Source organism: Chenopodium album, chromosome 18 (genome assembly GCF_948465745.1).
Source record: "Chenopodium album chromosome 18, dcCheAlbu1.1, whole genome shotgun sequence".
NCBI classification, from domain to species: domain Eukaryota; kingdom Viridiplantae; phylum Streptophyta; class Magnoliopsida; order Caryophyllales; family Amaranthaceae; genus Chenopodium; species Chenopodium album.
This window is the reverse complement of record NC_137851.1, coordinates 16,249,563-16,321,651: the sequence shown is the minus strand read 5'-3', so window position 1 is coordinate 16,321,651 and position 72,089 is coordinate 16,249,563. Positions and strand designations below refer to the sequence as shown.

The window sequence follows — 72,089 nt, the reverse complement described above, 5'->3', positions numbered from 1 at the left end:
TCACTCGGTCTTCTTGCCAACTGGAGGTATAGGAAGCTTGTTATTATCGATCAAATGTTGGATAGCCTCTTTTAGCTTCCAACAACTCTTAGTAGTATGACCCCTACCTTGATGGTACTTGCAATGTGAATCTGGATTCCAACTAGGCAATCTCTTCTCGGGTACGGGATCTTGAATAGGTCCAATGGGAGTAATGAGTCCCTTAGCATGGAGTCGGTCGAAAGCAGCATCATAGCTCATCCCAATGGGGGTGAAGTCTTTCCTTAGTTGTTTCTTAGATCCTTGGTTATCCATGGCTAAGACTTCACTGAGATCAAAGGTACTAACATTGTTACTAGAGTGGGCGTTTTCGAAAGAAGAAAGATTGTCGTTCTTCTTTCCTTTCCAGCCACTGTGGTTACTATTGTTAGCAGCTTTTTGCTTTGCGAGGTCATTTTCGATCTCGATGCCTATGTCATAGACGGCCTTGAAAGTATTCAAGTTGTGTTGATATTTTAAGTGTTTTGAATACTTTTCTTGTAAATTTTTGATGAACATCCTCACGAATTCTTTTTCAGTAGGGACTTCGATCATGTTAGCGGAAGTTTCCCTCCACTTATTAAAGAAAGAAGTAAAGCCTTCATTCTCTTTTTGTCTTAGCATCTCAAGTTGTCTATAATCAGTTTCGACTTGAATATTACATTTATGTCTATCAATGAAAGCGTTTACAATAGCATCCCAAGTAGAGGTTTTCTCCTTATCAAGAGAAAAGTACCATTGATGACAAACGGTTTCTAAAGATAGAGAAAACACAGAATGAAAAGCTTTCTTATCTATTCCCTTAATATTCATTACAGTTTCAAAGGCTCTTAAATGAAAATAAGGGTTATCCATTGCCTTGAATTTCGGGATGTCGTTGGCATTGAACTTCTGCGGAAGAAGATCCTTGTCCAGCGAGACCCCTTGTGAGCTAATGCCCTGTAATCTATAGTCATTGGATAATTTGCTCAAACTTTCCTGGATGAGCTCCATTTGCTGTTGTCTCACAGGGTCATTGATTTGAAGAGTCGGATTCTTCAACATTTCAGCCATGTTAGTCACTTGTCCCTTGAGTTCGTTGACTTCTTCCTGACTTGCCATTATCTTCTTAGCTTTCCTTTTTCGACTAATTGGCTTATCAAAAAGTTGAACTTGAATAAAGGTGTTGTCTTTGATTAATCGTCCTTCTCTCCTTGACCCAGTACTATGGAAAGGGAAATTAAGGGATATTCATTGTTAATTATTTGACTCAACTCTATTCAACATGCAATAGATGGAAGAAGGTAGGAAGAATGAATATTGTGATATGGGAAAAGCATGTAGAGAATGGAAAGATGATGTAGATGGAGAAATATAAAAAAAAATTAGAAATAGGATGTACCCCCAACTCAAATGACGGAAAAAACCGACTCATGCATGAACCTAAGACATGGTCATGGTGACTATATAAAGTGTGTGCTAACACTAGTGAATGTATGTGACATGTTAAGGCTTGTGTAAGACCATATGGCTAGACTATGTGACTAGACTCAAGCAAAGACTAAGTTAAGACCTCACATATATACATTAAACTGGACAGGCTGTGGTATTTTAGTCATAACTTTTTATCTGTGATTCTGATTGGGACGAAACAGATGCCAAATTAAAGATAAAACTCGGGGCTACAGATCCATAGGTTGTACGACTCATAGTTCTTCCTAGAACTCCGGCTATGACCAAAACAAGTTGACGCTTGTGCAGTATACGGAAATAAAAATCCGGGTTGACTCAAAGGAACTATGACTCGATTTTATACATATTTATTAGCCAAATTAATTAAATAATTAATTAAGCTAAGTCTTTTAGTCCTTGGTTAGTTTATTTAATCATATTTATAATTACAAGTCAAACCAAACGGTTAGTTAAATCACATTTAAATATGCACAAGCAAATAATGCACAAGTAGTCAAATATTCACAACATGATGCAATGAGTTTGCAACCTAACCATGGCTCTAGTTCTCCAAAGTTCAAGGATATGGGTTAGTCAAAGAGGGTCCATGGTTATGAGTCCGGATGCATCGCGCGGAAGCCTTACCTTTGGAAGGGTTGACGCGTATGGATGGGACCCCGCAAGTTAAAAACTTGCTTCCACGGTTTGGTGGATTCACAAACTCGGATGTACCCGTCGTTGCCAGGAGCGTTCGATTAGGTAGATGGAGTGTGAACCCCCTGAGGGTTATGTCCATATGTAGAACACATATGGGTTTCAGAAAAGTGAGAAAAACTCAATCAAGAAGTAGAATCGAGCCAACAGTGCTAAAAATGGTCAAAACAAGAAGGCAGAGTTCTGGCTCGGTATTGGAAGAACTTGGCGCCAGACTACAGGGACTGTCGCCAGGCTACAGAAGCACTTTACAGGCGACAAGCCTTGTTTTCTAGACGCTAGCTCCTACATGTCTCAGCAGGTATCTACGTTCTTAGAATTTTCCAGATTTCGCAGTATTATTTCAATTCTAGTTGTGAAAGATATTTCTCAAATTTCCTACGTGTAAAAATCCTATGTTTTTGACTCATTTCGGATGGTCTATCCAATGAGGACCTTTTTTATGGATATGACAATAATGCTAATCAAGATTACGCACATGAAATACTTAGAACTTTTGGAGTCTGATCCACTCATTCTAAATCATTGCCGAAATAAATTTCAGGAATTAAAATAGAAATCCTCCCCAGTGGAGTCGCCAAAAACTGTAGGGAATATTTCAAGCATTAACCCCAAGCTTGAACCCCACTGTGATCATACACTTAAGTATGGTGGCGTCCAAAGGGAAGGAAGCTAGAGCAAAAGAGTCGCCAACAAGTTTTAGGAACTTGTAAACCGTTCACAAGGTGAAGGTTACACCCCTAAACGATCCAAGAGATCGTCAACTCCAAAAGGTCTTGAACCAAATAGGGTTCGGGAATGAGGGTACAAATCCAACCTAAAAGAGACTGAACCTGCCCTAATAATAGGCCTCTACTTTATTCTTCTCGTATTCATGTGCGCTTTCTGACTAACATGCAAACAATAGGTTAACCCTAAACCTGTTTATCTATGTTGGTTGAATATTAATGCACAAACAAAACTATTATTGGCGATCACTTGAATTATAATCATATTAGCCTAAACAAGATTAATAATTATCTTATAAAGCGTGATTACAAGTACAAATTCCATTTAAACATGTATAAAAGGCGTGATCAAGCAATAACAATAAATAAGTATCAAGCAACATAACGATAATCATCATAATTAAAATAATCATATTAAAAGTAAAGCATAATAATAGCAACATCCTAGGCATGATATTAACAAGATTAATAACAAACCCTAACATGTCACTAAGCATTAAAAATCAAAGTTTTAGCCCTAACATGATATTAGAAAAGAGTAAAAGGCACCCTAAACATGATACTAGAAAGAAACAGAAACATCCTAACATGATAATAGGAATTAAACAAATTGAAACATGCTTTCTACAAGAATAGAGCAATAAGATTACATACTTTGATGCCTCGTGCCTCTTTCTAATAACAAAATACACGCGTTAGTAACTTCAAGGAAAATATAAAATCAAACAATCAAATTAAATAATTGAAATAGAGAATAGGGACCAAACCCTCAGAAATTATAAACCGTTCACGTCTAGGGCGAAGGCAACTTCGAACTTGGCTAGGTGTGTCTAGTGCTAATGAATGTGGAATTGTGTTTATGAAAAACTAAGGAGATGAGAGCTTAGAGAGAATTTAGAGAATAGATGATTGATGATGAGAATTGGTGATTGTTGATTGTCGATGATTATTGTTGATGATTAAAAACGGAGGTTCAGGACCCTATTTATGAGAAAACAGTCCGGAAATAGGTAGAATTTGATAAGGAATAAAATTCCACTCTGTCGCCGCAAAACCGACTTTGTTGCGTGGCGACAAGGCTTGTCGCATGGCAACAGGTCTGTCGTTTGGCGACAGCTTGGATTCCTACGCGCTTTCAAACACGGAGTCCACTTATCAATCAAAATTGACTTGTAAAGTCCGTATGGAAACAGAAATCGTATTTTTCATAAAATAATATTTATTCCAAGTAAAACTTATCAAAATATAATTATTAATTCTAATTCTATTAGGATTAAAGAAAACCTTCTAGAAATTCTAGAAGACTATAATTAATTCTAATAACTTTAGGAATAATAATTAACATTGGGCCCTCCCCTAGATCATCGGGCCGCATGTAAAGATCAAATCGGGCCCAGTTTAGTTTTTTGGCCATAACTTCTTCATTATTCATCGGAATTGGGCTTATAATATATCGTTGGAAAGCTCTTTGCAAGCCCTATCCAAATACACTATTATTAGGTCCTTGTCGTGGACCAAACTAAACTGGATTGGCTGTTTTCATAAAATAGAGTTGTTTTTCGAAAACAGAAAGAAAGAATTTAATAAAAACCAACCGCAACACTTGACCTTTCACACTTTCACCTCGTTCGACTATCATATGACATGAAAGGTATTCATCACTGGATTTGGTTTTGGGGAGAAACATTTAGGTGTCTACAATACTGTATTTAATTTTTTTGTTGTATTAAATAAGGAAAATATTAATAAGGAAATACAATAATACTGATTTCGAACTTTAAAATTTAAAAATGAGTATGTAAAAAATTAAACCAATATTTACAATAAATTTAGAACGAAACTCACGAAAAAAATTAAGAGAGGAATTGTACAAAAAAAACATAACAAGCGGAATAAATTCAACAAAAAAATTAATTCTTCGTTCAATTGTCTAATTTCTTCTCTTCGCGCTTGCTTTGATAGTTGTAAATCTACAAAACAAACAAGAACATTGTTACTCGTATTTGACTAAAAATAATTCAAACATTAAAAAAAAAAAAAAACCTACCAAAAATTCTATGTTCTGAAATTTAAAAGAAAAAATACAAGTATAAATGAACAAATTGTCTGGCATAAAAAAAAAAAAAATTTACCTTACTCATGTGATACGAAGTAAATATAGATCCATATCATCTGAGGGTATTCAAATCAAAGTCCATGTGATCCCTATTCATAAGTTGAACAAGATCTCGCTTGAAGCATCTAAGAATCAATTGTAACACAGATTCAAAACGGTTTCAATCGGAACACGAAAGTTAAGATCTAAACAAAATTCCCAATAAACATACAAATCCACAAAATCAATTCCAAATAGGACCCCATTAATCGAAAATCCAAACGAAAAAACACAAACAAAGAGCAAAATGCATACCTTGACCAGATCAAAAGAGCGAAAATGGGGAAAACAAGAACAAAAAAATTAAGGGAAAGAAATGGATGATCAGAGGTGCTAATAATCGGCGATATTACAACCAAGAATTAAAATTCAATATAAGCTAGATAGTATTATTGAATTTATACCGAAAAAAACGCCAGAGAAGTGAGATCTTAAACCTATAAATGAATAAGTAAACAATTTTAACACTTAAAGTTGATAGATAATAAATTCACATGGAACATATTTTCCCTACCTTAATTAACCATCAATCGCGAAGATTCTCTTGAACCACATGTATATATTTTCATGATTGTGAATCTTGAACAAACAACCAGAGATAAATAAAACAGTAGAAGCGGCGGTAATATCAATGGGAAGCAAGAGAAAGAGTTAGGTTTTTTTAAGACTATAATTAGGGATTAAATAAGAGGAATGAAATCACTTTCAACAAACTACTCCGTGGTATTAAAAAGGCTTTCTAATAAGTGGGTAACATACTATACAAAACGGTCGTAATTAACACTGTTTTCTATCTTAATAATGTTATTAATTTAATTGTCTTTTATTTGGGTAAAAAAAGATAAAGAACGGTTAGGCTAGTGAATCGTTCTATATTCTTTCACATATAAAACGGTTGTAATAGACAACCGTTCTATTTTGTTCTAGAGAACGCTTTCCTTAGTTAACTGTTTTGTATATTCCGTTTCTTATTCCACTTTTTGTAGTAGTGATTTGTGCATTAATATTCAACCAACATAGAACAAACAGGTTTAGGATTAATATATTGATTGTATGTTGATCGAAAAGCGCACATGAACATGAGAAGAACAAAGTAGAGGCCTATTTAGGGCAGGTTCAATCTCTTTAGGTTGGATTTGTACCTTCATCCCCGAATATCCAGTCATAGTTCAGGACCACTATGGAGTTAGCGATCTCATGGATCGTGAAGGGGTGTAACTTTCACCCTGTGAACAGTTTACAAGTTCCTAAAACTTGTTGGCGACTCTTTTGCTCTAATTTCCTTCCCTTTGGACACCACCATGCTTAAGTGTATGGTCACAGTGGGGCTCAAGTATGGGATGCTTGAAATATTCCCTACAATTTTTGGCGACTCTACTGGGGAAGATTTCTATTTTAATTCCTAAAATTTATTTTGGCATTAATTTAGAATGAGTGGATGAGACTCGAAACGTTCTAAGTATTCATATGCATAATTTTGATTGACATTATTGGCATAAGCGTAAAAAAGGTCTGCATTGGAAAGACCAACCGTACTGCGTCAAAAACATAGGCTTTTTACACGTAGGAAATTTGGGAAATATCTTTCACAACTAGAATCGAAAAAACGCTGCGAAAATCGAAAAATTCTAAGAACACAGAAAACTGCTGAGGCATGTAGGAACCGTCGTTTAGAGAACAAAGCCCATCGCAGTGCGATGGCTCTGTCGCGACGCGATGGCAACATCGTGGCGCGACAGGGCCATCTCCTCGCGGTGGTCCCTGTTTTCTCGCGCCATGTTTTTTCAATACCGAGCCAGACGTTTTCCTTCTTACTTTGACCGGTTCTAGTACTGTTTGGCCGATTTTACTTCCTGATTGAGTTTTTCCCTCCTTTTTGAAACCCAAATGTGTTCTACATATGGCTATAACCCTCTGGGAATTCACGCTCCATCTACCCAATCTAATGCTCACTGCAACGAAGGGTACATCCGAGTTTGTGAATTCACCAAACCATGGAAACAAGTTTAACTTGTGGGGTCCCATCCATACGCGCCAACCCTTCCAAAGGTAAGGCTTCTGCGCGATGCATTTGGACTCATAACCATGGACCCTCTTTTGACTACCCTTATCCTTGAACTTTAGAGAACTAGAGCCATGGTTAGGTTGCAAACTCATTGCATCATATTGTGCTTATTTGACTACTTTCATCTCTTGCTTGTGCATAGCTTGTATGTGTTAACACTAACCGTTTTTTTTTTACTTTTGTTTAAGTCTAAATAAACTGATTAATGACTATATAGGACTTTGCTTAATTAATTAATTAATTAATTAATGAATAATTAAAGTTTAATAAAAGTGAATAAACATGACTTAGCACGACCATATGCTAGTCCCTTTTAAAACGCAACACTGGAAACAGGTTCAGACTAATGTTTCAGTAATGACGCGGAGGTCTAGCCTATGGCGCGACACGCAAGTGTCCATCGTGACACGACAGTGCCATTGTTTGCGCGATGGTCTAGTTTTCTGTTTGTGTCTTCACGCCAAGTCTGGTTAATCAATTTATTAATAATCGAAGTCGTATTCGGTCCTTAATTCAATCTAGTCACATAGTCCCATGGTCTTACACAAGTGTCAAGCATGCCACTTTCACTCACTATTTAAAAGCACACACTTTATGTATGTTTCACTATGACCATGTAAAGAGAGTCTTGTGTGTGCGTGTTTTCCGTCATTTTTGTAGGGGGTTAAGTCGGATATTAATCCTCCCAACATAACCATGTTATTTAAACCAATAAGCTTGATTCCCAAAAATGCACCCCCATTTTTTGCTTTTTTGCCTTTTAAAACTAATAAAAGTCAAAGTCAATTTGAGTCGAGTCATTAAAAAATCAATGGTTTAATATTACAGTGCTTGGTCAAGAAGAGAAGGATGGTTAATCAAGGACAACACTTTCGTTCAAGTTCTACTCTTCGACAAACCCATTAGACACAGAAAAAAGTTCATACTAATGGCTACCCAACAGGAAGTCGATGAGCTAAGGCAAAACATGAACAACTTGACTGAGATGTTGAAGACTATTGCTCTTCAAGTCAACGATCCTGTCAAGCAAAAACAACTTGAGCGTATAGAGGAAATCCTCAGTAAAATCTCCAACGACTACAAGTTTCAGGGAATTAGCTCCCAAGGGGTCTTAGTGGACAAGGAACTTCTTCCGCAGAAGTTCAATGCCAATGATATCCCTAAGTTCAAGCCTACCAACAACCCTTACTTTCATTTAAGAGCTTTCGGGACTATAAGGAGCATTAAGGCTATTGACAGGAAGGTCTTCCCTTTAGTATTCTCACTATCTCTTGAAACCGTTTGTCAACAATGGTTTTTTTCCCTAGAAAAAGAGAAGACCTCCTCCTGGGAATCTATCACAAACGCTTTCATTGATACATACAAGTGCAACATCCAAGTTGAGACTGACCATAAGGAGCTTGAGATGTTAAAGTAAAAGGAAAATGAAGGATTTGCGTCCTTCTTTAACAAGTGGAGGGAAACTTCTGCTAAGATGGTAGAAGTTCTTACTGAAAAAAAAAATCTGTGAGGATGTTCATTAAGAACCTCCAAGAAAAGTATTCAAAAAATTTAAAGTACCAAACCAATTTGAATACTTTCAAGGCCGTCTATGATATAGGTATTGACATTAAAGATGACCTTGCAAAACAAAAAGCTGCTAACAACAGTAACAGTGGCTGGATAGGCAAGAAGAACGACAATCCTTCTTCTTCCAAAACCACCCACTCAAATAATGTTAGCACCTTTAACTTGAATGAGGTCCTTGGTATGAACAATCAAGGACAAAAGAAGCCATTTAGGAGAAATTTCACACCTATTGGCATGAGTTATGATACAACGTTCGATAAACTTCACGCTAAAGGACTCATAACTCCTATTAGACCGTTTGGAGATCCACCAGTCGAAAGAAGGACGGCTAGTTGGAACCCCAACTCACATTGCAAGTACCACCAAGGCAGGGGCCATCTCACTGAGAATTGTTGGAAGTTGAAAGAAGCTATTCAAGACCTAATCGATAGCAATAAAATTATGTTGCCTTCTGCTAGTAAAAAGCCAAGTATCAATAGTGCTCCAGTTTCAAACGCCTTGGCTATTTTTGATGAGAAAAATCACATTGATCCATCACGCCTCATCAAACCAATTGAAGAAACTCATGCCACCGAAAAAGAGGAGGAAACCTTTTTCAATGCCATGAGTGATTTTCCTCCAACTGAAGAACCTGCCTCCAAATAAGACGTATGGGTTCTCATAAACATAATAAGGGAGGCGATGACCCAACTTCACTATTCCATCCAGAAAGCAAAGAACATAGAGGAAAGACGCATCGCTGAAAAAATGACATCCACTAAGACTAATGAAATAAAACCTTTTTCTCTCAAAGTAATCGAACCACCCAAAAAGAATAATAAGGCATACACACCTATTGGGACTTCTTATGCAATATGTTCAAAATGTTCTTCGAGAATGGGAAGATCAAACCTCTCAAGCCAAGACCATTTGAATCGCTAAAATGGACAGATAGGTTCTATTGTCCATACCATCAATCAGGAGGACATACCATCGAACACTGTTTCAAATTCAAGGACCTAGTCCAAGGATTGATTGACAGTAAAAAGTTGGTTCAAATTTGGCCAGAAAAGGATGTTAACATCAATGGAGTTTGGGAAAGCGATGATGAGAATGTCTATCTCAAAGACGTAGAAGAAACTCCACTCTCCACGATTTATCCGGTCGATGATATTTGGGATGAAGAATATTCCTCTATCGACATCCTTACAAGATCAGGGAGAATGCAACATCCCATCGCGAATCAACCTATTCCTACCACTCAACAAGTCCCTATTCCAATTATAGAAGACAACGATGTTGACAAACAATTGAAAAAGATTAAGGTAGAAATGAACGTATGGAAACTCCTAACCACATCCCACGAGCATAGGCTCGCAATAATGAATGCCTTGGCTAAAGTAGGGATAGATTCAGAAACCTCACCTGAAGGTTTAGCTAACTTCCTTACCAGTGATCACCCCATTCCCATCAACTTGATCACCTTTTCTGATAAGGAGTTACCTCCTGAAGGTGATAAGCATAATAAAGCCTTTAACCTCATAATGGTTTGCAAAAGGATGAATGTTCCAATGACCCTCGTAGATAACGGGTCAGCAATTAATGTTTGCCCTCTCCGAACCACGAGAATGTTAGGAATAAAAGATGAGGATTTGTCCCCATCAATACAAGGCATAAGAGCTTATGATAACACTCGTCGTCAATCTCTTGGGACCATTACTATGAATGTCACCACAAGAGTCATTGAGCATACTACTACTTTTCAAGTATTAGATATTAAGGCTCAACCTATCGTTGGGACACTCTTGGCTTCACGACTTTAAGATCGTCCCTTCACCCCTTCACCAACAAGTCAAAGCTATAGTTGGAGGAGTTCCTATCACCATCGACGCTTCCCCTATAAGGATCAAAGCAATTGATAAGCCAATCATACATGTGGAGCATGATGAAAACGATGAAGAATTATGGGGCTTTAATGCCGAAGAGGTCTCTTTCATTGAAGAAGATAAAAAGACCCCTCTTCGCTACGACCTCCATTCAAACATGATAGTCAATGGTATTCTCAGAAAACAAGGACACTTTCCCGGAATGACTGTAGGAAAGAAGAAAGGAATATAGAAGCGAATGGGATTGCCTGGCCTCCCTAAATTAGATACTTTTAGACTTGGTTTCGAACCGAATCTGGAAGACTAAAAGCGAGCCCGAAAAAATTTCTATGCACGGAGAAATGCTCGTACCCAGAAAAAAGCTATCCCAATGGATTACTATCCCCTCACTCTAAATGGCAATTCATAAAAGAGGGTAGAGATTATCCATGCCACGAATTCCTCGAACCGTTTGTCAAAGATGGGATAAGACAGCCAGGGTTCGAGATATTCTTAAACTGTAATTTCTTAGATGAGATCCCAACTCCCATCTACAAGGAGCAAACACCTCCATGCTTCGACTTCAATGTTATAGGTCTCCTCTTTGGGTACGAGAAAATGAGCCTAAGTGTGTCGACTATGATTCTGCGCTTATCCAAACGGTATTACAAAGTGAAAACTTTGATCCTACAAAGCTCATTACTCCAACGGAAGGATTAGTTCAGGGATGGCAAAAGACTGTGAAGGTGACTACGCCGAGTGGACGAAGAATCTCCATCACCACAGGATAAGGACTAATGTTCGATGAGTCTAATTCGTCTGAGTCTGAATTCAAGTCTTCTATAGTCGAGTGTTCTAAGTCTTCTATAGTTGTGTCTCCTTCTATCTCTTCTAGTTTAGAACCTACTCCTAGGATAGTCAGTAGTCAAGTCCCAACAGACGTATCTCTTTTCGATGTAATGGTTTCAGAATTTAATAACATGTCTTCTTCTGCTTACTTCTCGTGTCATTCTCTCACCCAAGATGATGAGCATTGCTTTGCTAAAAATGAAAACGATAAAGAAATAATTAAAGTAGTGGAAACACTTCAAAATAAAACACCAATAATTGAAGACACCGAAACAATTAATATTTCAAAGGATCCAACTATTAAAAGAGAAGTTAAAATTGGTTTAACCCTTAATCAAGAGGAAAGAACTGATTTAATAAATCTACTAAAAGAATTCATCGATGTTTTCGCTAAGTCATATGGAGATATGCCAGGAATAAATAGAGAGATTGCTCAACACACTATACTACTAATTCCAGGAATGAAACCTGTAAAACAAAAGATACGTCGAATGAAGCCCGGTGTGGCTCTTAAAATAAAAGAAGAAGTGCAAAAACAAATAACTGTAGGTTTTATCAAGGTAACCAAATACCCTGAATGGGTCGCAAATGTGGTACTAGTTCCTAAGAAGGATGGTAGGGTAAGAATGTGTGTCGACTATAGTGATCTAAATAAGGCAAGTTCAAAGGACGACTTCCCTTTACCACACATCGACATTCTAGTAGATAATACAGCGAATCACGCGCTTCTCTAGTTTATGGATGGATACGCAGGATATAACCAGATTCTCATGGCTGAAAAAGACATGGAAAAGACTACCTTCAAAACACCTTGGGGTACTTACTGTTACACGGTGATGCCATTCGGGTTGACTAACGCGGGTGCCACTTACCAAAGAGCAGCAACTGCTTTACTCCATGACATGATGCATAAAGAGGTTGAGGTATATGTGGACGATATGATTGTAAAATCAAAGGACCGTCCAGGACACCAAATAGCCTTAAGGAAATTCTTTGAGAGATTAAGGAAATATAACAATCCATTTCAAAAGCTATTTGTTTGAATGTTTCCTTTATGATTTTACTCTCTTTTCAATGATTTGCCTCATTTTTACCCTCAAGAGTTATGGGTCAAACTCTTTGGATACCCTTACGAGACCTCACTCGTCCTCATTGGCGACTTTGGGGTTTAAAGGGCTTGTTGTAGCTAAAAACAACCGTGATTCCTACGAAAGTGAGTCTTAGTGTACATCCTTATCTTTTTCTTCCCTTTTCTTGGTTTGAATAAATTATTCATTCTATTTCTTCTTGCTTTTTTTTTTGCTGGAGGATGAGCAAAAGTCTACCTTGGGGGAGTTTGATGAGTGTCATTTATGGCACTCATTTGGCCTCTTTTAGGATGAATTTTCATAGTTTTTATGTCTTTTTTATCTCCTTTTCTTTAGTTTTACTTGATATTTCTCTACTTTGTGTTTTCTTTAGTTGTTTTTCCCATTTTCTTGAATTTCTTGGTTTATTTTTCTTTTTCTCTTTTATTTGTTTGCCTTTCTTGAATTTCAAGAAATTGGTGACGTCTAAGGATCCAAATGACCCTTTCTCGGGATTTGCAAAGCTAAAGGTGGAAGTCGGTTCCTCCTCTTGAAGCTCAAAAAAGAAGGAGTGCAACAGCCAAGTCTTCAAGGTCGTGCTCTCATGCTGCATAGACATTAAAATCGATGTTAAACCCACCGTGAAGACCTCTAGAGACTGCCTCCCCCAACATGTATCAAGTGGAGCGCACGAGAGCATTAACGACCGCACGAGAGAGAGGTGCCCTATTCCCAAGCGCGGGCGCGCACGATGGAGGAGCGGCCGCGCAGGGCTGTAGCGTGGTGTAGGGAATATTTCAGGCATCCCACACTTGAGCCCCATTGTAATCATACACTTAATCATGGTGGCGTCCAAAGAGAAGGAAGCTAGAGCAAAAGAGTCTCCAACAAGTTTTAGGAACTTGTAAACCATTCACAGGGTGAAGGTTACACGCCTTCACGATCCATGAGATCGCTAACTCCATAGTGGTCTGGAACCATGACTGGATATTCGGGGATGAAGGTACAAATCCAACCTAAAAGAGATTGAACCTGCCCTAAAAATAGGCCTCTACTTTATTCTTCTCATATTCATGTGCACTTTCTGACTAACATACAATCAATATATTAATGCTAAACCTGTTTAATCTATGTTAGTTGAATATTAATGCACAAACAAATCTATTACTGGAGATCACTTGAATTAAAATCACATTAGCCTAAATAAAATTATTAATTATCTTATTAAGCGTGATTACAAGTACAAATTCCCTTTAAACCTGCAAGAGAGGGCGTGATCAAGCAATAACAATAATAACAAGCAACATAATAACAACAATCATAATAATAATATTCTCATCAAAGCATAATAATAATATTAGCAAGATCCAAGGCATGATACTAACAAGATTAATAACAAGTCCTAGCATGTCACTAAACAATAAAGATCAAAGCTTTAACCCTAACATGACACTAACATGATAGAAGAAAATAAGAAGCAACCTAAGCATGATACTAGAAAGCAATAAATAACATCTAAACATGATACTAGGAATTAAAATAATCTAAGCATGCTTTCTAAAGAACTAAAGCAATAAAATAACTTACTTTGTTGCCTCGTACCTCTTTCTATCAAATAATACACACGTTAGTAACTTCAAGGAAAATATTAAATCAAACAATTAATTTAAATAATTGAAATAGGGATTTGAGACCAAACCCTTAGAAATTATCAACCTTTCATGTCTAGGGCGAAGGCAACTTCGAGCTTGGCTCGGTGTGTCTAGAACTCGTGAATGCGGTATTGTGTTTGTAAAGGCTAGGCTAGAAAGAAGGAGAAAGAACAAGCTTTAGCTTAAGAGAGAGAAGAGAATTAGAAAGATGATTTTTGAATGATTGTGAATGAATAAAAACAAGGAAATACGACTTTATTTGTAAGGAAAAAGGTCCCGAAACGATCAGAAAAAGATCGAATTCGATTCGGAGTAAAACTGCTCCCATCGCGGCGTGATGGAGCTGTCGTTTCGCGATGGTCCATGCATTAACTCAAGGCCGTAACTTCCTCATTATTCATCGGAATTGGGCTTATAATATATCGTTGGAAAGCTCTTTTCGACCCAACCCAACTACACTATTATTGGACCCTTATCATGGACCAAACTAAAGTGGACTGGACATTTTCCATAAAAATAGAGTAAGAAAAGAAATATTTTCGAAAATAGAAAGAAGTATTTTTATTAAAACATTTTAGAAAGTTGATGCATCATGACACTCTTCAACATTTCACCTTACTCGATATCAATGACGTGAAAAGTACTCATCACTGGGTTTGGTTTTGGGGAGACACAATCAGGTGTCTACAGAAGCCCCACTTCGACTGAGTTTGGAGAAACATAAGTTTCGAAAACGAAAGTCAAAGTAGCGATAGGGACGGAGAATGATTCAGAACGTTCTACGATCCTAAATCATTCTTGTAAGGCCAATACCTGCAAACTAGCGTTAGTTAAAACAGATAAAAATGCTTAAGAAATGCTTATCTTGCACCGTCGAGCACACGCCTCTGAAGTAACCGATTTTGTTTATTACATGCTGGTGATGACCTTCCTCAAGCCAGTGGAATATCGTCGAAGACTGCTTCGCTTGTAGCTATCTTTAATTTTTTTGTTGTGATAGTCCTCCGCAAGTTAGGGAACACCATCAAAGATTGCTCCGCTTGTAGCGATCTTCTATTATTTTGTTGTTGTGGCGATACCTCGCCGCTGTTGATGCTCACTCGTCTTTGAAAAATGGAGCTTCGAATGATATGTTCACGCATCTTAGAACAAAAGAGCTTCGAATGATATGTCACGCGTCTCTGAACAAAAGAGCTTTGATAGGATGCCCACGCGTCTTTGAGCAAAAGAGCTTGAAAGGAATGTCCACGCGTCTCTAAACAAAGATCTTTGAATGATATGTCCACGCGTCTCTGAACAAAGAGCTTTGATGTTTTGTTGAGATCGTTCGGTTAGCTGCGAACAAGAGCTTTGCTGAATGGTTGTATCCTGTAAAATCAAAGATTGCCAAATTATTTTGACTTGAAGTTGAATCAAGGTTTAGTGTGTGATTGACTAACTTGAGGTTGAAACAATGTGTTTTAACTCTATGTGATATGACACGTGTGTGCATTGTTTTGTAATGTGCTTGACTTAAAATGCAGAAAAGCAAAAAAATTTCCGTCCTTTTTTGTGGAGGGTACTGACTTTCTCCCGAAAAAGAAAGACGCGAAAAAGAATCAAAGTGAGTGTTTGAGAGTGCATATTGAATGAGTTTAGTCAAATGTATATGCTGATGTTATGTCTCATGGTGCAAGGATTGTAACATCCTAGGCTATCCCAATTGTTGACTTGATGATGAAAGTATTTAGGTAAATTAGGCACGGAGGCTAAGCACTTCATACTTTGTGATGCAATGATGATTACAAGTGATGAGTGATTCTAGGATTGGCAAGGCATGCCTCAACGTTGTGTTAAGATTTCATGACAAAAGGTTCCTAAAGGAAAGGTTATTTGGTCATGTATCCATGATGTGTGTGAAAGTGACACTACAGTTTGGCCGCAAGGGCTAAGTGTGTGGAAATATATTTTGTGAAGAGCCAAATAATGGTGACTCTTAGGCTGGATAGGCTAATGATGTAGGGATCAAGCCCCCAAGTCTAGCTTTAAATGGATAGGAATGAGCATTGGAGATCCCTTGATATGATCATGTATGAATGTGAATGTGAATGTGGATGAATGCATTTTTATACGGCCGCACCCCAATGTGAGGTTGCCTACGTATCCGTTAGGAATTAGGCCGAACGTAGCTCTAGCCGAACCTTGCATAAGTGTGTGTATATCTCAAAGAGGTCTTTTAAGGGTTGTAACGTGGTAAGGCTAAAGGTTTGAAGAAGAAGGGGATAAAGGCTCAAGACCCTAGATAAGCCCCCAAGGTGTGCAACCTTGCTTTTGATTCTTTGTATTTGTGTGCTTGAGATTTTTCTCTTTTGAAGTCTCTTTTGTTTACTCTTTGCTCTCTCTCTCTCTCTCTTTCTTTTTTTTGCTTTATCATTTTTTTTATTTTGATAAGTGTGGGAAATCCCGATCATGCGGTCTATCACTTACTTAGCACTCATGTTTCTCAGGCACAGTGCTGAGCACTCGATAAGAGACGCAATCTGAGACGTGTTCTTATCTAAGACATTGGAACACTTGCCCTTTTGCACACTTTCTTGCTATTTTGCTATTTTAATCTTTGAAATTATTATAAAATTTCTCAAGCTTTCGTATTTTTGAAGATTGCATAATTTGCACACCATCCCATCCCAAGGTTAGGTAGATGTGGGTTAAAAAACAATGAAGGTCTATCGTTAGACGAGGCTCAAAGTGTTTTATCAAGAAAGGATTGTATTTTTGAAGGGTAAAAGTGATATGATATGGCTACAAAGGGTGCCTCAAATCATTGGTATACCTTGTTCTTAGTCCGACATGGAACTTTTTTTTTTTATGTAATGCAATGCGATGACTATATGCAAGAAAAAGAAATGCTCATTAATTAGAAGGAAAAAAGAAAAAATCTATAAAATAAAATCTAAGGAAATTAAAAGGTGCCTATGCTAGACTTATTGGGGAAAAGAGAAATAAAAAAAAAAAAAGAGGTCATGAAATCTCGTCGTTGAAGCCCGCCTCGTGTCTTGTGCTTCATCACTCGGTCTTCTTGCCAGGTGGAGGGAATAGAAGCTTGTTTGCATCGATGAGGTCTTGAATGAGATTTTGAAACTTATAACATTGATTTGTAGTATGACCGTTGCTTTGATGATATTTGCAATAGGAGTCTGGGTTCCACTCAAGTGTTCTCCTTTCAAGAGGAGGATCTTGCATAGGTCCAATTGGTGTGATGAGTCCCTTAGCAAGGAGTCGATTAAAGGCGATATTGTATCTCATCCCAATAAAGGTGAACTTTCTTTCCAGTTCTTTTGCCTTTAAAGTCTTTTTATTGATGCAACTTCCATTCTGATAGGAAGAAACGGAAGAAGAATTGTCGTTCTTCCTGCTCTTGCCATCATTATTATTTATTTTGACCTTCTTGTCGCTCGGAGAAATATGAAGGCAATTCGAATCAAGAAGGCCTTGAATTCGGTCTTTGAGGGTGAAGCATTCTTCAGTGGTGTGACCATGCCCTCTATGATATTTGCAATAGGATTTTGGATCCCAATTGGGAGACCATTTCTCAGGTGGTGGGTCTTGACTTGGACTGATAGGATAAATAAGGTTTTGACCGTGAAAATAGTCAAAAGCTTCATTATAAGTCATTCCTATTGGTGTGTATTCTTCAATGGTCCGTTTTTCCCATGGCTTAGGAGCATTGAATTTTCCCTTAAGTTCTTGATAGGAAGAAGAAGAAGGAGGAGGCTTGTCTTTTCCATTCTTATGGTCTTGGTGATGATAGCATTGTTCGATGACTGACATCCGGTTTGCTAGGCCTTCCACCATATTCAAGAGCATGTCGATGATATCTTGCAGTTTTCAATCGTCTTCTTTTAGACTTGTCGAGTTTTCCTTAGTATCATCTAAGAAAATTCCTTCATCCTCCTCAATCATGGTCACTTCATCGATAGAGGTTATATAGACTTCCTCGATCATGGGCTCACCTACAGGTGTGATAAGGAGCGAAGGATCAAAGGATATTTGATCTTCTGCGATGGCTAGAATCTCAGAAGTTTTATTGTTATCGATCAGGTCTTGAATAGCTTCTTTGAGTTTCCAACACTCCTTAGTGTTGTGACCCCTTCCCTGGTGGTATTTGCAATGCTTATTAGGATCCCATTTAGGTGGCCTGGCTTCTGGAACTGGGTCTTTGATGGGTCCTATGGGCATCACTAGTCCTTTGTGGTGTAGCTTTTCGAAAGCTGTCTCGTAACTCATGCCAAGTGGAGTGAATACTCTTTTCGACCTTTGGATTTGTTGTTTAGATGTGTCTATAGCGTGTACTTCAGTAATGGGAGAGGAAGAAAAAGGATGGTCGTTCTTCTTTCCCTTCGCATTATCAACTTTCAAAAGGCCGTTTTCGATATCAATGCCTATGTCATAGACAGCCTTGAAATTATTCAAGTTGTGTTGGTATTTTAAGTGCTTAACATATTTTTCTTCAAGGTTCTTGATGAACATCCTTACAGACTCTTTTTTAGTAGGGACTTCAACCATCTTAGCGGAAGTTTCCCTCCACTTATTGAAGAAAGAGGTCAACCCTTCGTTTTCTTTTTGCTTTAGCATCTCAAGTTGTCTATGGTCTGTGTCGACTTGGATGTTGCACTTGTATCTATCAATAAAAGCGTTTGTAATAGAATCCCAAGAAGAGATCTTCTCTTTGTCTAAGGAAAAGAACCATTGTTGACAAACATTTTCTAAAGATAGTGAGAACAATGTAGGGAAAGCTTTTCTATCAATTCCCTAAATGTTCATTATTGTCTCGAAAGGTCTTAAATGGAAGTAAAGTTTATCTGTTGGCTTGAACTTAGGGATGTCAGTGGCATTGAACTTCTGCAGAAGAAGTTCCTTGTCCACCGAGACCTCTTGTGAGCTAATCCCTTGGAACTTATAGTCATTGGAGAGCTTGCTCAATCTTTCTTCCATTCGCTCCATCGTTGTTGTTTCGCAGGGTCATTGACTTGAAGAGCAATGGTCTTCATCATCTCAGTTAAACTAGCAAGGTTTTGCCTAAGTTCATTAACTTCTTCCTGAGTTGTCATTTTCTTCTTAGCTTTTCTCTTTTGTTGAATCGGTTTATCAAATAGTAATACTTGGATGAAAGCGTTGTCCTTGATTAAGCGCCCTTCTTTCCTTGATTAAGTGCTGTGGAAAGGGAAGTCATGGCTACTTATTGTTAATTATTTGAGTCAAACTCAATTCAACATGCAATGGATGGGCGGAGATCATAGAAGAATGTGGAGAATGATATGTATGGAGAAAGCATGTAGGAAGAAGGTGATGTAGATGGAAAGATATGGAAGAATTAGGGATAGAGTAGACCCCCAACTCAAATGACGGAAAGAACGACTCATGCATGAACCTAAGACATGGTCATGGTGTGAAAAAAGTATGTACAAAGTGTGTGGATACTTGTGAGTGTAAGTGATATGTTCAAGACTTGTGTCATGACCATGTGACTAGGCTATGTGACTAGACTCAAACAAGGACTATATACAGCTTCTGCCGTTAATAAATTAGTTAATTAGACTCAGTGTGAAGACTCAAGCAGAAAAATTGACCGTCGCCGAAGCAACGACACTGTCGCAAAACGCCAGGTGCCATCGCGGCCGATAAGGTTATCGCGTCGCGATGGACACCTTCGTGTCGCGCCACAGGTCGAACCTTCGCGACATTACTGACACGTCAGTCTAGGCTTATTTCCAGTATTCTGCTTTAAAAGGACAAGCCTAAAGTCGTACTAAGTCGGTTTAATTAATTTATTAGACTTTAATCAATCATATTAATTAATTAATTAAGCAAAGTCCTACATAGTCATTAATTAGTTTACTTAAAATTTTAAACAAGTCAAACAAATGGTTAGTGTAAATATGCACAAGGAAAGATGCACAAGTAGTCAAGTAAGCACAATATGATGCAATGAGTTTGCAAATTAACCATGGCTCTAGTTCTCTAAAGTTTAAGGATAAGGGTAGTCAAAAGAGGGTCCATGGTTATGAGTCTGGATGCATCGCGCGGAAGCCTTACCTTTGGAAGGGTTCGTTGGCGCGTATGGATGGGACCCCGCAAGTTAAACTTGCTTCCATGGTTTGGTGAATTCACAAACTTGGATGTACCATTCTTTGCAATGAGCGTTCGATTAGGTAGATGGAGCGTGAATTCTCAAAGGGTTATGGCTATATGTAGAACACATATGGGTTCAGAAAAGTGAGAAAAACTCAATCAGGAAGTAAAACCGAGCAAACAGTACTAGATTTGGTCAAAACAAGAATGCAGATTTCTGGCTCGGTATTGGAAGAACTTAGCGCGAGACAACAGGGACCATCGCGAGACGATAGCCCTGTCGCGTCGCGATATGCCAACAAGGACCATCACGAGACGATAACCTTGTCTCGTCGCGATATTGCTATCGCGCCGCGAAAGAGCAATTGTACTGCGATGGGCACTATTTTCTCAACGCCAGTTCCTACATGCCTCAGCAGCTCTCTTTGTTCTTAGAATTTTCCAATTTTCGCAGCATTTTTTTTCGATTCTAATTGTGAAAGATATATCCCAAATTTCCTACGTATAAAAATCCTATGTTTTTGACGCATTACGGATGGTCTATCCAATACGGACCTTTTTTATGCTTATGCCAATAATGTCAATTAAAATTACGCACATGAATACTTAGGATGTTTCGAGTCTCATCCACTAATTCTAAATTATTGCCAAAATAAATTTTAGGAATTAAAATAGAAATCCTCCCCAGTGGAGTCGCCAAAAAACTGTAGGGAATATTTCAAGTAATTGCGCAAGGGTTTGGCCTGTGGCGCGACACGGTAGTGTCCAACGTCATGCGACACCATTGTCGCATCACGCTGGTCCTGGCGTTTGGCAACAGTCCCGTTGCTTAAGTTACGATCCAGTTTTTTGCTCGAGTCCTCACGTTAAGTCTAATTAATCAATTTATTAAATGGCAGAAGCTATATTTAGTCCTTAATTAAGTCTAAGCACATAGTCTCATGGTCTTACACAAGTGTCAAAGCATATCACTATCACTCACTGTCAAAGCACACACTTTATATATATGTTTCACCTTGATCATGTCTTAGGTTCATGCATGAGTCGTTCTTTCCGTCATTTGAGTTGGGACTCCACTCTATTCCTAATTCTCCTATATCTCTCCATCTACATCATTTTTCCACTCTCTACATGCTTTCTCCATGCATATCATCCCTCATTCTTCCATGATCTCTTCCCATCTATTGCATGTTGAATAGAGTTTGAGTCAAATAATTAACAAAAAGTATCCACAATTTCCCTTTCCACAACACTTGGTCAAGGGGAGAAGGGCATTTAATCAAAGACAACACTTTCATCCAAGTACTACTTTTTGATAAACCGACTCGACAAAAGAGAAAAGCTAAGAAGATAATGGCAACTCAAGAAGAAGTCAATGAACTTAGGCAAAACTTGGCCAATGTAACTGAAATGATGAAGGCTATGGCTCTTCAAGTTAATGACCCCGCGAAACAGCAACAGATGCAGCGAATGGAGAAAAGCTTGAACAAGCTCTCCAACGACTACAAGTTCCAGGGCATTAGCTCACAAGGGGTCTCAGTGGACAAGGAACTTCTTCCACAGAAGTTCAATGCCAATGACATCCCTAGGTTCAAACCAACTGACAACCCCTATTACCACTTAAGGGCTTTTGAAACTATAATGAACATTAAGGGGATTGATAGGAAAGTCTTTCACTCTTTATTCTCACTATCTTTTGAAACTGTTTGTCAACAATGGTTCTTTTCTCTTGATAAAGAGAAGATCTCTACTTGGGATAGAATAATAAACGCTTTCATTGATAGATATAAGTGCAACATTCAAGTTGAAGCAGACCATAGACAACTCGAGATGCTAAGGCAAAAGGAAAACGAAGGGTTCACCTCTTTCTTCAACAAGTGGAGAGAAACTTCCGCTAATATGGTTGAAGTTCCTACTGAAAACGAGTCTGTAAGGATGTTCATCAAGAACCTCCAAGAAAAATATTCAAAGCATTTGAAATATCAACACAATTTGAATACTTTCAAGGTCGTCTATGACATAGGTATTGATATTGAAGACGATCTTGCAAAACAGAAAGCTACTAACAATAGCAACAACAGTGGCTGGAAAGGAAAGAAGAACAACAATTCTTCTTCTTATGAAAACACCCACTCTAACAACAACGTTAGTACCTTTGATCTCAATGAATTCTTAGCCATGGATAGTCAGAGACCTAAGAAATAACTAAGGAAAGAGTTTACCCCCATTGGGATGAATTACAATACCGCTTTTGATCGACTCCATGCCAAAGGACTCATCACTCCTATTGGACCTCTTCAAGATCCAGCACCCGAAAACAGGTCACCCAACTGGAATGCTGACGCTCATTGCAAGTACCATCAAGGTAGGGGACATACTAATGAGAGTTGTTGGAAGCTAAAAGAGGCCATCCAATATTTGATCAATAATAACAAGCTTCCCATACCTCCAGCTGGCAAGAAGACCGAATGATGATAAGGCACAAGACAAGAGGCGAGCTTCAACGATAAGATTTTGTGACCTCTTTTTCTATTTTCTTTTATTCACCATTTCCCCAATAAGTCTAGCATAGGCACCTTTTATTTTCCTTAGATTTTATTTTGTAGAATTTTTATTTCTCTTTTTAATAAAATAAGCATTTATTTTCTTGCATATGATCATTGCATTGCATTCTAAAAAAAAATAAAATAAATAAATAAATAATCCATGCCGAATTAAGCACAAGGTATACCAATGATTTGAGGCACCTCTTGTAGTCGCATCATATCACCTTTACCCCTTTCGAATATACAATCTTTTCTTGACAAACCCTTTGAGCCTCGTCTAATGATAAACCTTTATTTCTTCAGCCCACATCTACCTAACCTTGTGAAGGGATGGTGTGCAACTTATGCAAATTCTAAATACAAAAGCTTGAGTGATTTTAACTAGATCTCAAAAATTCAAAAAAAGCAAAAAATAGCAATAAAAGTGTGCAAAAGGGCAAGTGTTCCAATGTCTTTGATATGAATATATCTTTGATAAGAACACGTCTTATATTGCGTCTCTTATCGAGTACTCGGTACCGTGCCTGAGAAACATGAATGCCAAGTGAGTGATAAACCGCATGATCGAGATTGCCCACACTTATAAAAAAAAAGGTTCAAAATAAAAAAAATGCAAAAGCAAAAAAGAGAGCAAAAATATAAACAAAAGAAAGTTCAAAAGTGAGAAATCTCAAGTATACAAATACAAAGATTCAAATTCAAGGTTGCACACCTTGGGGGCCTTATTTAGGGTCTTGAGCCTTTATCTCCTTCTTCTTCAACCTTTAGCCTAACCACGTTACAACCCTTCAAAGACCTCTTTGAGGTATACACACACTTGTGCGAGGTTCGACTAGAGCTACATTCGGCCTGATTCCTAACGGATACGTAGGCAACCTCACATCGAGGTGCGGCCGTAATAAAAATGCATTCATACATTCACATTCATATTTACATTCATACATGATCATATCAAGGGATCTCCAATGCTCATCCCTATCCATTTAAAGCTAGACTTGGGGGCTTGATCCCTACATTATTAGCTTATTTAGCCTAAGAGTCACCACTATTTGACTCTTCTCAAAATGTCTTTCCAAACACTTAGCCTTTGCAGCCTAGCTTTAGTGTCACTTTCACACACATCACAGATACATGACCAAATAATCCTTCTCTTAGGAACCCTTTGTCATGAAATCTTAACACAACGTTGAAGCATGCCTTGTCATATCAAAATCACTCATCATCGCAAACATCATTACATCATAAAGTATGAAGTACTTAATTAGCCTCCGCGCCTAAGTCACCCAAATACTTTCATCACCGAATCAACAATTGAGGTAGCCTAGGATGAACTAATCCGCACTATGAGATACAACATCGACATATACATTTGATTAAGCTCATTCAACATGCACCACAAACACTCAAAAACTCGCTTCGATTCTTTTTCGCGTATTTCTTTTTCGGGAGAAAGTCAGTACCCTCCACAAACTGACGGAAAATTTTTACTTTTCTGCATTTTGAGTCAAGCACATCACAATACAATGCACACACGAGTCATGCACATTGAGTCATGTCATGTCATATCACATCGAGTTGAGTCTAAACACATTAAGTCGCACAAGAGTCAAACACACTAAACCTTGAGTCAACCTTAAGTCAAAGCACAACAAACCTCAGGTCAACCCTAAGAAAAACATAAGCAAAGTCCTATGTTCCAAAACATAGATGCAGGTGCACTAAGTCCTAGACGGACAAATGATCTTTACAAAGATCTAAGGCAGAAGACGCAAGTTTTCAAAGACATGCAAAGCTATCACTTTCAAGGCGAGGAGATAAGAAAATTTGAACAAGACGGCTCAAGGCGTAGTGGTCTTTGACAACATTCCCTAAGATATGAAAGTTGTCACCCAGTTTGAGAAGATTGAATATTATGCTGATGATGATGATTTGTTGTATCAATATAATATTATGTTGCTTGATATTATTATTGTTATTGCTTGATCACGCCCTCTCTTGCAGGTTTAAAGGGAATTTGTACTTGTAATCACGCTTAATAAGATAATTAATAATCTTGATTAGGCTAATATGATTATAATTCAAGTGATCGCCAATAATAGATTTGTTTGTGCATTAATATTCAACCAACATAGATTAAACAGGTTTAATATATTGATTGTATGTTAGTCAGAAAGCACACATGAATATGAGAAGAATAAAGTAGAGGCCTATATTTAGGGCAGGTTCAATCTCTTTAAGGTTGGATTTGTACCTTCATTCCCGAATATCCAGTCATGGTTCCAGACCACTATGGAGTTAGCGATCTCATGGATCGTGAAGGGGTGTAACCTTCATCCTGTGAACGGTTTACAAGTTCCTAAAACTTGTTGGTGACTCTTTTGCTCTAGCTTCCTTCCTTTTGGACGCCACCATACTTAAGTGTATGATCGCAGTGGGGCTCAAGTGTGGGATGCTTGAAATATTCCCTACAAGTATGATATTTTTTTTTTCCTTTTAATTTCATATATGATGTGATAAGTTGAAAACACATTACTAGATATGATATCACGCGTTCTATGTTATAGAGTACAACAAAAGGTTTGTTTTGGTCGTGAGACCATAAATTAGTACTCCTTCTGTCCCTTAATACAAAGCCTCTTTTGGTTTTTTCGCGGGAATTAAGAAAGTTGTAAATTCTTTAAAATTAATGATTAAAAGTACATATATGCATGTGGAGTTAGAGAGATATAGATAGAAAGAAAAAGTAGTTGGGAATAATTGAAGAGGTAGAGAGAGAAAGTGTTGAAAATTGATGTTAAAAATACAAAAAAGTAAAGGAAAAAATATGACAACTCATCAAAAAAGGATAATAATGTCAAAAAATACAACCTTTTAAATAGAAAGAGGCATTGTATTTTGGTTTACCCAAAAAGGAAATAAGGCTTTGTATTAAAGGATGGAGGGAGTAATGACTACTCTATTCGTCCTTAAATAATTTGTGGCGTTTCTCATATTTCATGGTAATTAAGGAGAAACTAGTTTTTGGGCCCGAGCAATGCCCCGAGTCATCAAACTTGCCTAACGATTAATTTACATTTAACTAATGACTCAATTATCAATTCTTGTAATTATAATTGTTATTTATATTATCTTTCACTATATAACAAAAAAATGTGGTGATCATAAAAGAACATAAAATATGACTTAGCTTGATGGTAATAAATTAAGTGTTTCAATTGGAGGTCACATGTTCAAAATAATAAGTTCATAACATGGATGAAATGAGAATCAAAATAAGGAGAGTGACACGTGTCACGTATAACTGAGAATCATGATGAGGAGAGTGACAAGTGTCATGTATATTGATTTAGAAACGCATTATATATATATATATATATATATATATATATATATATATATATATATATATATATATATATATATATATATATATATATATATATATATATATGAGAAACGGGCACATTGAACATGTGGCAATGTCGTTTACTTTACTGCCAAAAAAACAAACGATACCATGATTGTTTGCTAAATGGCTTATTGGTTAGCTTTTGGATTTCGGCTTTTTTTATGTGGTCAAAAAAAAAAGTGCTTGGTAATTGACTTTCATTTAGCGAAAAAAACGGGCTTAAAGTCAAAATGAAAAAAGGTGTTTTGAGTAGCATTTTTTTTTTTTTTTTGGCTTATTGGCTCACAAATTATCTAATGAACAACCATCAACTAAATTTATCAAACACTTTTGTAAACAACTAACTTAAACTACTAATTTTAAAAGCTATTTTAAACGGCCAAACATTTTCACTATTCAAACAGTGACCCAGCCGACCGTGAACGGCGAACACCATTTGCCAAATTGCCAAACGTGGCCCACAAAATTTGTACAACCATGAACCATGTCATTTGACATCCCCAAAAGAAAGGGAAAAAAGAGCTTGAAAATTGCAACAATGGAGAGAAGTTCAAATCTACTGGATGAAGCTCTTGTAATCTTCCATGACAACTCTTCTCCATCATCTTCCTCACTACCCAGTGGCAGTTGTGTGTTGATTGAAGATTGCGTCGAAACTAGCGGCGCTTTCGTCATTCATCACATCCTCAAGCGTTCTCTCTCTTCTTCTGCTTCTGTCATTTTCGTCTCTCTTTCTCATCCTTTCTCTCACTATGATCGCATTCTTCGAAAACTGGTATGCCCCTTTTGTTCTTGGTATTGTCAATTTATTCGTTGCTTCTTGTTAATTGCATTCTGGATTTTTATTGTTCAATTGTTTTGTATAATTTTTAGCACTTTGATGATTGTAGAATTTAAATTTCTGGTTTACATAATTACATTGTGGTATAGCTTGAATTTGAACATTGATAGAGTGTGAAAATTAATTAGGGTTTTACTGGTAAGTTCTTAGTTTGTTATATTCTGGAAATTATTTCAATATTCCTGCTAAAAATTGCGGGTTTTGGTGTTTGTATTAAAATGAATTGAGATGGTTTATATAAGTTTGGAATTAAATGCAAAGTGATTGTCAGATTGATCACTAATTGGAATTTGCTAAGCTACTTGTATCTTAGAATAAAACAATTTCAAGCTACATTAGGCTGATGCTTAATTTTCGTGGCGCCGTCATGTGTTAATAATGATTTTATGTTGCTTCTATGATGAATGAAGGAGAGATTTTTGTATTTCAATCATTCAATGGACAAGTAGTTTATATCAGGTGAAATTATATATGATAACTTGTATTTCCATAGGAGGTGGTCATCGTTTCTCCGTGCTTTGCTTTTTGTTTCATGCTTGATTGGATGAATTGATAACAACATAGCTATTCCTTCTTCTTTCCAAATGGCCTATGCATCCCTCTTCTTGCTTTATTGATACTGTTTGTGAATGTTGGATGTTCATATTTGGAGCTGTAACAGGGTTGTAATTTGGCTGCTCACCGCGATAGTGGAAGGTTTTTCTTCTTTGACATGCTTATGCTAGGATGCACCGGTGAGAATTTCACATATGCATTGATTAATTTTAACTAGGTTTGCAATCTATCCTACGGCTTGTTTATTCCTTATGTACCTTGCATGGTGCCAGAAGATATACATTTTTTCTTTAGGCCCTTGATCCTTTTTTTTTTTTTTTAATAAATAATAATCCGTGAGAGTCAATTAGGAAATTAGATAGGTTGAACTTGTATGATGCACTAATAATCAGGTACTTATGTAGATTGATATGTTAAGGTTCCAAAAGGTGAGAAAATAGGAGAGAATAGATTAGCATTATTATTTGGAATTGAAACATCTATTGTCATTCCCTGGAAATGAGTGAATAGTATAACCTTTTCAGTTAGTAACGATACTTTTCCTCCTTCCAGAAGATAATCCCTTTGTATACATTTTTTAAAGACGGTTTAGGGATATAGGGGAAGGAGAAGGCAGTTTATGGAAGAAAGTTGTAGGTTGGTAGCATCAAAAAGTCAAAAGAATGTTGAAGTAGTATTAACTTTTAAAGGGGGATTGTCCTTTTGATCTGCTTTGCTAACCTGCTGATTTAAAAAATTCTCAAGACTCTTAACTTAAGATGGGTTATTTGATTGTCCATTGACAATATTTTAGTTTTTGTTTAATGGCTTGGTAGTTATAGTAGCTTTTGAAGTATCTAAATCTGCTGCAATTAATGATTATTTCCCTTCGTTGAGATTTTTATGAACCAATATATTGGAAATATTTAATTTGCACTATTCTTGAGTTATGGCATGGGGCTTGGTTTGTGGGCAGGACTTAAATCGGAACAGGAGGCTTTAGGACTTGACTGAACTTATGCTGTTAAAAACTTATTACGTTCTGAGTTTGATATTTTGATGATTTGATCCTAAATGGCCAATTGGCCTGAGTAGATTGATTTTAGACTTTGGCTTGTACTCAACTTCTACACTGAAGTATCTATATCTAGATGTATAGCCTTTATCAGATTGGGACACAGTAGGATCATCTATAAATTTATACTCTTAGAAGTTCTTAAAAATGCTCCTTTCTTCTCATTCTTTTTCTCTCTTTTCTGATTTATTATGTTTGTAACCAGACCAAAGCATGGGAAACATACATACTGGTGGACTGATCGAGTTTTACGGGAAGATCCAAAAAGTTGTAGAAGACATTATTTCCAGTAGTGGAAACAATAAAGGTATCACTATTATGCTTGATGATTTCTCCCTAATTGAGGTGGCTGCCAAGGGCTCTTTCAATCACAGCTTGGACTTTCTGCGATATTGTTACACTTTGACTTCAGAATTTGTAAGTTGACACCTTTTTTCTTGGTCCATACATTGTTGTTTTTGCTCCCCTCCCTCACAACTTAAAGAGAAAGAGAATGCTTATTTTAATGCATGCTAGAAGGTAGCATATTGGCTTTGTGAATTAGTTCCAACTTTCTACTAGATAGTCCAATTCCCATTCTGGTACAGACCGTACAGTGTTAACCTATGTACCTGTTGGTCATAAGTGCTGTAGGCCCTAGACCTGGAAAAGTCTAAGAGATGGTCAAGTACTATATGGTATTATACTTTGGGTTTCATACTATTCTTGGTGTCATTATCTTGGACATTTGAGCCTTTGAGGTTGTATTACCTAGATTGAGGAGAATGCAAATGAGAATAAAGAGAGTCGATTGACTAAAATTATACGAGTACAATAGTGATAAATGGAAGATCATAAATTTGGAAATTTTGTACTTCCTCCATTCCATATATATCTTTTTTAAAAATATCTTTTAATTATGGAGTATTAAAGATCTTAATCAAGAAAGTTATGTTGGGAAGTGTAAAACAATTCATGTTTTAATTATTTTGGAATGGAGGAAGTACTAATTAATTTATAATAAAAGTCGAAAAGCAAAACGAAAAACATAATATAGGTCTTGTGTTATGATGTAGAGAAAGTTGATAAGCTCTTGCCCTCTTTGAATAAAAGATTATCCATTGCACACCTGCATCAGGCATGTATGTCCTGCACCTGTTGACTCTTATTTGAAGTAAAGATAATTTTGAAAATTTAAGATAGTTTCACTATGACAATTCAATTATGAGTTTGATGTCTTGCACAATTCAACGCAATCTAGGTTGTCAATTAAACATGTTTTGATCTTCTCATTCGCCTTTCTCCAGGGATGTTCCCTTGTGATCCTTAACCATGAGGATATCTATCTTGGAGAGGAAAGTTCGACACCCATTGTACAGATGGAGTATCTAGCTAACATATTGATAAAAGTTGAACCATTGGCGACTGGTCTGGCAACCGATGTCCATGGACAGGTATTATTGTAATTTTTTTGGGCAAATTTCAGTACTTCTGTTAATTATGCTAAATTTTAATGTTCTGTAATCTGTGTCATCTTATACTTACTAATCTCTGCCAAACTTGTGAGATTATAAGCTGCGTATTAGATTCTCATGCATGAGTTTTTGGGTGGGGTGGTGCAAGATTTCTTTGTCAAATCTATCTTAGATGAAGCTGTTAATAAGAAGTTGCTAGGCAAATGAAGGGATTGGCATATTGGCAACGCAGAAATTTGAATATCCTCTCTAAATTTTGTTCTGCAACTTGCAGTTGACTGTACTGAACAAAGGAATGCTAGACAAGTCAAGGAGTTCAACAAACAAGGTACAAAATTTCCACTTTAAACTCAAGGAGAATGGTATTGACTGCTTTTATCCAGGGACTAGGGCATGAGGATAGAGGCCTTGGTGCCGCCATACAATTAAGTATTCATCTCAGTGGTGTGAGAACAATAGAATGCTGAGGATTCGGAGCCTTCGAGTATAAATTTGTTTAATGCGGATGTATGAATTATTCATCTTTTTATTTAATCCTTGCTACAGAATGTATGAAATTTCCCTTGTGGGGCTATAACTAATCAACATCTTTTCACTAAACAAGAGATTCTAAGCTATAAAGCAAATTAGAGTAGCAAAATATTTACAAGTGTTTTGTATTCAGACAACCAAAAGAGAATAGGCATTTTTTTGACTGTATGAGTAACATCAAATATTCTGTCTCATCATTCGTTTTTAAAGTAGCAACATTTTTATTTTGTAATTAGTTAATGCATAAATTCTATCACTAATGTTTCTTAATAAGTCTTATGACAAGTTTATACTTTCTATTTGGAAAATATACATTAAGATAGGCATGACAGAGAAAAGACCTCATGAACTCATGAATGGTGATGGGCTAAGATTTAGCCACCCTCTTGAACCTCTTTTCTTCTGTACTACCCGCCCCTTCACCACCACCACCGGACCTCTTTCCACCACATCCTTTACAACATTGATTTGATCCATAAACATTCGTTCAAATTTAATCGATAATTTACCAGTTCAAATTGGACCATAAAGAAATTCTGAACCCAAACCAAATGTAGATTCACATATGACTCAAACATAACTTAATCTTTATGACCCAATTATATATCTCTCCATGTCAAAAAAAAAAAAAAAAAAAAAAAAAAAAAAAAAAAAGCCTGATTCTGCTAATACTCTTGGAAAGTTTGGATCGGATAAGGACACTAGGTCCAAGAGAAAACAAGGCATAAATACACAAAGAATTTTCATTTAGTAAGCATGAAATCACAGTGATATATACATAAATAAATACAATTGTAACAATATCATTTTAAGTTACAAATGTGGGTAATATATCTACAATTCTTCCAAATCAATTGGTAAAACCCTGTTTTTGTATAGAAATTTTTGCCTATCTTCCATTTCACATGTCAATTCTTCATCATCATTATCCTCCATGATTTTATATGAACCATAAATTTTGTTCATAACCAAATAAGAACCCACACCAAAAACCATCATACCTATGAAAAAACAACTAAACAAGATGTTAACCAACGCCTTACCGCGATGCAATGATTCATGTTCATCACACTTAATGACATGCCGACCATAATGACCCATCTTCATTGAGCAACCTTTGGGAGCGAAATCCGGAGTCCATAGCATGAATCCCATGACAATGAGCCAAAGTCCTTGAAATATTATACCAAGTGACCTAATGTAGCACAACATGAAGCTCTTAGGCAACCATATGCTTAGAAGAGTGGAAAATAGGCACACCATAACCACTAGTTGTTGGAGCAAATGGTACTGACCTTCTAGGCCTACATGATCCGTTGTGTGGAAGTGAAAGAGGAGAAGCTCTTGGCCAAAGGCCATGGTCGCGAGGAAATGGCTCATATTGACATGAGCCTTGGTGCTAGGCCTAATTTTGTCAAGGAGGATAGCAAAGAGAGCATGGAAGGAGAATGCCATGGCAATGAAAGAATGCTCAAAATGGTGGAGATGAGTGGCTAGGATTGCTCCATTATGATCGAATGGCGAGCTATGGAGCTCCATAAAGATGAATATAGAACATCCACTCAAGATCAAGTAAAGTTCCAAATACCTTGAGAATGAGGAAGGAAACCAAGTATAGGATTTAAAGCATTTTAGAATTGCATGGTTTTTTAGATGATTGTAGAGATGCCAAAGGCCTATTATAAAAAACACTAATCCTAGCAAAACATGACCATCTCTACCTCCCATGTTGTAGGTACCGTCTTGGTGGATTGATGTGGAGCAATGATAAAACACTCCGAGGGATCAGGCTTTCAAGTCCGAAAGATTATGTGTAAAGGCCGTTTTGATATTTATGAATTTTGATTATATAGGAAGGTAATTTTGGAATAAAAACACTTCAAAGTTTTGAACTTCGTCATTAATGCGCTAGAGAGATTATAAACGGGCGAAAGAGAGAATATTTTAAGAAGCATACTACAATAATGGTATGGTAGCATAACAAATGAGTAAACACCATAGTTAGTTAGTTATGTAATAGAAAATATGCATGGTTGAAGTTTGCTGAGAAGCTAGGCAATGTTTGTCTCACTTTTAAACTACTCTTTCAAATTCACTTTAAAAACTAATTATAATCTCTCTTTTAAAAATGTGGTTTTGATGCGTTTACGGTAAACTAATTATAATCTCTCTTTTAAACTACTCTTTCATTTTCACAATAGAAGAGAAATCCTTGTACTCTACCCATCAAGTTTGTTTGATGTGATCTTTACCATTAACTTATGGAGTTTAGTTATTGGTATATTTTGTTCTTGTAAATCAAGGATAATTATTTATCTTATCCCAAAAGCAACAACATTTAAAAGGAGGTAATATATGTAAAGAGAAGTTTGGTAGACCAAACCTCGTATATATGTGCAAAGCAACATACAAAGTGTAATACGAATATTATACTTCATATTACAAGTCTCCAAGAGTTTAGTCTTGTAGGCATCCTCTCAAAAAAAAAAAAAAAAAAAAAAAAAAAAGACCATCAATGAAACTATGAGGTTATAAAATTTCTTGCATTTTTAATATACATAAGACTATTTTTGGCGTCATTATAAAAGGAAGATATAAATTTGTAGATATATGATTAATTCTTGTCTAAATGATGTACATAGGTTAAAAGGTGATCTATCAACACCCTATAAAAATATACAAGTCAAAATACCGTTTACATGTAAGATTTTTGTGACGATATTCTTAACTTTATCCATTCAAGAGGAACCATAGCTACATCCCAAAGAAATTTGGAACCGTCATGAAGTAGATTAGAATTGCTTGTACGTTTTAACATTAAGTGGATTTATTGTAAAGAGAGAGGAGTGAGAGGACTATAGAAAAAGAGTGGAAACAATCCCAATGCAACACGTTCTAAACTTTTAACCCATATTGCTAATGACTACTGGTGAGCAAATTGGGTATTCGGTTAAAATTTTAGGATTTGGACCCGGATTTAGTTGGGACCGGATCTTAAAATTCGAAACCAGAATTAGAACCGATACAACCGGGTTCTAATATTTAGGAATTGGAATTGGTTCCACCAAGTCCCACTTATATACATATTTGCTAATATAAAGTACAAATTATAATATTTTTTGGTTTATTTTCATTTTTAGCGTTTAATACTTATATTTTTATTTGCATTTAGCTATTTTATTTATATTAGATATTAATATTATTTATTTTTATATTACTAATTAGATACATTCAACATATATTTTTTTTATAAATTTATTTAGTTCAATATATGTTGGGTAACCAGGTACCCAACCGGTTCCGGTTCCAAAAATTGAGAATCGAAATTGAAACTGGTTGCAGCCGGGTCCTTAATTTATTACCCAGAATTGGAACCACCGGGTCCAATTCCGATTCCATACCCGCCGATTCTTAACCGGTTCCGGTTTTGGTTCTCACCCCTAATAATGACCATCGGACCATTGCTTTAATCTGATTGTTCTTTCTTTATTTATGTTAATGTTATTATGTAAAACTGTGATTTTTAATTTTTTTTTCCCTATTAAGATTTCATAAACTACATTCGTTTCATGGTGTAGGGAATATTTCAAGCATCCCACACTTGAGCCCCACTGTAATCATATACTTAACCATGGTGGCGTCCAAAGGGAAGGAAGCTAGAGCAAAAGAGTCGCCAACAAGTTTTAGGAACTTGTAAACCGTTCACAGGGTGAAGGTTACACCCCTTCACAATCCATGAGATTGCTAACTCCATAGTGGTCTGGAACCATGACTGGATATTCGGAGATGAAGGTACAAATCCAACCTAAAAGATATTGAACCTGCCCTAAAAATAGGCCTCTACTTTATTCTTCTCATATTCATGTGCGCTTTCTAACTAACATACAATCAATATATTAATCCTAAACATGTTTAATCTATGTTGATTGAATATTAATGCACAAACAAATCTATTATTGGCGATTACTTGAATTAAAATCACATTAGCCTAAATAAGATTATTAATTATCTTATTAAGTGTGATTACAAGTACAAATTCTCTTTAAACCTGCAAGAGAGGGTGTGATCAAGCAATAACAATAAATAATATCAAGCAACAATAATAATAATAATCATCATAATCAAAATAATAATATCATCAAAGCATAATAATATTAGCAAGATCCTAGGCATGATACTAACAAGATTAATAACAATTCCTAGCATGTCACTAAATAATAAAAATCAAAGCTTTATCCCTAACATGATACTAACATGGTAGAAGAAATAGGAAACAACCTAAACATGATACTAGAAAACAATAAAGACATCCTAACATGATACTAAAAATTAATATAATATAAGCATGCTTTCTAAAGAAATAGAGCAATAAAACTATTTACTTTGTTGCCTCGTATCTCTTTCCTTCAAAATAATACACACGTTAGTAAATTCAAGGAAAATATTAAATCAAACAACACAATGCTTCTGTTTTGAGAGTGATTGTTTTGCTACAGATCGGAGGTACTGTCTTAATTATTTTTGCAAACCAAAATCATCAGATATATCCTACTAGCTAGTTCAAGGAATTTATTTCAAGTAAAATCTGATTCATAACTATACAATGTTTGCGAAAAATGATCACTAACCTAGACAATGTAGTATAGAAAATTATCTAATGGGATTCAAGCTGCAACAGATTGATCGTCTCCATGATCATTGAGATTCAAAGCGTGCAACAACTTTGGTCATTATCCCCTTTAATTTTTTTAGATCATATATGAACTCAGTTATGAATCTGATCATTAATGTAATGAATCTAACGAAATCATTGAGGTTAGTGAATCTATGAAGTTAAAACTAGTCTGAAATCTATTAAGTTTAAACCTGGTCTGAAATTTAATTTAAAATATAGTGTATTCAGATTTTTAAATAAGATAATTAATGTTCTTTTGTTCTCTATAATATGTTTAAGTGTTTGATTTTCTTTTTTCATAGATGCTGATGATAAGTGGTCCCATTCCGCTAATTGAGGTCTGGAATAACAATGGAGTTAAATATGTTGTGAACTTTAATGAGTTATGTCAACCGATTCGGAAAGGTGGGCATATATTGGTCCAATTCCTTGGTAGCATTGTAAAGGAGGAGCGTTATTACCCGCTTTCAGAAAAGACTTGGCATGAGTTAGACGCGTCCTTTAAGGGGGACATCAGTAAATTAATAAGGGTATGTATACCTTTCATCTTTACTAAAAGTTGTGTTCTTATTAATAGTTATTTATGGAATTATATATTTTTGTAAAGGATCACTTTGTGATCCCCAATGAGGAGAAGTATTACACCCAAGCTCTACAGCGTGTTGATAAAGTTTGTAGGGGTTATAAACATGATCTTAAGAAACGATACTTCAAACCAGCTGAAAAATCAATAAGAGAAATTTGTGATAGTCCCCCAAATGGAGTTAGCAAGAGTAATTGGGTTAACTTGGTCAAGTATTGGAATTCCGAGAAAGGGAAAGCAAGTTTCAAACAATAGAGCAATCGTAAATAAATCATATTTTTTGGTTCATATATTTTCTATCTTAAATATTAAAGGTTTCATGAATCGTTGTAGGAATTGTCTTAGATCGGAAAAGAAGCACGAGCATCTCTGAACCAAATTCATAATTCTGGTGGTACAAGTTTTGCAAATAGATGTGCTGATTATGAATGATTTATTTTACCCTTTGATTGACAAGATCATGTATATTGATGCATAAATTGTTGTTGGAGTTTTCAGCAAAAATATATACCTTATGTAAATATATATCTCTACGCATTATAACTAATATGAAGATGAGCACAGAGAAGAAATGAGCCTATATGAACTTTGGCAACAATGTTATAGAAGGAAGGATGGGACTTTTTTTGAAGGCACGAATACAGAAGAGTTTCTGGTATTAGTTCTTCCTGTTTGTTTAGCTTCTAGTTTTAGTTCATTTTACTAGCATCATATATTTTTTGAATTTGTTTTGTCGGAAGATGTTAAGGCTAAGGCTGAAAGCTTAAAGCTAGCAGATCCTTCTAGTTCTAAGTTGCGTATAGACATAGAGAATGAAGCTTTTGAAGCTACACTATGTGTTGGACAAATTCCAGAAAAACCAATAGGCTATGGATTTGGAGTTCGAAAAGAAGACGTTCATGGTGTGCGTGGTGTACTTAGTAAAGAAGGGATTGGGAAAGGAACAAGAGTGGTAGAATTGGACAACATGACAGTGGAGGTGTCAAATTTGAAATAAGAAAATAAGGAACTTCATAAGCAAAATGAAGAGATAAAAGAAAAGTGTGATGAGAATACAAAACTACTAAAAACAATGACAACACTATTTTCACAAGTTTTAGAATCGTTTTGTAGTGGAGAAGGTTCGTCACAACTTTTAGATGCTGCACAACTAGCCTTACGTATGGCTAACCCTCAGGTAATATAGTGAATTCATTCCTCCCTTCCTTGTTCTTATGACTTTAGCAATCAAAGCTTATTTTTTTTACTTTGGTGTGGTGAATTCCTTGCCACAAAATCACTGTCATTTTCTTGTTGTTGGTGTTGTACTTATTTCAATGTGTTAAGAACTTAATAAAAATAAAGCAGGAAGTAGTAGTATATGCTTGGGACAGTGAGTAGGAGGTGGAGTAGGTGAGGCAATCAACGCTTTTCTGTAATGCAGATCATTAGGGAGCAGGGAGTAGTGTAGACGAGGTAGTTGAGCTCATAAATGTGATTTGGGGCTTCCTAATTAGAAGATAAATATGATAATCATATCACATTATAGTTGGTTAATTCTAAACATTGAGATCTGAAAATAGTTTGGTATATATAAATGCATTGAACAGAAAAAAAAGCTGAGAACAGGCGGTCACATGACTCTTGTTATTATCCCAGTTTGTGTCTAGAATTTGTATGCTTCAGTAGGGTTGGGTTCTGCTGCTAGATGGCTGCCACCGCTTGCAGGATCTGTGTCAGTGAATGTAGATGCGGCTTTGTTGGGGAGTTGGGTTGTGGTTTGGGTGCTGTTGTGAAGGACAAGGAAGGGGTTGTCAAGGCAGTAGGGGTGCAGCAGAGTAGTGCTAATTGGGAGGTAAGGGTGGCAGAAGCAAAAGCTGTGATGTGTGGGCTTCGGCTTGCTGCAGACTTTGGGGTGCGAGAGGTAATCATTGAGAGCTATTGTTTTGTAAATAATTTGAGAGTGGTTGTTTTGAGAGTGATTGTTTTGCTGCAGACCTGAGGTAATGTCTTAATTATTTTTGCAAAACCAAAATCATCAGGTCTAATATATCCTACCAGCCGGTTCCAAGAATTTATTTCAAGTAAAATCTAATTCATAACTATACAATGTTTGCGAAAAATGATCACTAACCTAGACAATGTAGTATAGAAAATTATCTAATGGGATTCAAGCTGCAGCAGATTGATCGTCTCCATGATCATTGAGATTCAAAGCGTGCAGCAACTTTGGCCATTAGCCCCTTTAATTTTTTTATTATTTTTTTTCTAAAAAATTTGCACTGTTATTTTATATGTATTAATTAGTTTGTGGGAGTTATGTTTGTTCTCTTTACTTACCCTCCTGCTAATTTCTTCGACATATATGCTGCTGAAATTCCAAACATTGCACCTTAGCCCTTTGATGTTCAGCTTCATTCAAGTAGCTCATTTTGCTAACATCGGCTTTTGAACTATATCTTCTATCCCTTCCAACTATTGAAGTCTATCATATATACTTATCCTAAGTTTGCTTTATATTATAGTTTATATGCTTGTAAGTTAAACTGAAATCACCTAGAATGGCTGCTTAAGTGCTCTAAGTGTCTATCTTTTGCTCTGATGGTTGTTGTCATCAGTAACTCTATGATCTAATATATATTATCTCTCATTTGTGTTAAAAAAGTGGGAGTTATGTTTGTTATGCAATGTATAGAAAATTACTTACATTTTTTAATATCAATTTCAGGTGTCTAATGACTCCGTAGACCATGGAGGCGGAAGATATGAATCAAGAGATGCTTAGCTCGTTTAACCATTGACTCAGATTAGGAAACTTGTAATTATATTAATTGGCTAGATTTGAATGGTTTTGGAGATGACCATTTAGATTCAACAGGTTGAAGATCATATATTTTAGCTTGGAGGTTGTCTTTTGAATTCTGAAATTAGCTAAGAATAATTATGTAGTAGTTCAAACATATTATTTGATAAGCTTTACTTTAAATGTTATGGTACGGTGTATTATAATTATTTTAGACTATATATTTTGGACGTACTATTATTATTATATTACCTAGCCTCTTAATTTGTGTATTATTTTTTTCAAATTGCAAATTCAGATTGGTATTTATACATATTGAAACATTCCATTGTCCTAATATAGAATTTTAGAAAAGAAAGGAACTCAAATTCTCAACGTTTTTTAACGTCCATCTAATATCCCTCCAAAACTTGCTATGAGCCGCGAAAATAAAACTGCCTACATTAAACTGCGTCGACAAACAAATACTTCGACAGTTAAAAGTGTCGATGATCTCGATTTAGACAGGAAAAAGTGTCGATGATCTCGATTTAGACAGGACGCCTTAAAGCGTCGAGAATTCTCGACGGGCCTAAATCTTGACGCTTTACCAAAGCGTCGAGAAAATTAGGAAAAAAAGCGTCGAGTTTGAGCGGGTTTTGTAGTAGTGAAATAATTGAAATAGGGATTTGGGACCAAACCCTCAGAAATTATCAACCTTTCACGTCTAGGGCAAAGGCAACTTCGAACTTGGCTAGGTGTGTCTAGAACTCGTGAATGCGGTATGGTGTTTGTAAAAAGGCTAGGCTAGAAAAAAGGAGAAAGAATAAGCTATTGCTTAAGAGAGAGAAGAGAATAGAATTAGATGATTGTTGATTATTGTGAATGATTTTTGATGATTTAAAAACGGAGAATATCGACCCTATTTATAGAGAAAATAGTCCGAAAACGATAGAAAAAAGTCAGAATTCGAATCAGAATAAAATTGGTTTTGTTGCGGAGCGACAAAGTCCAGCGCGGCGCGACAGAGCTATTGCTGTGCGAAAGACTTGTCGTGGCGCACCAGCTTTGTCGTTTCGCGATGGTTCACGCGTTTTCTAAAATCCATACGAAATCCTTAATTTAATTAAATTCGATTAATTAAAGTCCGTACTTATCTTTTAAAACCAAAATTAATCTTTTTTAAACACTTGTTTTAATCCAAATAGAATTCTTTAATTTCATAAAAGATATAATTATTAATCCTAATCCCATTAGAACTCAAAATAACCTTCTAGATTATTCTAGAAGATTAAAATCAATCCTAATAATTTTAGGAATATTAATTAATGGGCCCTCCACTAGATCATTGGGCCATAAAACCATTTTAGGCTCAATTTAGTACTTTGACCATAACTTCCTCATTATTCATCGGAATTGGGCTTATAATATATCGTTGGAAAGCTCTTTTCGATCCCCATCCAACTACACCATTATCGGACCTTTATTATGGACCAACCTAAATTGGACTGAACATTTTCATAAATAGAGTTCATTTTGAAAACATAAAGAAGATATTTTATTAAAACGACCGCATCACAAGACTTTCCACACTTTCACTTCGTTCAATAATCAAGTGACGTGAAAGGTACTCATCGCTGGGTTTGGTTTTTGGGGAGACACAATTAGGTGTCTACACATGGTATTTGCAACGGTTATATATTTTCTACTTTTATTTAATATCAAATCGCTACAAATAATATGAAATCGAGTTTCAGTTTTACAAGCATTATATAATGTACTTTTGAATGTATTTTGGACTTGAATTAATATATACACGGTGCATACAATAATGTCTTGCAACAATGTTATTAGGTGGATTTACAAATATGTCCATGAACTTTTCATGGACTTTTAACACTTTTCTCATTAGTTTGTTTATTAATTTTCTTATGCTTTTGCTTTAATTAATTTTTGTCAAATTTCTTACATTACAATATTTACACCTTTTTTTTTCTCTCTTACTCTATTTCTAATTTTTTTTTTTTTTACACCCACCTTTTCACTCTCTCCCTCTCTTACTTATTACACATTTTTCACCTCAACATTTCTCTCCAATTGCCTAAATTTTCGAAAGAATATTAGATGTTAGGAACATAGAAATAAATGTATTACAAGTACTGATTTTCTCATGTTTGACATTTTAAAAGTAACGAATTGTTGTTTGTCTCGTTATCCAACCAACAACTTTAAGTCAAGGCTCCTATTTAAAAGTGCTACAAGCAATTTTGTGTGACTCTGAGCAAAACATGGGTTTTAATCTCTGAAAATGTAAATGAACGTAACTACCTAAACTCATTAAATTAATTACTTTTTGTTTGAACTATCATCTTTTGTAAAGCTAAGGACTTATGAGAACCTAGCTCTAAAATCATGTATATTGTATAAATCTTTATTTGAGATTATTGTAATGTTCTATTCTACATGTTTTGCGAGCTCTTTACAGTAGAAGAAAAGGTGTTGTGTCAATTGTACAAGATTGAACAAGCTTAATTGGTAAATTTAAGGAAGTGAAACAATACCTGATACAAGTACAAATTACATCTATATCAATGCTTATGTAGCTTTTTACGTCGTCCCAAACAAAAAAGGTACACCTATACGGCTATACCTCCCTTCAGGCCTTCACACCCTTAAGTTCGGACGGATTGGCAAACACTAGAGCGACTTCTATGATTAATGATATCCTCAAATCTCAAGTCATGCACTTACACTTGCAACCATTTAGGTAAATCTTTGTATTATGAGGTATATACTATTATTTTCTTATAAAATAAGTATGTACCATCACTATACAAATAGTGGCAATATTTTTTTAGTACCAACTTTGTTTTTATATGGCATATATGTGTGGAATGTTACTTGGGAAAGTAAGTGGGTATAAGCAGACTCGTCTTAGTTTATAGTTGGGGGGGGGGGGGGGGGGGTATGAAAATTAAAGGCCATACTCGTCATGGGATTCAATGATTCATGGGTAGTGGGTGGTGATGAATTTGAAATATTACCCACTCAGCATCCACGTACTCACCCGCTTTATTATTATTATTATTATTATTATTATTATTATTATTATACCCACTTGGGTGCGTGGGTATAGATGTTAGATATACGCGTACCCGCTTTGGGTAGTGAGTACGTAGGTGGTAGCATTTGCTCACTCGTTTGTCATTTGCCCAGGTATGAATTTCCTCTTCTCTCTCATATGTCATCTTCATTTCCTCTTTTATACATCAATTAGTTTTTCTTTTTTTTTTTTTGCTCTTCCATGGCAAAAGGAAAAAAGGGGAAAACACTTGGGAAGGAATTTATGTTCTCTGTCGAAAAAATCTATAAAACTAGGTAAATCAACTAATTTGAACTTGATACTATAATTGGCCAACCAAATTTAGGGGGTTTTTTTTCGAACCAAAACTATTTCAATTACAAAGAAATTGAAGACAAAACCTGCAAACATTTATCTTACCTGGTGAAAAAAGTACTTAACTGAAATAAGATGGATTGAATTTGTTCAAAAATTTTGAATAGAGAATAGGTTCGGGTAGGTCGCTCTCTTCTCTCTCCTCCTTCCTCTCTCCAAAACCCTAGCCTCCATTGTTGAATTTTGAAGGGGTTTCCATAAGTTTTAACCGGTGAAAAGCCCCAATTCTTGTTTCTTTAAATTTTTTTTAGGTTTATAATAATGCTTCCTCCTTTTAGGAGGAACTTTTCTCCCTCGAAAGAAGGGTTTCCGATCTCCTTTGAAAGACAAGGGTTTCTCGACCTCCTTTGAAAGACAAGGTTTATCTCCTCTTTTCGGGGGAGAAATTTCTTAGTTTTGAATCCATGATATCAGATCTAATGGATTGTTGTAAAATTATTTCGTTGGTGAAAAAATTATCAAGTTTTGGAATATAGACAGATGAATCAGAAGGAAAACATCCTGACGATTACAAAGGATCGTTAGATTGTCTCTCCAACAAGGCTGTATTTTCTAGCGATATAAGAAGGAGATGCTCCACAGTGCAAGATCTACTTGACAATCGTAGTTTTTATGAAGGAAAATTTTATTTGATTCAATATCTTATGTATTTGTTAACGTCGAATCTATATTGTAGATGTCGTATGACTTTTAATTAATGAAATATTTTGCTATTAAAAAAAAGAATGGGTTTGGGTTGGGAACCCATGATCTTGAGGAGAGGGCAAGAATTTGGGGGGAAATCTGGGGAAAAAAGGGGATTGGAGGGAAAACGTGTAAAAAAAGAAACGGGACTGTCATGTGACGCCAACGCAGGAGCAAAAAGTCAATCGCCGGATTTTGACCTCAAGGTCCCCCCAATCAACAATATAGACTTATGAGATCCTTTTAGACCACTTTATATATATAAGGACTTTCCAAACAAAATAGTGAACATATGTAACACCCTAGAAATTCCTTTCTTTTAAAATACCTGTTTTGCACTGTTTAAAAATTTAAATAGGAAAATCTAAAATATTACCGCCACCGTGAAAACGGCTAAGGCAACTATCAAAGACACACAGCGGAAGACTCTCCTTTAAAACATTTTAAAACGACTCAACTTAAAAAGTCAACCAATCAAAAGCAAAGTCAAACCAAAGTAAAATAAAGTCACACCTACAAGTTGGAACCATTGTAGGCCCTTAACAAAACCAATTCAATTTAAAAACCTTTACGTTAGTCTCGCAACAGAAATATCATAATTATGGAAACTAGCATGATTCGCTCTTCACTCATGCCCATCATGAATATGCTTCATCACCTGAAAAGCTTCTCTCTACTTGTTTCCATTACTCTCCATTAAAAATGGGTCATCATAGGGCCAAGGTAAAGACAAGGCCAACAAACACATAAACACACAATCAGCAAAGCTGAGTACATAAGCGTAATTAAACACACTAACATGCATTTACCTATCAACACACAAATTACCTTGTTGCACCTGTTTATTAAGCACACAACATTCAACAAAACTTTTCACCTAAGTTACTAATTAATTTATTTAGTTTTGATTACGCATCGAACGGGTTACTCCCCTAACCTACCCTAATAAAGGGGTACTAACACAGGAGCTAACCGTTCCAGTATAAAAGAACCACTCGTAAGTGGCGGAATTCCTGCGCATAATAAAAAAAGGAATGTACAGCGTCCTGTACTCCAGTAGAAGTTATGGTTAGATATAAAACCCCATAACTTCCCCCATATGTTCACACTCAAGGTATATATGTTCCAAGAGTTTTGGTGAGTAATCTCTTTCACTTTACGTTCTTTACAATTTATTAAACTTGGTGATAACTCTCAAATCATAACAACATCAAACATCATGATTATTCAAACAATTAAACACTTTAATTTAATTCTTGAATAATTAGTGACCACATAATATTTAATGTTGAACCCTTTTTAAATCTACCTCGGTATCAAAGATACCTTAAATGCCTAATGCGCTAAAAATCCTATCCCTCGGTGTTAAAAACACCTTAAGTGCACTAAGGTACCAACATATAATTTATTCCTCGTGTACATAGACACTTATATAGCTCCTTTCTCATGTTTATAGCATCAATAAAAATTATATGATCCTTAATAAAATTCTCTTTATATATTCCAATCCAAATTAAAAATTCAGTTTAATTAAACATGCTTTCAATCATGCCATACATAAAAGTGTGATTCATATTCAACATTCCAAACTATTATTTTCCAACCATTAATCCATCACAAATAAATCATGCTTTATAATTCAATCACCAATAACAACCAAATCACAATTTCCATTCCAAATCTAGCATGATACTACTTGTATTCAATTAATCACATCTAGCATGCTACTACATCATCAAAAATATGCCAAGTACGCGAACGTACCTTGTATACAATCTTAATATCGCCACGACTAATAGAAATCACTCACTTCAAACTCTCCTACAATTTAAAATAATAATAGAGTATTAAAATCCACTCTACACAAATTTCTAGCAATATATACTCTTATTAAACCTCTCATAATTGAATTAAAATAAGCTGAAATTATATTTAAAACATCATACTTTAATCCCAATTAATGGGTAATTAAAATTCCTTAAAGGAACTTGATTTTTAATGTACTACCAAAAATTCCAGCAATATATTTATATAAAAACTTCTTGTAATTAAGCTTTAAAACACTTAAATCAAAGGTTTAAACCACCCAAATCATAATCCTTCAATAAAAAATAATTTATGAATCTAGGGTTTCAAAATTAGGGCTTTTTAATTAAAATTAAAATCTGAAAATTAAATTACATTCTACTTATAATCAAAAATCATAATATTAACACAAAACCCTTAATTTATAATTAGATCTAAGGTTTAAACAAGATTTAATTTATTTTTTTTTCGAAGGGGAGAAGAAGCAGCCGGACAGCAGGCCGCCGCCACTACTGGTCACCGCCGCTGCCTGCTGGTGCTGCTGGTGGCCGGCGGCCCACCGGTGGTGGTGGTGGCCGGCGGTGGTGCAAGCCGAAAAGGGGAAGGGGAAAAAGAAAGAAAAAGAAAAGAAAAAAAAATAAAGGAGAAGGGAGAGAAAGTTTACCTTGGGTTTTCTCCACTCTGGGCAAAGTTCAATTTGCCCAAGTGTTGAATATTTATACCCCTTTCTCTAGAAACCCTTCTTACCTAAACTTTCCCTTTTTACTCTTTCCTAATCCCTTTCCTAATAAAACTTTACTAAAATAAAACTTTCCTAAATTAAACCCCAACTTTAATAAAATAATTAATTAAATAAACTTTCCTTTTATAAAATATTTCCAAACTTATTAAAAATAAATAATTAAAATACCTTAAATAAAACATTTCAAATTATTTAAATTTTTCACAAAATACTTATTTTAAATAAAATACGTATAAAAATACGGGGTATTACAACATATATGTCCCTTCTAGACAAATTTTCCTTAATTAAATAAATTAGAACTTTTCTGGATATGTAATACTCTCTGTATCCTAAATTACTTGCCCCATAGCATTTTGCACAAGATTTCGTGCAAGTGGAAATGTAGAGGATATAATGATAAAAAAGTACAGAAAAAAATGGATTATTGATGAGTGTGATTGTGCTATTAATTAGGGCGGAGTTATGAGCAAATACAAAGTATATTACATTTGTTTATGAAATTTCAACCCGCTCATTATATATTCTTCTACGTGTGAAGTCTTGGAAAAAGAATTGAGCGGGCGTTTTAAAAAAAAATGCGAAGAAATAACAATATGTTTGGATAGAGAAAAATGGAGTGAAAGGAAAAGAAGAGAAAATGAGAGCATCCACAATGCATGTAAATAGGTATTTTCTGGTAATTTTTAAATATTTTGGAGCTAGTAGCTTACCATTGTGAGCTATAAGAGTTGTAGCTTTGGTGAAACTACACAGTTCTACAAAGTTATGTAGTTTCACTTCACCCAAAGTATGTATTGTCCACTTTAGATGAATAAGTTGTTTGTCATTTCCTTTTTTGCATTTATTTGCTCTCTTTTAAAAAAAATAAAATTGCAAAAGATAATACGGAGTAGCTTGCCATTATGGAGGTTGCTGCTTACCGGTGTGTTTGGATAAGGAAATGGGAAATAAAGAAAGGGGAGGGATGTGAAGGGGAGGGAAGAAAGATGAGTTTTCCTTCCAAATCTCTCCATTGTTGGAGAGATCAATTTTTTATAATTTAATCTTTCCTTTTCTCTCCCCTCCAATTCCCTGCCTTTTTCATCTGTTATCCAAATGAAAGATAATTCATCCCTTCATTTCCCTTCCCTTCCTTTCCCCCCATTCCTTCAATCTAAACAAAGTGTAAATGATGCAAGTAATTTGATGTGGCAACCCAAAGCTACAAAGGATGTAGTTTTTTAAGGTGGATGCTATGAGGGATGCATAATCCTATGTTTAGATATTAAATGCAAGGAGGGAAGGGGAGGGAATTAATTAGAAGATCCTAGAGGTGATCATTGGGCGGGCCGGCGGGTCGGGCCGAAGCTTAAAAAATAAGCCCACTTCTCAGGTCGGGCCAAGCTTCGGGATGAAATTTTTGTGCCCAAACCCACCCAAAGTGGTACAGGATGTGCCGGCTTTTCGGGCCATTTTCAGGCCGGGCCTAAAAAATCAACTAAATATGTAGAAAAAAAAAAAAGCGCATCCCCAAAACCGCCCCCAAAATAATATTCGGGCTCGGCTAATTTTGATCACCTCTAGAAGATCAATTTCTCTTCCCCTTTTATAAACCAAATTCCTCCAATGTCAAAGAGATTATGAAGGAAAATGAAATTAAAGGTCACCTTCTCGCTCTCCTAACCTCCCTTTTCCCTCCATTATTGTTATTCAAACAGTGTGGAAATGAATAAAGTAAGAAAGATGGTGTAATGATGGATGGGTGTATCAAATAAAGTGGATAAAGCAAGAGACGATGAATGAATTATTGTAAATAGTGTGGGATGAGTTCTAAAAACTCATAGCGGAAAGCCGAAATTTTTAGAAACGATCAAACGAGAGTATCAAAGATGTGCATTAGACATTGTGAACAATAACTTATTTAGTGGACAAAAAATGGACGCGAAAGTATCTTTTGTTGCTTGATAATATGAATTATGAATATAGTGAATACCCTTGTGAGGATCTCTTATCCTCTCCCATCACTTAGCAAAACTAGGCCAAAAAAAACTTGAGCATTAAGGTCTGATCAAGGTCACTCTCCTTACCGGAAAAATAAAAAGTACAGAGTATACAGTAGATGATAATTTGAGGTAGTCTGTTGATCTCTGGGGTGCAAAATGACACTTTTTGTACAAATCACAACCCCACAGCCCACAGCAGGAAACTATATGAAAAAAGAAATGTTGCAGTTGAAGAATTATGTACTGCATATATGCCTTTTGTTTTTTTTAGAGCGTACGGAGTGCTTTGAAGATTATGAAAACCCAGATTTACTCATTTTGTATTAGTCTGCAGAATCCCTCTTAAGAGTACTGACAGTTAACTTCGTCTGAAGGCCTGAAGCTCAGAGCCCTTGATTATCTCTATATACAACTCTGTCTGTACAATCTGTAGTCTCGACACACTCAACATGAATCTTTTCTGCTTAGATTAACCTTTCGCGGTGAAACCCATTAGCAGTATTACTGGGGATCGCGTTGTAGAAAGATCCCATAAAAGGCAATCCATGAAAGCTTGAAAATTGTCAGAAGATTTGACACCAAAACTAGTTAAAGCAGCACACCTTTTAAGGAGAAGCTTATTTCCAGAGGCAACCCAGGGGGCTACCATGTTTAAAAGTAGTGAACACGGCTCAAAATAAGGAACCATGAAAACACAAAGGAAAACATGTCTTCCTACAGTCTAGACGAAACAGAATCAATGAGGTTTGACAGGATTTCGCACCTCATGCAGTCGTTAATTAAAAAAAAAAAAAAAAAAAAAAAAGAAAAGAAAAAAGAAAAGAAAATAAGGCAAATTGAAATCTTTTACATATCTGGACAGCTAACACTAATATGGGCATAAATGATCTCGCCTGCAGCTTCTGTAATGAGTCGTGTTAGCTCTCAGCATACTTTCCTTTGGTTTCTCGCTCTTGGCGCACGAATTGTCCACGAACACGGGGTCTTTGATCTGCCAACTTCTTTCTGCTTTGATATCGCACCTAAAGTCATAAGAAAGCACTAATCAAAATGCTGTTGCTTGATAATTAAATCATGGCTTGTGAGTTATGACAGCAAAGCTTCAGGCAAATGTAAGTACAAATTACAAACCAGAAAACTAATATTCACATCTTAATATAGTTGTTGCATGAATAAATAAACAATGTGAGTCCCTAGAATACGCTCTTCATATTTGTGTACTATTTATACTTCTAAAACTCAGCTTCGAATATGATGCTTTAGAACAAACGGCATGACCATAATAGATGTCCAAGTATAAATACAATGGACATAATTAGTAGTGTTACCTTTTTGTCAAAGCATCTTTCTTTACGCTTCAATCGAAATTTGTTCAAGGCAGCTTCTCGTTGCGCTGATCGGTTTTGATCTACACCAACACCACTACCACTTCCACTACCACTACCACTTCCATTATCAACACCATCCTTTGCAGTTATCCCACTATCATTGACCTTGTTCGACCCTTCAGCATTTACAACAGCACTACTTCCATTACTCCCATGATTACTTCCGCTGGCACTCCCGTTTAAACTGCCATTGGTAACATTTGCTTCAGTTGGCACTCTAGAAGCATTTGAGGAGGACCCACATTGCAGGGTGCTTTTCGACATATCATCTTGAGGTGGAACCTTCTGTAGTTGCTGTACACTATGACAATTATGATGATGATAGTCATGGAGGTGTTGGGTCTTGAGTTGCTGATCACCCATCTCATTTTCTTGCAGCAGAGCAGTATTTAATGGTCCACCAGTGGTCTTACCACTTTGCACTGGCTGAAACACAGATGATTGTTGAGAACCATGGACTGTTGATTTTGCAGGTGTTTTATCAGTGGCCATAACAGGCTTTGCGAAAGATCTATTAGTAGTAGAGCCCATGTTGTTATTGTTACTGCTGCTATTCGAAATTTGGTTAGGAGGGTCAGAATTGGATTGCTTTGCTGCTTCTGAACTGTTGTTTGGTGGAGAGCAACTACCAACATTACCAGTTTGACCCTGGTTACCAGTTGAGCCTGTATTGTACCTACAATAAATTCATAAATTAAACGTTGTCCATAAATTTGAATAATATGCAGAGAAAGGTAGGCGTGCCAGGCCCAGATTTCACTTGTACTGATCAAAATATAATTGAATTTCAAATTCCTACTTCTCTAGCACACATTACCTGGTGAAGGCTGAAAGCTGCGAATGCCTGAGGACATTCTGGTCCAAGACATTATTACTTGTGTCTGCAATATCACCCACCCTCTTCAGACTGAGCTCAAGGGAAGGCAAGTCCTCATCATAGTTCATGACTTTGTCTTTGTTTTTGGATATTTCAGAAAGAACAGGTGGTGCATCAGATACTAAATTTCCTCTAAGATGTTCTTCATTGCTGATGGCTTCTCCAGGCAAGTTCATAGCCTGAGTATTTCGTTCACCTTTAGGTTTTTCATTGTTGATTTCTAGATTTTCCTCATCAAAATTCTGACCATCATTTTTCAGGTTCAGGTCTAACTGTGAAGTTTGGAATTTCTCAGCAGCAGTTGATAGGGTCAACTTTCTGTTTGGTCCATTAAGCGTAGAATCTGTATTTCTAGGCACACCAATCTCCAAGTCTTTTCCCATCGGAACATTGTCTGATATAGGTGGACACTAGGTCATTGGATGGTTCAAATGCACAGAGTATATTAACTTTTAGCAAATGCAGTAGAAAATACCAAGTTGATTATCCTGTTCATCATGCTCTTGCATGGCTCCAGGCATCCAGCTGCTGGCATATGCCTCAGGCATTGGATAAATAACCTGAGCACAAGTGCTATCAGGTGGATCAGTTCCTTGGTCCCAAGCTGATGGCCGTTGGGGGCTGTCAACTTCTGCAGCCCTTTTTGTCCATGAACTCTAATTGACCCAAAAAGAGAAAGGGGAAAATTTAGAAAAATTAAGTTTTTAAGAAAAGGTAGGAAAGAAGGCAATAAGGTTGGTAACTTCTAACAGACTAACACCAATTAATATGCACATAGGCAATATTGAGACTATAAACTAAAATGTGTGTGAAGTGCACAAAAACATGTGAGACAATGATGTGGGAAAGATCTGTAAAAGAAGAACTAATCCATATTCTTGCACTGCAATATTTTGGTTTTGAAGCAGAGACAAACAAGTTATGGACAATGATTTACATAAAGTCCAAGCAAACACATAAAATGCAAAGGAAAAATAAGTCGGCTTGTATTTAAGCAAAGCACGCCAATACCACTAAGGGTCAAAAGAACAAAGACAGGAAACTCAAGGAAACCATACCCCAAAAAAAAAAAAAAAAAAAAAAAAAAAAAAAAAAAAAAAAATGTTATAATGAATGAGAAAACCTTTCAAAGGATAGGTTTAATTATTACATAAGCAACAAGTGAGTTCATCCATTACAAAGGAAGTTCAAGCCAATACACCACTTAAGTCGGTCAAACATGCCAATGAAACAAAACCCAAGAATGCGGAACTTCAAGTCAAATATACATCTTTTTTTTGGGTGTTTATAGAGCCACAAGAGCGGGTAATGAGAATCGATCCCAGGATCCCCTGAAACCGGGAGGGAAGCTCTAACAAACTGAGCTATCCCTCACTCTCAAGTAAAATATATAATGAAAGTACATGCACTTATTTCACCTCTAAAATAAATCCTTTTCCTACAAAAAATTATTTGTTTATTTTTTTACAACCAAAGGAACCTTATTCTAAACACCATCAATCAGGCCAAGTTTAAAATTTAGAAAATTTGTAGTTGCTGAAGTGGACCATTACAAAGTAATGGATTTTGCAATGACAAATTGTATTTTTTTGTATATTGTTATTGTGATGCCATGCAATATTTGATTAAGAAAGTTCCTATAGAATATTAGAATGTCCAAATCTAGCTTCTAGGGGAGAAAGGGGGGAGGGGGTGGCCTTAACATGAATAACACCTGACTGATCTGGGTGATTTCAGATATACTTAGTAGAGGGAGTGATGGATGACAATCAGGTTCACAGATGACCAGCCTTATATCACTTAAGTGTACATCCTAAACCTAAAGAATAGAAGGGACATGAAAAAAGAATCTCAATGATCCTCGTTTAAGCTAAGGCAGAAACCAACCAAAAATATAATTTAAGATGATGAACAGAAAGCAGATAGGCCTGTCAACAATTCTCAGATGAAACAGAAAATTGCTTATCCTTAGACACCTGTTGCCAGATTAATGACTAATATGCCATAATGGGCAAAATAGATGATACTCAGGACCTAAAGGTTATAAAAAAATCAACGCAGAGATAAAAGGCAATCATACAGATAGGCAGGGCTAGCAAGCTATGGGGAAATTTGCATGTCTACATCAGCCTACTTAAGCTTCCTGTGAATCCTGACAGTACACTACTAGAATGAAAGTGTTTTCAATAGATTAAATAAGTTACACATGCAAACAATTTGCCAGGTTTAACCTACATGCATCAGCCAGAAGATGATAGATTGAGTCTGAAAGAATTTCCAACCAAGGTACGTAAAACCTAATGTCTATTATTAGAATTTACCAGTTGAACTTCCAAAGACAAATATTTTTGGAACTCTGTTCGGCACAAGCTTCAGCCCCAAATTGAAAGTTTTATACAAAAATGGTGCTCATCCATATTTTCCCAAGTACCTATGTTACCCTACACTTCCAACGAGACACTTCGACCATCTTGTAATACATGTATAGAGAGAACGTGTCAAGGGAGAGGGAAAGAGGAGAAATTATGCGATACATGCTTATAAATGTGCCTGAGATTGTATGTATAACAAGAATTAGCAAAAACAAATCAATCTAAAATGTGTGTATATGCTTGCTACATGAAAAGTGCATGCACAAGTCTTCTAGATCAAGAAAAAATTTCATGAGTGCTGTGTCCCCGCACCTGTGTCCTACACTTTTATGGACAGTGTCCTTGTGTCTGAATTTTTGTGTCCTGAAGTGTGTCTGACACTTGCATATGTACCCACCCAACACTTATACCCATGTCTGAGTAACATAGATAACAGGGAAATTAGGATGAATATCTTCCACTTACTAAGTACATACTTCCTCCATTCCCTTAAAATTGCAACAGTTGGACACCATGTTTGCTAACACACAACTTTGACCATTAATGTCTTTAATATTAGTAAAGATTTTAACATATTGTGATTTAAAAAAATTACATGCAGACTAATCCAACAACATTTTAAAGAATAAAAATAACATTTATTTCTATGATCTTATTTATAATTATTAAAACATGTTGTCAAAGTTAATATGTGTACATGTAAAAATCAAACCGCTGCAATTTTAAGAAGTAGAGGAAGTATCACCATAGCTTCCTAGTAAATATTGAAATGACATTCAAATGAGACCAGTTCAGTACAAAATGCAGACTACCTATCAGCTACTAATGCTAAAGCCTGAGATCATTTAGGCTGAAGCAGGAAGCACTTCAGTAACAAAACAACAATAGAGAGGGAAGTAGACAGCCTCTGGAAACCAACGAAATATCGCAAATTCAGTGTGTTTCAATATATTAGCATAATTACCAATTACTACAACATAGTATCACAAACACAGAAGCAAGGAGAAGAAAATGCAGCTAACTTCCAAACACACACAGCTCAGTCTATTCACATACTTGAATCTACAAAAACATGTAGCATAAATTTACACACACCAAAGTCATAAGTAAATCAAGTGCCGAGAAATCCATAAAGATTCACATTTAATCTTCACAGATTTACAAGCAACCACCATAAAAAAATTAATCACATTATTCACATAATTCAAAAATGTTATTTTACTTTAATATTACGGGTCATGTTACCTGAGTACCACTCCCATTGTCGCTTCCATTTCTAGCTTGTAAGCCAATACTTCTGTTGTCATCTTCATCATCACTGCCAGTGTCATCGTTTGACTCTTCGGCACATTTGGCTCCTACAGATTTTTCGTTTCGTATGAAGCTTTCACCCCCACTACCACTAGACTAAGAAAAGAACAAAAACATGAAACAAATTAATGAAAGAAACACCAATACATACTGATAACAAAATGTATTAGAAACATATCAATTTTTTATAGGGGGGAAAAATGATGTATAAAACAGCTGAAAGTTTTTATTCTACATTTTAAACAGAAAGGCAGTAACCATCATGCAGAGTTTTATATTTCCATTTTTGTTACAGCCTCCAAAAATTGAATGAATGATATGTCAACCAATATGACATCAAATTCAAAGCAAGCTGGGAAGATTAAAAATTACTTACATAGTGACACCTCCTCCATATATGCTGCCAAAGGTTTTTAAGTTCATTTTTCCTTATCGGCTTCATCAGAAAGTCAGCAGCACCCTTGGACAAGCATCTAACGACTAGACCCATTGAATCAAGAGATGACATCACTGCAAACAAAAGCATGAACAATTAAACATCTAAACCTAAATAAAGAAAGAACAAAACATACACATAGAAAGATCAGAAAAGCACAAATCAGATATAGAACATACAACAAAGACTACAAGTAACTAGAACTTACTAATAACTGGAGTATTATGGCAGCTTGTGTGACTCATTATCTTGGACAGAAGACCAATACCAGATAGTCCAGACGTGACAACCTCGGTCAAGACTAGGTCAATCTGATTGTTTAAATCTTCTAAGATTTTCCATGCTTCTATACCACTTGACACAGCTGTGACTGCAAAAGTTCAAACCATGAGTTCATCATCAAATGAAAACAAAGGAGTAGAAAAACACACAAACTGAATTTGCTTTACCTTTTTTTTAATGATATCAAAATATAATATTACAAATATATTCAAATTCAAGCACTACTTCACTACAAGAAATCAATGTAATTGGTAAAAGAACCATATACAAGCCTTTCAGATAGCCTTATTTTCGCAGAGAACTAGTAACTTAAATCTTCTAATAATCTTCAGCGATTGCATTTAGCAATAGACACAGTTTCTTCCTCCCTAAACTGACTATGAAATAAATATTATGACATTCCTAATTAAGGACACAACAATAACCTTTGAAAGCTTGATTGTGAAGAAAGATCAAACAAAACCAGCTAAAAAGGTACAAATTGAGCAGGATGTATACAGAGGCAAGACAAGAATTCCAAACCCAGTTCTGCAAACCTTCGTCAGTCAGAAAATAATACACAGCCAATGCCCAAAAGTACAAAATTCAAAAACCCTCAAGCCTTATAGAGTGCTTATTGTCGTAAGGATCCACCTTCATTGCTAAGTCCTAATTTCAATCCCATTAATTGTCAATACTCATAGCTTGTAGGCTGTCCCACACCCCCCCCCCCCCCCCCCCCACATAAGACAATCCTGTTACGTGACAGGGCTTATCCATAAATAGCATGTACAAGTCGAAAGTCTGCCTCACGTTTGACAATTTTTTTAGCTAACCCCAGCACCCCATCCCCCTGTTCCCAAACACCCTCCAAAAGAAGGTTGGAGAAAGAGAAACATAATGACGATATAAATTACATGGGGTGGAGGGTCGGACTCACAGCCATGTCTTAGGAAGCAGAACAGGAACTGACAGGTGTCACTGTACAGATGAGGATATGTACTTCTGAACTTCTTACTCTTCACGCTAATTGGGATTTGGGAACCTTGTCAAAGGCATTGGTGTGATACTATGGTACCACATACCATGATAAAATAGGACAAAAAAGTTCATACTTTTTATGACACAAGTTCTAAATTGTACTAAACTTATATTCTGACCATTCAAATTAAATTATACTCCATTGATCTATTGCAAATGTTAGTAGCTTTTGACAATTGACACAAAAATATTCAGATTAATCATTTAAATTTCGGTATACAAGGTACTATTTAGCCCTGGACTTTCCTCTAGATTCAATACCCTTGATTTCTTCCAATCTCGTTTTCCCTGTAAATCATATAATTCCTACCCTTATTCTTTCTCTACCCTAACTTTAAGAATTCATTAAATGATACACAACAGGATAATGGTAAATAAAATAAAAATGAATACAAAAAACAAACCCTAGATATAGGAACTAAATAGCTTTTACTTAAAGGCAACATCATTCATAAAATAAATTATTTTTTAAAAAAAAAAAAAAAAAAAAAAAAACAAAAACCCTATATGTAAATTTGAGAATATTAAAATAAAGTTAAAATGATAATTCTATGATAGTTAGGCCAGGACAGATGATTATAATTTGAGCTCCCTTTATTTCTTTTATTTAATTTAATTATGTTGGAGGCTAATTCCCAAGCGGCCATGCCTTTTGATTCCAATATTATCTACATAGTTCTACTAGATCCCTTCCCTATCCAACTTTCCTCTATCTAATTAAATTTGCGGACTTACAACAAATATATTGGAGAAGCAAATCAACACCGTAGGAGGAGCAAAATTTTGGAGTATTAAAAATACAAACGTAAAAGAAAACAAAAGACCCAACGCATGAACAATGCATGAAATTTTAAAAGGATAACACCTAGTTCAAATAAATCAAAATTTATTCAGCCAAAAGCCCTTTAAATTGGAGTGTAGAACCTCACCCTCATAGCTGCAGTTCTGTAGCAAAGCAGTAACAACATGACGAGTTGAGTCATCACTTTCTACAAGCAAAACTTTGGGGTTACCAACAGGAAGAAACTTGTCCCAACGAACTCGCCCTTGAACTTGTGATTGAGACCTGTGAGTCACCACAGGAAGCTGAACAGAACTCACAGAGCGCCTACTGTTTGCATCCTCACCATCATCGATAATTCTCAATTCATCCTCCTCGGAAAGCCCCTGCCCTTCACCTGCAACCCCACCCCTACCTTCTCTTTTCTCAGCTTCTTTGTATTGATTAAGCTCTGCCACCACCTTAACTCCACCGTAACCATTTTCATTTTTGTGAATGAACCTCATCAACCAGACTCAAAATGATCAATTACAATTATGCAAAAGAATCCATTCTCCAACTTTAATCCAACATGTTTATAAAATAACCCCTGCATCTTCGAACAGAACACACCTTCGACATACGAAAATCCCTTTAATTACCCCTATTTAGATCGCCAAAAAAAGGAAAGTTAATATCATCATACATACCCTTAAAAAACCTAACAAATCCACAAAATTAACACTGATTCCCTTCTCCAAACTCATAAAGTCAATCAGAATCCAAATCCAATTTAAATTAAAATCAACCACAACAAAAACCATATAAACACATATCCAAATTCTCAATTTCCCACCTACAATATCAACTTATCTAAAACTTACAAAAATAATCAAAATCCCACATAAAACAACACAAAATCAGCAAACAATAACTGTTTTACATAATTTCGATTTTCGAAAGCGAAATCAAAGAAATGACATACCATCTAAAAACCCCTGTTAAGCTCAGCTCAGCAAGATGAATCCATACCTACAAACCCTGCAGAAAGTTTCAGTAACCCATAAAAAAAAAAACCCCAAATCAAACTAAAAATTGAATCTTTATTCACTAGAGAAAAAAATCACAAACCAGTTTAGGGTTCTTGTTCTTCACTCTTTTTTCAGACAGCTAAAGTGATATAATAAAATACTAAAATAGAGGAGAAATTATATTTACTTGTTTGGAAAATACCCAAGAAAAAAAAAAAAAAATAGTCCCCAAAGTTTAATCTTTATAATAAAAATTCGAACTTGAACTAGACTCGATTTTTTTTTATATATATCTTTTTGAATATTTTATAATAATGAATGAATGGGTGTCCTGTAAAAGAAATAGCTACTACCAAAGAAGCAGATCAGAAGATAGTATATATATTGAAAAATGTTTATTAATATTGAAAAAAATTAAATATAAAAAAATATAAAAAGAAATGCTGACGTGGAGGAGTGTGGGGTAAAATGAGATGCCATGTAGGATGACACGAAGGATAACTTTGCTGATTTGGAAAATTGAGATCTAAAGCTGTACTCTAAGAAGGTTGAGAGGAGGATCTAAATTGATCTTGGTAAATCAGATCTACGACACGTGGCGTCTTATGGAGAGAGTTAAAGGTTTTGTTGTAAATCTTTTATATTTTGTTTTGTTGTAAAATCTTTTTATATTTTCTTATTTTTCTAATTAATTTTTTGGGGACAAAAAGGTGACCAGTGAGATGCTTTTTCTTTATATTTTTGTTGACCATTTTACCCTTTTGCTTTAAATTTGATCCCTTTTACGGCCCCCTACCTCCACGTCAGCATCAAAAATAATGGGCCCATGACCCATGGGGTAAAAGCGTGGGAGCTTGCCAACTTGGGAAGGGATCAAAGTAAGAGGTTTTTTTTTTTTTTTTTTTTTTTTTTTTTTTTTTTTTTTTTTTTTTCCTCTCTTTACCCTTTATTTTTAGGCAAAGGTGTCCACTCTACACTCAAATCAAACGGAAGATATAAAAGGGTATAAAATTGTGTACGAGATGAAATTGTATCTAGGTACTCCTTTCTTTCTTAATGAAATTGTGTATGAGATAAAGTTGTATTTTTATTTCTTATGCTATTAATAGCATCATAATGACGTTATTTAACAACATAAAATAATAATAATTCGCCATAATATAATTTTTAGGCACAAAAGTTTAGTATAACTTTGTTTTGCTTCAATTTAATGTTGTTACAAAATATTTTGGAGGAAATTGAATTTATAAAACTATATATATATATATATATATATATATATATATATATATATATATATATATATATATATAAGGTAATCAAACGATTGATTTCATTTTACGCTTTAATTTCGTGATCAAGGCCCAATATTATAGTCGGTGAAGTCAAGTTTATTTTTAACATAATAAAAAAACACAATATGAATTGTGAAAATTGGATGTACAAACATGAATTTAAATTCACAAATGGTGAGTGTGAAAAGGTGCAAACACATAGGAAAATTTATTTGAGGTTGCAAGAATTTATTTGAGCAAATGAAAACTAAATTATTAGGTGTTGTTGATCCATCATGTCCACGGGAAATTAAAGAGGATATACATAAAATTTGTTAATCTAGTGATCGAATTGTAAATAAAAGCAACATGTATTGCTGACTCATCACTCACTCATTTGATGAGTCGCCATCACCTTGCTTCATCTTCCCCGATGAAAACAAGATTCATCGTCCTCTTTAGCGAAACCCATTTGCCACCACCGATCTTCTCATTTTCTCATAGAAACTCATCATCGCCAACACCGATCATCGCAGCATGGAGGACACAATCACCGTTACCCTTTGGGATTGACCATACCCTATATTTCACCCTTTTTCATAGGGCTTTTGTTTATTTTTGCGGTTAAGCTGCAGAAAATGGTGAGGTTGTCGATGGAAGGCAGTTGAAGATAGGAAAAAGGAGGAAGCTTAACTTCAATGGTGGAGGAAGCTCCAATGGTGTCGGTGGAATGTCCATCTCAGCAACATAGTACAACTATGCAGCAAACATGCGCACCATCAATCTGAGTGTATGGTACCACTTTTCCTTTATTTACACAATCAACGTTAGATAAACAAAAAAATGTTTATCATTAAGGTCAATGGAGGATGTCCTGAATTTAATAACAAATCCTTTATTAAAAAATAATTATTAATTTGAATCTCTCGTACATACATAAAATTTAATATTTTTATCCCTATCCCCTTTATCTCCTCTTCCTTCCTTATCTATCATCACTTTGACCACCATTAGCATCTGGCCAAAGCCGACTCCACACCGCCTAATGACCGAGCATCTAAGCCATCATACCCACCCTATCTTACTTGTACACCATTGTTTTCTTTGTTGATAAAAATCTTACCTTTTTTTTAGAATGATAAAATCTTACTTGTATACTTCTATTAATTCTTTTTCTCTCAAAAAAAAAAAAAAAAAGTTCTACGACGTATTAAATTTTTAATTATAAAAAGGAAAATTTGATTTTTACTACCTCCAAAAAACGACTTATTGACTTTTACCACCAACATAAAAAAATGTTTTATTTTACCACTAACAAAATTTCCAAAATTTGGATTTTACCACCAACTAACGGATTCCGTCCATAAATCCGTTAGTAGGGCCCACCTTTTTGACATTTCTTCATCTTTCCCGATCTTCCATGTCAACCAACCGGCAACGAAATCAACTTACCTCGGTTGGTCAGAATTTCGTGTGGGGCTAAGGAGGGGCCAAAATTTGGTGTGGACTAGGGAGGTGGTCGGAATTAGGTGGTGGCTAGGGTTTTAGGAGTGCGAAATTTGATGGTGGCTAAGGTTTTAAGAGTGGTCGGAATTAGGAAGGGGCTTTTATGGGTGGTTGGAATTCAGTGGCTAGGGTTTTGAGGTCGGAAATTGGTGGAAAGGGGGTCGAAATCCGGTGGTGGTGGCTTGTGCATTGTGCGGTGCGGTGGCTGTGTGGTGGCTGTTGTGTGGCGAATAGGTGGTGGGGCTGGTAGCGATTTGGTGACGGGGCTGGTAGCTAGTCCGGCGATGGGGCTAGTAGCCGGTCCGGCGGTGGGGTCTTGGCGGTGGCAACAACCGCCAGTTGATGGCTGGGGTTTATTTATTTATTTTTATTTTTTGTTTTGATTTTATTTTAAATTTTTTTTAATAAAATTTATCCAATAATATGGTGACACGTGTGCAAAGTAGGCCCTACTAACGGATATATGGACGAAATTCGTTTGTTGGAAGTGATTGGTGGTAAAAACCAACTTTTATTTTTTTATGTGGTGGTAAAATAAAACTTTTTTTTAGGTAGGTGGTAAAATCTAATAAGTCGTTTTTTTGGAGGTGATAAAAGTCAAAATTTCCTTATAAAAATGATCCCCAAATAGAATTGCCATGATGTTAATATTTCATTATGATCGATTTTCATGTCTTATATATGTAAATTTGGAGTGTTTGCAAGCAACATGTTTAGGCAATTTATTGATTTCTATACACCAAGGATGAGACTTTTTGGTCACAAGTAAGAGTAATTAGTAAGCTTATGGAGTTAAATTGACAAAAGCCAAACCTAAGGATCCTCTTAACTTTGTGCTGCTAAATGGTCTACAATAAACGATTAATAAGTGAATTTTGACATATCATCTAATTAAGAAAGCACTACTCTTTGATTGGATCAAAACCTCGGCTAACTATTTATTGAAAAACCATATTATTTTGTAATTTTGTGTACCAAGTATAAGTTTTAAGGGTCTGTTCTGTTTAACTAAATTTCACTTCATTTTAGTTCAGCTCTAATCAGTTCAATTCAGTTCCCAATTTCTTTTTCTCATAAACAATTCATTTCACCTCTATTCAGTTCAATTCAATTGTTTTCAGTAAATTGGAATAGGCCCTAAGTGATATAAATACCTTTTCCCAATTTCTTTACTCTTAAAGTCTTAATAATTTTTGCACCAAAAAAAAAGTCTTAAAAATTCCAAGGGGTGATCAACTATGGTGGAACTCGTAGCCCAATCTGGTTTGAAAGTAATGCGAGTTTGGGCAAGTTCAAAATAATATTTTTAGTTAAAACTTGGAATTTGGATTAAAAGTCTGCTTTGACCCGATAAGTCTGTCAATTTTTTTTTACAGGTTTAGCTATGAGATTTGATAATAAGAAGACCCGATCCAACCCCAATTTTGATCACCATTAATTTCATGATTTGACTTATTGCAATAATTTTTTTTTTTTTTTGAAAGAACTTATTGTAATTAATATGTCTATACTTTGTGATTTATTACTTATATTTGACTTATTGAAACTTATATTTTTTTATATAAATAATTACGGAGTACCAATAAGTCAAATGTATGTGATTTACTTATACATAACCGAAAAAGTCAAATTTGTCAAGCTTTTATTATTATTTTTATTTTTATTTTTTGTCTACTAATTACCAAAGTATATGCAAACAACATTAAGACATTCTTTCCAAAATACTTCTTTTTTTTTTTTTTTATAAAAAAAAAAAAGAAAGTTTGGATAATCCTTAAGCATGATTTTTGGAATTTATTGGCTGAAAATAAGCCAGGCGAACAACTTTTTATTATTATTTTTAACAGTTGGTGTTCTTGAGTTTATTTGTGATCTGAAATGCATGGCTTAAAGCTGTCGAACAAAAGTTTAACAAGGCCTGTCATTATTGTTGCACCATTATTCAGACACATTGATCTTCGTGCTAAAAACTACAAGTATATATCTTATCTTAACTGTATATTATTGCTTACGTGAGTAATTACTTGAATAGTACTAGGTTTTTAAATAATTAAACTATAATATTGCTTATGTAATGTTTTGAAAACATGTATTGAGATAATTCAACTTTTAATTTTGAAATTGAGATAAATAAAGTTAAATTATAGTTAGGCTTTTATCTATTCCTTGCAAAAATACCTGCTTCATTAAGGCCTTGTTTAGTTCACCTTATTTTTACTTATTTCAGAAAAAATAAGTTTAGATCAGAAAAAATAAGTTCAAATCAGATTATCGTTTTATGTGCAGTTTTTTATCGCATATCTTTAATTTCGTAATGAAAAAATTATATATGAAAATCACATATTATAACGAATCTAACAAGACCCCACTTAATATATTTTTTCCGTATAGAATATTGTATATTTGAGGTCAAAGTTTGGTCAAATTTGTCATTTAGATCAGATCAGACCAGATCAACAAAAATAAGGTAAACCAAACAAGCCCTAAGATCAATATAGCTAGCCTTATAAAATACTCCCTCCGTTTTTAAATATTTGCTCTATTTCTCCGTGCGCGGTGTTTTAGGAGAAATTGGAGAAAATAATCAAATAAGGAGATAGTGGGGTAGGTGAAAGAATAAAAAATTAAAAAAAACAAAAGTAGTGGAGAGAATTAGAGGAGATAGAATATAAAATTAATAAAATGTAATTTATGTTGGGCCCATTAGGTGAGAAAAATGAATTAAATATTGTAAAAGTTTTCCATTTAAGGAAATGGAGCAAGTATTTAAAGACGGCCGAAATAAGAAAGTGGAGCAAGTATTTAAAAACAATGGGAGTAAGGGTCTGTTCTGTTCATCTAAATTTTAGTTCAGTTCAGTTCATAATTTCCTTCTCTCATAAACAATTCAATTCAGTTCAGTTCAGTTCACTTGTTTTCAGTAAATTGGAACAGGTCCTAATAAGAATTAGTAAGTAAGAAGTAACTTTTTGTTAGGTCTTGCTCTTAATTTTACTAAAATTTTACTATTTTGACCGGTTTATTTTATTAAAACTATTAAAATACTGATTGAAACTCTTTATATCTTGAAGCGCTATTATTTAATCATTAATTATGATTTTTTTTATTGTTATTTTTAATACATGAATGTTTTGATTTTACTAATTGAAATTGATTTTTATCGAATTAAATACTTTGTAAATAAAATAAAAAAAGAGTTACATATTATTATTACTAATTCCATTTTCTATTGGAATATTATATTTTGCTAAATTTAGTTAAACATAACATGGCTCTATGAAACTTCTTCTAGCTTAACAATTGAAAGTTTTATTGATTTTTACAATATTTGTGATAAAATTATCTTAATTATATACTGCCTCCGTTCCTAAAAGTTCTTTACATTCACTATATGCACAGATTCGATCACTATTTCCTGAAAGTTCGATCTTTCTAGTGCCCTTCGAACACCAAAAAACACTTTATTTATTTATGTGGTTCTATCCATTTCACATCGAAAAATTAAAATAAAAAAAAAATCCCTCGCCATGCATACGTATAGGTATATACCAACTAGTAGTAAGTGAATAAAAGATCACCTAGAGAAGATTGTGGGAGAAGTCCTTTTCCATCCTCCCCTTTCCTTCTTCCCTTATCTGCGTTGAATCCCACATTCCCAAAAGAAAAAAAGTGATAAGCTAGAAAAAGAAGTTCAATTTTATTTAAAAAATAAAAAAAATAAAAAAAAAATAAAAAAAATAAAAAAAATGAAGAGTTCAATTTTTATGTTAGATTCTAAAATACATAAAACAGATGTATACCAAAAAGGTGGAAGTTCAATTAAAATTTCTTGTGGCCAAATAAATTTATAGAGGAAATTCAATAAGTACATGAGGAACTTAGCTTAATTTTAAGATATTTGGCTTTGCATCCAATACGTTTTATGTGGCTATTGTTAAATATTTTTCAAGCACCTCATATTTTTGCACTTTTATGACTATTCCTTCAATAAAAGTGATGCTCTTTACACCATGGAGTTAAAAGTGCACCTCTCTTTTCACTTTTTTCACTTTTCGGACTATTCTTGCTCTTTTTTCCCTTACACGTAGAGAAAAAGTGCACTTAGTGAACACATGTACATCATTAAGGTTAACTAGGTTGGTTAATTGTGTGATTCACGTACACATGATTAAGTCACATAAATTTGCTATATTATTCTCATTAAGAAAGTTTTAGTTATATGGGATTCATGGTGTAACACTCCTAGATTGAGTAGAAATTGTTAAGTGTGGTTAAAAAATGCACTTAATGAACACATGTACATCATTAACATTAACTAGGTTTGCTAATTTTTTGATTATTACATAATGAAGTCACATAAATTTTCTATAATATTCTCTTTTAAGCAAATTTTAGTTAGTTTGCCTAGTATGGGATTCATATAATCAATATTATAGCACTTCAAGATTGAGTAGAAATTATTGAGTGTGATTTCAAATCATCGTTCTACACTTCTTAATTATGTTTTACATATTTAACTTAATTATATTTTAGGTATGCCCGTCATCAATCCATGTCTTTTGTGCCGAATTCGAATCTTGGTCTTAATCACATAATTAACTCTGCCTAAAGGCTAAACCTCACTTTTTAAAGTTGGATAATTGATAATCAACTTTATTTTAAACTATATATACTTGTTGTTGCTTATATCTTACAAGGAATCTCTTGCTAAATTTCCAACCAAGGATTTGCACTATCCAATCTACATCATAATTCGGATTAGATTGGACTAAACAAAGGAATTTCACATTCAACCTCTAATCCTTGAAAATGTTGATTTCAACTTTCTGTTCTAGATCGATCAGTCACCGAAAGTGTGACATAATTTCCTTAAAACTCTTAGTAAGGTTTATGTTTAGTATCTATATAATTTTTGTAATTGATATTTCTATTTTATATAGTGTTTTACCCCCGTCCCTTGGTCATAATTGGTAGTGCTTTTGGCTCTTTAGAGCCACTTTTATTACTAATTGGTGTTTTATAGTGTTTTCGTAGTTTTAGTTGAGTTTTGTAGGGAATTGCACATTTGGAGCATTTTCCCGGGATTTTATGAAGCAACTACGAGTATTGGAGGAGCACGACCACTTTTCATAGCCCAAGGCCGGTTAGAGTCATCGAACCGGTGACAGGCTAAAGTCGTAGTCACCCAATCAAAAATATTACCTAAATCCACTAACTATGCAGATAAGGAAGAAGGGTCGAACCATAGGGAAACGAGTTAATTTATTCCTAATTAATCAATATAATCTAAATTATCAAGTAACCAATTTGTTATTATAAAAGGGAACTAAACTACTAAGAGTATAAGTGAGAAGGAATAAAAGTAGGAGGAAAATCAATGAAATAAAATCCTAGGGCATAGGTTCACCAATAAACAATATTCCAGCGTAAAACAAAACAATCAATCATCAATGCATCAATTAATCAGATCATAAAGGGTTTTCGCTACGTATTACAATCACATAGTTAATTTACCGGTATTAAATCTCATCTCTCGAATCTCGACTTAACCATTTATAAATTAGCCCGCCTATTGAAACTAAACCTAAACATCAATTCTCCTCTCTCGAATCTCGAATCAATATTGCTAAACTCATACAATTAAACCAGGCTAATCTAATTGCATAGCATTAAATCAATCAGTAGGAAATTAATCAAGCATTGATAACCAACAATAATAATTTACCCCTTCATATTATCTATGGATCCCCATAAACCCTAGAAAGAAAACTACTCAGACATAATCGAACATAAACTAAACAAAGCAATTAAAGGAAGCATGACGAAAGAAATAAAGTAAAATAAATGAGATTAAAGTAGAAGAAATCGTTACCAAAGTAGTCGGAATTAAGGAGTTGAATTAAAGGAGTTGAATTAAGAACAAAAATGGAGAACAATGTTGTAGAGAGAGAAACTAATCTAAAGCTAAGTAGAGAGAGAAACTAATCTAAAGCTAAGTAGAGAGAGAAAGTCTAAGAAAAGAGGTAGTCCTAATCAAAAGCATTAAATCGTATTTATACCCCAAAATACTTACTCCTAATTAAAACTAAGATAAATCGCCGAAATCAGCTCCTAAAAACCTCGCGCCCAATCGGGCCCCCCTTTTTCCAATATGAGCATCTCTCGCGCCCGACCGGGCGCGAACTCGGGCGCGAACTAATCTTTCTCGCTCGGCCGGGCACGCCTTCGGGCGGTGCCTATTTTGGCCGGGCCCGGACACTTGGGCAAGCTTGGACTTCTCGATTGGGCTCTGATTCTTCGGCCCAATCCGGATTTCCTCTTCGGGTCTTGAATACTCGATCCAAATGCTTCGGAATCTCAAATGCTAAGCCCTTAATCACCGGTTCGATGATTCTAACCGGTCCTGGGCTATAAAAATTGGTCGTGCTCCTCCAATGCTCGTAGTCACTCCATAATATCCCGGGGAAATGCTCCAAAAGTGCAAATCCCTACAAAAGTCAACCAAAACTACGAAAACACTAGAAAACACCAATTAGTAATAAAAGTGGCTCTAAAGAGCCAAAAACACTACCAATTATGACCAAGGGACGGGGGCAAAATACTATATAAAATGGACATATCAAACTCCCCCGAGCCAAACCTTTTCTTGTCCCTAAGCAAATATCTCATCAATGAATAAATAAATACATGCCTCACCCCAAATAGTCAAAATCAAGCACAAACAATTCAAGGCGAATCTAATAAACATGTTTCAACATCAACCAATCTCATCCACCCAATTACTCTTCCTCCCCAACAATTGTCAAATAGAGCAAACCACAAGAGCATATACAATTCAAGACTAGTGCTCACACACTCAACTCTCATTTATGTGGCGAGTAAAAGATGTACTCGATCGCTCTCCATCCCAACCCCTTAAATGTGAACAATGCCCTCCCAACTCACACTCTCGTGTGTTTAAAAAGACAAGCACTCAATCCAGTAGTCGACTCGAAATATGTCAAATCATTCTTTGCATTGATAAACAACTAATTTTCACATTCACATAACTCTATGCACAAAGGTCGGAAGGTATTTAAAGTTTGTAATGTAAGGCTAGGGAAAAAGGGTAGGATATAATTGGGAATATGTGAAAGAAAAGCAATGCTTAAAGGGAGCCAAAACCTAATAAAACCCAAAGTCAAAAATAAATAATGATCAATCATCTCCAACATACCCAACTGCAACAAAAATCCACCAAATACAACTCCAAAAATATCAAACAATCCCAACTCTTACAATTTCACTCACAAAAGTATAATAATGTAAAACTTGAGTGAATAAACAAACTTTAATTTCCAAACTTCATTTTCATTGAAATTCACTTTTTTTCTTTGTTTTTCTTTTGATCAACCTCCAACTAGAACATTTGAACATTAAACAATTTTTCTCTTTTGCTCTTAGTTCACTTATATTTTTCATTTTTTTTTCTTTTCTTGAACTTCTTTTCCTTTCATAACATCATACTTTATTTTTTTCTCAAGAACATTAAACTTTCAACTTCATCAAAAATAAACTACGATCAAGAACAAAATAACTTCTCAAAATCCACCCAAATTGTGCAAATAATAAGCACACTACAAACTCCCTCACCTCACTCACTAATAGCTCCCCCGAGCCAAGCTTCGGACTAGTAACCAATGGGGCAAAGTAGGCTTGTAATGTGGTTTAATAAACAACAAAAAAGTCAAGGCAACAACATGGGTAGCAAGAAGGGAACAAATGTAACTAATATCATCTGAAGGCCACCTAAAGAACAAATGTCTTCGTCCTCCTCAATGTGCATAAGAATGAGTCATGAAATCCTACTCATAGTTGCAAATCAATACTCAAATTCATTGACATACTAGGAACTAACACACATTCCTAACCAAATCAACTAGTCAAGCACCATATTCACAAGCAGTTGGACAAAATTGACGCATGTTAAGGTATCCAAGCAATCAAACTTCAAATCATGATCAACAAATCCACAATGCTCATCATCACATACCAAGAATCAAAACAATTTTTTCCAACTAATGGGGCACAGGGAAGCATGATTTATAATTCATTGAAACGTATTTTAGGATTTTTTTTATTTTACTTTTTTTTTTTTTTTTTTTTTGTAATTTTCATATAAGAAAGCAATAAAACTATACTAGAAAGCAATAAATCTAATCTAAGAAAACACACCAAAAATAAAAGAATACGGAAAAAGAAAGATACCAAATCCAAAAATCTCCCTCAAGCCAAAATCAGACAATGTCCTCATTGGCTCGGGAACTAGCCTAGCTGGCTAATCCTCATCATCCTCATCCATGGAGCCGAATCCTCCACCGCTATCACCTGCACCAGAAGAGCTACCATCAAAATAGTTAGGCTGAAACCCCCCCCCCCCCAGCTGGTCCCCCAAAAGGTATGTCCTGGCCGTACCCGTGGAAAGAGGAATAGTCAATATAAATACCACGGGCGGTAGGATCTCTATCGTATCCCTGGGGTGGGGGCTGAAACCAATCAGGGTAAATAGCATCGTCAGGAATATTGCCCCGACGAGCATAATCATCATACATAGGATACAGGGCTCTACCCTGGTTCCTCTCAAGGTACCATAATCGCTGGTCAAGGGAGCCTACCATCCTCTAAAGGTCGCTATGTGAATATTCTATGCGTCCTATGGCCTGACCTATACTCTGAAGATCCCAGACTGTCTCAGAGTCGCTATGGGGAGGAGGTGGGGCTGTATGAGACATGCGATGTGGTGAAAGCACTACCTCGGGCTCAGGCTGGGGTGGTGGTGGAACTGGTGGGGTTTTCCCCCTGGCGTGGGCAACTAAAAGGTCATATCTGTAGGACTCTTGCCCAGGGGGAAAAGCGGTCAACTCGGGGTTAGGTAGGGGAAAGATAGGCAGTGGTTGCTCCGACCCTGTCCTAATGCACCAGTGGGGGACTCGCTGGCTATCCAAACGTACCCAACCCAAATCCTCAAGGTATCTAGCAGTCATGTAGGTGTCTGGTCCACAGTTAGTGAGACCGTTTCTTAACTGCTATCCTGGTAACTAGGCCTCCTAGACGAATCGGGGTAGTAGCATGGTTACTAGCCGAGACATGTCTGCCAAGGTGAAAGATGATGTATCTAGAAATTTTTAGTTTACCGTACCCAAACACATAATGTCCAATTACAACTAGTTCATTGATTTGGGCGTTACGCGGCTCATTCCTACCTAGAAAACAAACACTTGCAAATCTTTGCCAGATTTTAGGTACAGGGTGATGGATAGGTTTGGCACTAGCATGTTGGGCGTTAGGTGCCGGTAAACCAGTCAAAACATGATAGATATCTTCCATTTTATGTTGTTCATTCCATTGGATGGGTAATTCAGAATTCAAATCAAAAATTTACAAAAATCAACAAAGATTAAAACGATATTCCTACTATTTAACCTAAACATCAATTTCGGACCATTTTTGCTATTTACAACAGACAAAGCGGAAAGAAATTCACCCGTTAATTCACGATAAGTAGGGTAATGCATATCTACAAATTTCTTCATTCCTATATCGCTCAAAAAACGTTTAACATAATCATATAAACCATAAGATTCAAGAGTAGGGCGGTGTAACCACCGTGAAGGGATTACCTCTCGCCCGTAGAGTTGCTCAAGCCGTTCTTTTTGCTCCTGGGTTGCAATTCGGATGGATGGCCATTGCAAAAGTTGCAATTCCGAATCATATTGTTGACTTGAACTAGAACTCCTCCCAAGAATCGTTCTTGACCTCTTTGATGCCATACTTGCAAAATGGGTATGATTTTTTTTTTGTTGGAATTTGGGAAATTTTGGTATAGAAATGTAGAGGATGAAGAGAGGGTTAGAAATATGTAAGAATTATTGGATTTGGGTGAGAATTGGAGGGGAGATCTTAGAGAGAAGTTAGAGAGTTTAAGGTTTTAGAGAGAGAAAAAATGGTGGAAAGAGAAAGGAATGAGAAAAGAAAGAAGGAAGAAGAAGAAATGCTGGGCGGACGATGTTCGCGCCCGGTCGGGCGGGCTCTCACCCGGTCGGGTGATCTAAACTTCAAATTCGTATTGCTCTTGCGCCCGGTCGGGCGACAAAACGCTCGAATTTTTCTTCGACTCTCGCGCCCGGTCGAGCGATGAAAAGTTTCGTACTTCGTCAATTCTTGCGCCCGGTCGGGCGGTGCTTCGCCCGGTCGGGCGGTGCTTCGCCCGGTCGGGCGGTGCTTCGCCCGGTCGGGCGGTGCTTCGCCCGGTCGGACAAAAATTCCTAAATTAGAACCCTTAGTCTCGCGTTCGGTCGAGCGGTGCTTCGCCCGGTCGGGCCCGAGCCTAACATTAGTACGAGGAATTTGTTTTTCTCTTTTCTCCAAATTTTGCTAACTCTTTTCCTTAAAACCTGTATAGAAACTCAATAAACTCATTAAACTCCCTCCTCTCTCCCCTCACAAGAAAAAGAAAGAAAGCTAGACTAAAAAGCAAGAAAATACGGGTTGCCTCCCGCAAACCGCTGGTTTATCTAGGTCCCGCACGACCCTCTTACCTCAAGACTAAAAATTAGGACCCTTGGCCTACCGCTTGATCGGGTGGTTTCTCACCCGGTCGAGCGGTGTTTAGACCACGACGCGGCTTCCTGACATACCCTGTGGGACGCCAATTCAGCTTATCTGGTGGATCCTCCTTGTCGTGAACCGTGGGCTCTTCACTACTACACACAAGAGGCCCCTTTTTGACCGATGGTTGCTTCAAATTGTTACTGGATTGAGCAGTTCCAACTCGATCTGGTGGAACACTCACTATAGGCTCAGTTTCCACAAATTGCTTGTTTATTTCCACCTTCTCATCTTCAAAGCCAAGACCGACAGTGTAGAGGGCTCTTTCTATTGCATCAACTTCCTTTTGCCATTTGTCTATTTCGTCTGTAGAAGATGCAACACAAGATACCGCCTCCAAGGGATCTTTTGCAAGAGCTTGGGGCTTATTAGAACAATTGTCAACCACATTAACACTAAAACATTTCTCCTCTGCATGGGGCTTTTAGGGGTATTATTCAAATTGAAAGTAATTTTATCATCCCCTACCGATAGTGTCAATTTGCCACATTTCACATCTATAATTGCTCTTGCAGTGTTAAGGAATGGTCTACCCAAAATAATTGGGGTTTGCATATCTTCAGCCATATCAAGAACAACAAAATCAACAGGTATATAAAATTTACCTACTCTAACAGGAACATCCTCTAAAACACCTAAGGGGTATTTAAAAGAACGGTCGGCCATTTGTAGAGTAATGTTAGTAGCTTTTAATTTACCCATATTTAACTTGGAACACACAGACAATGGCATGACACTAACGCTAGCACCCAAATCACATAATGCATTATCTATCATCAGATTGCCAATATGACAAGGGATAGAAAAACTACCCGGATCTTTCAGTTTAGGTGGAGATTTATTTTGTAGTACGGCACTACATTCTACAGTAAAAGCGACTGTCTCTACCTCACTAATAGATCTCTTTCTAGTCAATATTTCCTTCATGAATTTTGCATATGCAGGAATTTGTGTAATTAGTTCTGTGAAGGGGACTGTTACCTGCAAATATTTAACCATCTCCAGAAACTTACCAAACTGCTTATTCAAATTTGTTTTTAAGTGAAGATTGGGGAATGGAAGTTTGATAACCGGCTTTGGAGTATTACTGCTCTTATCTGGAGCTGCTACCTTCCCTGGAGTTGTACCCTGCAATGTATTATCAGAAATATTAGTACTACTCTTTAGCCCTGTAGGGTTATTAACAACATTGTTAGGTTTAATGGAATCAAGATTAGCATTATTCATTAAAACAGGTTCATCATTTCTGGGCATAGGGGGCCCATCATAGTGTGATCCACTCCTTAGAGTAATTGCAAAAGCTTGATCCGTGCTGCGCTGGCAGGGCTCCCTGTTGACGAGCTTGTAGAGTAGAAGAAATCTGCGCAACTTGGTTATCTACAATTTTATTATGTGCTATGATCGAATCAATTTGGGCATCTCTACTCTCCATGTGCTTTTGCATACTAGCCAGCATCGCTCTAATTTCTACCAAAGCGGGGTCGGAAGATGAGGAGGGTTGTTGTGGTTGGTTCTTCTGGCCAGCATTGGGATGGTAGTATTTCTGCTGTGGTTGTTGTGGCTCCTGTGATTGTTGTGGAGGTGGCGGATTTTGAACATTGGTGCTTCGGTAGGAAAGATATGGATGATTTCGGAACCCAGGATTGTAGGTGTTGGAGTATGGGTCATTCTGCCTATAAGCTTGAAAGACATTGACTTGCTTCACGGAACTCCTGCAATCTTGCTCCCTATGACCTACTATTCCACAATTTTCACAGAAAGCCTCATTAGAATTATTATTAATTGCAGAAACATTAGCTATATTTGTAGTACTAAGATTATCTAATTTTTGACAAATAGAGGTTAATTGAGCTTGTAAAAAGGACACAGAGTCGACACTATGTTTCCCTTTGTTAGAAA

At 35.8% G+C, this 72,089-nt stretch overlaps 3 protein-coding genes and 1 long non-coding RNA gene across 4 annotated transcripts; 1 reads left to right on the top strand and 3 right to left on the bottom strand.

Annotated features, from left to right (window-relative positions):
* Positions 1 to 4,667: 4,667 nt before the first annotated feature.
* On the bottom strand, positions 4,668 to 5,729 carry LOC145593190 (uncharacterized). The gene is made up of 3 exons (XR_014102565.1): positions 5,561 to 5,729; positions 5,024 to 5,132; positions 4,668 to 4,861 (listed from the first exon to the last, which is right to left on the bottom strand). It is a non-coding gene; the product is annotated as an uncharacterized LOC145593190 (long non-coding RNA).
* Positions 5,730 to 26,618: 20,889 nt separating this feature from the next.
* LOC145593189 (elongator complex protein 6-like) lies at positions 26,619 to 30,805 on the top strand. Its single transcript, XM_081649695.1, has 5 exons — positions 26,619 to 26,933; positions 27,661 to 27,733; positions 28,814 to 29,025; positions 29,895 to 30,041; positions 30,337 to 30,805. Exons 1-5 carry the CDS (start codon positions 26,643 to 26,645, stop codon positions 30,457 to 30,459), a joined length of 846 nt encoding a protein of 281 aa, XP_081505821.1. The 5' UTR covers positions 26,619 to 26,642; the 3' UTR covers positions 30,460 to 30,805.
* A 622-nt stretch (positions 30,806 to 31,427) lies between these two features.
* Positions 31,428 to 31,952, bottom strand: LOC145591918 (uncharacterized). Its single transcript, XM_081648401.1, has one exon. The coding sequence runs from the start codon at positions 31,950 to 31,952 to the stop codon at positions 31,428 to 31,430; it is 525 nt and encodes a 174-aa protein (XP_081504527.1).
* Positions 31,953 to 47,871: 15,919 nt separating this feature from the next.
* LOC145591574 (two-component response regulator-like PRR37) lies at positions 47,872 to 57,095 on the bottom strand. Its single transcript, XM_081648074.1, has 10 exons — positions 56,864 to 57,095; positions 56,718 to 56,773; positions 55,902 to 56,396; positions 53,879 to 54,040; positions 53,611 to 53,744; positions 53,169 to 53,330; positions 50,027 to 50,207; positions 49,492 to 49,945; positions 48,615 to 49,350; positions 47,872 to 48,308 (listed from the first exon to the last, which is right to left on the bottom strand). Exons 3-10 carry the CDS (start codon positions 56,257 to 56,259, stop codon positions 48,204 to 48,206), a joined length of 2,292 nt encoding a protein of 763 aa, XP_081504200.1. The 5' UTR covers positions 56,260 to 56,396; positions 56,718 to 56,773; positions 56,864 to 57,095; the 3' UTR covers positions 47,872 to 48,203.
* Positions 57,096 to 72,089: the final 14,994 nt, after the last annotated feature.

What these genes read in the sequence shown, in the direction of transcription:
- LOC145593189 (XM_081649695.1), top strand. Translation starts at nt 26,643, where the DNA reads ATGTCATTTGACATCCCCAAAAGAAAGGGAAAAAAGAGCTTGAAAATT. An exon ending in ATCGCATTCTTCGAAAACTG is followed by an intron (nt 26,934 to 27,660) that starts GTATGCCCCTTT and finishes GAGCTGTAACAG; the next exon opens with GGTTGTAATTTGGCTGCTCA. An exon ending in GCTTATGCTAGGATGCACCG is followed by an intron (nt 27,734 to 28,813) that starts GTGAGAATTTCA and finishes GTTTGTAACCAG; the next exon opens with ACCAAAGCATGGGAAACATA.
- LOC145591918 (XM_081648401.1), bottom strand. Translation starts at nt 31,952, where the DNA reads ATGGCCTTTGGCCAAGAGCTTCTCCTCTTTCACTTCCACACAACGGAT.
- LOC145591574 (XM_081648074.1), bottom strand. Translation starts at nt 56,259, where the DNA reads ATGAGGTTCATTCACAAAAATGAAAATGGTTACGGTGGAGTTAAGGTG. An exon ending in ACAGAACTGCAGCTATGAGG is followed by an intron (nt 54,041 to 55,901) that starts GTGAGGTTCTAC and finishes GAACTTTTGCAG; the next exon opens with TCACAGCTGTGTCAAGTGGT. An exon ending in AAAGATGCTTTGACAAAAAG is followed by an intron (nt 48,309 to 48,614) that starts GTAACACTACTA and finishes TTATGACTTTAG; the next exon opens with GTGCGATATCAAAGCAGAAA.